Consider the following 72,089-nt stretch of genomic DNA (forward strand, 5'->3'; position numbering starts at 1 on the left):
CATTATGTCGTCACTGCATGGAACCTTTCCGGTTATCTCTACATCCTGCACAACAACGGTGTTCGAACAAAGTATGAAATCAATTTTATTTTCTGTATCCCCGTCAGGGCTTTTCCATCTCCACTTTTGGTTCTTCCGTTTGCAGAATAATGCATTCATGATTCCTAAGTTATTGCGGTGTACGAACTCAACTGGTAGCTTCCCCCTGCTATTCCTAGAGCCAATGGCATAGGCACCGACTGCCTGGCCTCCAGCATGCTTTTTACCTACCTTGGCATGGAAGTCTCCCAGTAGTAAAGCATACTGGGCCTTTACTTTCCCCATAGCCAATTCTACATCTTCGTAGCAGCATTCGACTGCCTTGTCATCATGATTACATGTAGGCGCGTAGGTCTGTAGATATTTCAGTTTACACCTCTTTCAGTTTATTAAGCTTAATTACGATGCCTGCCACCCTCTCATTATTCCTATAAAATTCCTCTATATTTCCAGCTCTATCCTTATTGACAAGGAGCCCTACTTCTACTTGTCTCTCCTGTAAACTTCAATAACACAATACATGTCATTGCAGTGTACGAACTCAACTGGTAACTTCCCCCTGCTATTCCTAGAGCCAATGGCACAGGCACCCACTGCCTGGCCTCCAGCATGCTTTTTACCTACCTTGGCATGGAAGTCTCCCAGTAATAAAGCATACTGCGCCTTTACTTTCCCCATAGCCAATTCTACATCTTCGTAGCAGCATTCGACTGCCTTGTCATCATGATTACATGTAGGCGCGTAGGTCTGTAGATATTTCAGTTTACACCTCTTTTAGTTTATTAAGCTTAATTACGATGCCTGCCACACTCTCATTATTCCTATAAAATTCCTCTATATTTCCAGCTCTATCCTTATTGACAAGGAGCCCTACTCCTACTTATCTCTCCTGTAAACTTCAATAACACAATACATGTCCGCCCTTCAGCGCAGTATATTGTCACGTCTCGGTAGAACGCCAAGGAGGGCCTAACGATAGATGGTTTGAATGGTCGACAAGAACGAGTCTTGCGTTCAAGCTTACTTCTCTTCCAGGCTCGCGCTTGTCGCCTAAGATGTCATCTTTTGCGTCGTCTTCTATGCGTCATTTGGCCTCCTAACCTCACTAAGCCCTATCACATCCCATTTCATATCGTCTGATTGCTCTAACAGTACTGCTAGACTATCCTCACTAGCGAGAATCCTAGCGTTAAACGTTGCCAGGGTCAGTTTTCAATTGCGACCTGTCCGGAGCCAGAGGCTCTTAGCACCCTTTGCTGCGTTGTAGGTCTTACAGCCGCCGTGGTCAGTTGCTTCGGGTGTAATATTTGGAGAAATCGTTTATTTTCGGGGAAACATGCACTCCTAACTTCAAGTTTTATCAGGTTAAATTTACAAATAAATAATTTATTCGATTTCTGTCTTGGGTTGCTTTAAAGAAAGTGTTTCATAATTCGGCCGTTTCTTCCGTAAATATTACTCTCAGTGTTGTGCAACGGTCAGTGTTTGGACAAGAAATATTTTATTCCCGTGAGCTGGTCATCGACGTTTTACACGCCCTTATTAACATACAAATTAGCATATACCTCTGCATGTGCAACATTTCGGTTTCCATCCGAGACCTGTCTGGTGGTCTCTGGAGGTATCTTAGCTGAGAGAACGTCTGCTCGACGTCTCTGCTGCCATTATACACAACAATGTCAACGCTGCATTCGCTAGCCTGGGGTAGCACACAGTTGCGTCGTTCCAATAGTCTGTCACTTCAGCACTTTCATTTTTGGGGCTTGCTTCCAGCAAGTACTGTTTACGCTCCTCGCAAAGCGAGCCTACATCGCCCGTTACGGAAATAAAGAGAGGTCGGTAGTCATCAAACGACCAACTCAGCAACCGCTTCTGGAATGGAACAAGAAAAGCACCCAGTTTCCAGATTGACAACTGTTTTTCTTTCTTTGAGACGTTCGATTTCAAAGTGCAGCCCCATTTTGCGGTGATTTTCGCAAAAACATCCTCACAGCAAACTTTTACTAGTTTGACGCTGCTCTTAGGTATCATAGACAAAACTCCATTTGCTCGATCGCTTTTACCCATCATCGTAGATAATTCGTTGATCCTCTGCCGTAGCTTGACGTTAACGAGGTGATCGAAGCTTGGCATCAGAAGTTTTCCGCTTTCAAGCGTTTTCTGGACATCTAAAAGTGACTCGAGTGCATTTCTCATTATGACTGCCTTCGCATAAAGAACTTCTTTATTAGAAAGTATCGCTCAAATAGCTTCTGTTTCGGTGATTTTATACGAGTTTAGGTTAGTCCCGAGGGCACAGTTTTCCAGAAATCGGGAAAAATTAGGTTTTACCCGATTTATAGGAACATGTTTGGGTGCAAAACTGGATAAAATCGGGTTTTACACGAAAACGAGGAATCTTATTCATAAGAGGTTGTGGTCAATTACTACACCAGGGTGGTCAAATCCAATTTGGTGAGGGAGCGAGTTTTCCGGAGGTGTTCACAGGAAAGGTCGCACCCCAAACCTGTTTATGGAATTCCATCGCCACGCGTTTTTTTTTAAATTTTGTTTTCATTCGGTGGGGAATTGCGCGGTACCGAGATGCGAACCACGATCCTCTTGCACGCGAGGCGGATGCTCTAACGGTGCTGCATTGTCCACCTCTCTCTCTCTCTCTCACACACACACACACACACACACACACACACACACACACACACACACACACACACACACACACACACACACACACACACACACACACACACACACACACACACACACACACACACACACACACACACGCACACGCACACACACACACACACACACACACACACACACACACACACACACACACACACACACACACACACACACACACACACACACACACACACACACACACACACACACACACACACACACACACACACACACACACACACACACACACACACACACACACGAGGTTACAAGACGTGCACAACCATGATGCGCACTCTCTCTCTCTCTCGGTACTCTTTCTCTTCGGTGTTTTCACTGAAGTTCTATTGAGCGTATGTTCTACCTTTACTCCACCGCAGCACCTTTACAGGGTTAAACCATAGCAATTTGTTTCTGTTCGGAAAGTTTTATAGCTGTAACATGTTTGGGTGTCTTTATGAACGAGTTTGCGCAAGGCGTGGATTTAGAAATGTGTGGAGGATAGAGTAGCAAATTGCAAGAAAAATGGAGGCTGCTGTTTCACTCAAAAAGGCAAAAAGTTTGTCAAATAATTGTGTTCATATTTCGTTTTTTTTTTTTTTTTTAGACGAGCTTTTCCCGAGGAAGCTTGTCGTGCAGCAGCCTTGTGCCGTTGTACGACGAAATTCGAGCCGATGGAGATTGGCTCGTGAACTGAGCCAGCAAACTGCAGAATTGTATTGTAAAGAAGAATGAAACGAACGAACATGAGCCCAGCCAGATTTTCATACCTGAGCAGAATAACTGCTCTTACGGGACCTCGAAACAGATGACGGTTGTGGTCTCATCAAGTGTCGCACATCGCGCGAGGAAGCGCCGCAGATGGGTCACTTGTCAGTCGTTGGCAGCTGGCTTTCACACCGTCGATGAAGAACACACAAAGTCAAAGCGGTCCCCCGCCTCCCGGGGTAGATAGACTACGGGAGAGTGGGTGAGCGAGCATGTGGGCTGGCGCAGGGCAACTATTTTTAAACCTGCGTTCACACCCCAGTTCCGCCACTTTGGCTTTCGGTTCTCTTTCTCTTTGCCGTTTTCATTAAAAACAGGCGACGCATGACATACATCTCTGGAATCTGTACGCTGACAGTTACTGAGGCCCCGCTGATGCGGAGTGGCGGTAGGTTAGTTATGAGGTCATTTGCTGCCAGGTCAGTTTACGTGGCTAGTTCCGCTACACCACTGAAATAACTGCGACAGCGATTGTAGTGCGGCTTTGTGCGTTCCCGTATTCAATGTCATATGTGACAACTCTTTTGGTGCACGTGAGCTCTTTGCTCGCAAGTGGTCTCCATTTTCCGGGGGACTGTGCACCGCCTCTGGCACATGCCGGCAACTTCCCATCTGCCGGATGAAGACGTACGTACGTTCCCAATTGGACCCTGTTACGTCGACCAAGGAGCGTAAGTTCTTCCTGTGTAGTGAAAGTGTTCTAGCTCTTTGCGGGTTTTATTCGTGTGCAGTGTGTGTGTAGGGACGGGGAGGGAAGTGGGGGGCATGCATTGCTATCATTCTTCAAATTTGCCCTGTAAAATTGGCTCGTGCGTGAGCAGAGGTAGACACCTATGTGGAGTTCTAAACGTATAAAGAAACGAAATGTATTTATATGTGTGCAAGTAGAAAATTATGTGCTCAGAACATTTGCTTTAAATGGGACATCAGAAATGTGCTAAAATGGCTGCTTACTGAATTTTTCGGAACTCGAGTAAAAGCTAGATGCACCGTGTCTAGCAAGCTCAAGTTCCAGCCACACACCTCAGAAATATGAAGCACCTTGTGAAGAAATTAGACTTGCGAAAATGCCGTGCCCGCATAAAGTGTCACAAAACGTTAAGAGGTCGTCAGGAAATACGGTGCTAAGGTTAACTTTTCAGAGCCCGCAAAACTGTCCGTTTTGCCCCGTAGTTCTTGAAATAAGGCCGCAGAAAAGGAAATGTAACATCAAGAACCAGTTCGTGCTCCCTAAGTATGCAAATGATGTTGTATACTCGTTCCCTCTGTCATAGGAAGGCCTACATAGATCAAACTGGCCAATGCATTAACGAGCGTTAAAGACAGGAACACATATCTCTCTAGTCAGAAAACACAGCATATCTGCCAAATGTTTGCAACCATTGTGAATAGTGTACCCCCCCCCCCCCCCCCCCCCTCTGTTTCAATATTGTCAAACCCATCAGCCTCGCAAAAAACGTAGATAGGAAGGGAAATCCTATAATCGTTTAAGATCAAGAATAGCGGCACCGAATTCTCAGCGACAGCTCTGTCAGGTCACGGCAGAAGAGTACCATTCATGAACGGGAACCTGCTATCTCACATGATGTCGGCTGCAGCATAGTCAATATTTTTTTTATTGTTGCTCTGTTGGCGTCTTGTTTGCTGGCGTGCATGTACGCGCTGCTGTGGTATTTGGAAATTCATCGAGTAAAATTTCAGTTGTGCTTCCATCGTCGTCCAATGTACTCCTTCGCTTTGTGAACGCGATCTTTCCGCAGGATTTTTCATGTACCAAATGGCCCAACAATCAACGCTTCTTCAATGCTATGCTTCCTTTTTGGGCATCATTAAAAATAAATTGGACAGTCTTATTGGTCAACATATCTCAACTAAACGTCTTTCTGGGAAGCGGCGCCGCGACAAATCGCGGATCACGCGACAAAACAGACGGCTGGTCAGGTCTTATATATATAAAAAAAAAAAAAAATCAGAGCCCGGTTTTATTCCAGTAAATTCATGCCCTTGCTAGTTCACTAAAGACTAAAATGAAAGGTCTTAAGAATCGCTTCTTTAATTAGCTAGGTTTTAAGCTTCGTAGTAGCCCCAATAAATTGCGGACATTTTTGAAACACTACAGACGTAAGCAAGACGGAATCTGAAACTTGGAATTCTAATCATGATGATAAGCCTTGCGGCTTTAATGCATATTTTCAGCCCGCCTTTGCGCCAACGTACAACGAATAACTTTCGAGCACTCATGAATCTTTCCCCGAAACCATACTTGAATTGGTTTTTACTAACAAAGGTGCGTCAAAACGCTTTAGTAACATGGTGTGCCTAACGTTTGTTTTGAAATTATATTGTTCCAAATATCTCTTCATTCGGCATGTTTGCCAAATGCTTGGAAGAACACTAATATAGCCCCAGTGCATAAAAGCTGTTCAAAAAGCTGTGTTATTAGTTACCGACAGATTTATCTGACTAATGTGTGCTGTAAAACATTGGAACGTAATTTACAGCGCTGTCATAAAACACCTTGGCTCTCATAATTATTTTACAGCAGTACAGCATGCTTTAGGCTAAGCTTTTTCTGTCAGTTGCATGAGTTCAGTAATGGAATTTGTTTCCTGTTTTGACTGGCTTTCAATGGATTGTGTATTTATAGATTTTAAAAACTTCTGATTCTGTACTTGATGTGCTATTATTACACACGTTTCGTTCTCTCTGACTGTATCCCACTGTTATCGATTGGCTTCATTATTATCTCCAGGGCTGCATGCAGCGTGGTCACTGAGGGGCAGGTTGCCACTCAGGTTATGTAATGCCACGATCAGTGTCTGCCGCAAGGCTCTGCCCTTGGCCCCCTTCGTTTTCTCATTTATATTAATGATATTGCTTTTGACATTACCTGCATAATTCGGCTATTGCTGACGACTGTGTCGTGTACCATGCTGTGGAAAGTTCTTCTAATGCGTAGAAATTTCGACGAGACTTGGATTCTATTCAGTGTTTGTGCCCAAATTGGCAAACGTCTTTAACACTTCATATTGTGAATTTATCTCGCTCAGTCGAAAGCGTTTCCCTATACAGACGTATTATTCAATAAATATTGTTTACCCTCAAAAAGTTTCCGAATATAAGTGTCTCGGCGTATATTTCTCACCTAACCTTACGTGGACGACGCAAGTGGAGCATATTTCTTCCAAAGCCTGAAAAATGCTCAATTTTTTGAAACGTAATTTTAGTAGAGTGCGCTCTAATGCCAAGCGCCTTCTGTATTTAAATTACATCAGACCAAATATTGAATATGCATGTCCTAGGACCGCCAGTTTGCTTACTTATCTGCATGCTCCAACGCGTCCAAATAATGCTGCCATATTTGTCTCTAACAACTATACATTTCAACTAGTGTCACGTAACTTAAAGACCATCTCGGTTGGGAATCTTTAGCTCACCTGGGAAAACATTTCAGACTACAGATCATGTATCGCAACTATTTTGCATAGCTAATCATTAAAAAAAGATCGGTATCTGCTTCAATCTCAATTCAGACTACAGATCATGTATCGCAACTATTTTGCATAGCTAATCATTAAAAAAAGATCGGTATCTGCTTCAATCTCAATGATTTCTAGACGATTTAGCAATCAGTGGAAGATCCGAGAGACTACGTGCCGGAAAGATGTATATAAAACCTCATTCTTTCCCCAGACGATAAGTGAATGGAACAGGCTGCCAGCTCGAATCCATGAGTGCTGCGCAAAAAATGTATTCCATGCATCTTTATCAGATGTATGACGAGGCGCGCAGTTCTCTTGCTCGTGTTTTCTTCATTACTTGTGTCGTTGTATTTGTGGCGTGTTGTCCACTTTCGGTGCATGGTTTTCCTCCTTCCTTATCCCTTGTGTCGTATATTTTCTTTATCTTTGGTCGTTTTGTTGTACATTATACCTTCCCAGCAAATACTATTTGTCATTTCAACCCCCTCCCCCCCTTCCTGGAATAATGCCTTCGGACGCTGCAGGGCTCTGTGATAAATAAGTAAATAAATAAATAAATAAATAGATAGATAGATAGATAGATAGATAGATAGATAGATAGATAGATAGATAGATAGATAGATAGATAGATAGATAGATAGATAGATAGATAGATAGATAGATAGATAGATAGATAGATAGATAGATAGATAGATAGATAGATAGATAGATAGATAGATAGATAGATAGATAGATAGATAGATAGATAGATAGATAGATAGATAGATAGATAGATAGATAGATAGATAGATAGATAGATAGATAGATAGATAGATAGATAGATAGATAGATAGATAGATAGATAGATAGATAGATAGATAAATGTTAGCACATGTTCAACCTCCGTCGGATATGGCCTTCTCAGCACCATCGCCTTCACCTCCCGTAAATGCCTATTTTATTCCCACTGAATGCGACCCGACCTTCTACCGAAGGACGTCATATATTCTTTTAGTCTCCTGAAGCCTTCTGTAGGCCTCTGGAAACGAATCTCCCTCGTTCTCAAAGCTGAACTGTGGAGGCAAGCGGGTAATTTGTAGGGATAGCTCAACATTCTTTGCCATCAGCAAGGGAATGGCCAGTTCACTACCAGCAAGCTGCGGCACAGCATCTCCTCTTCAGCTCAACTCATCGTCTTTTATTGGTCATCTCTTCGGAAAAATTTGCCAAGAGAGAAGAAGGTACGATCGGACCATCGACGCAGTAGTGGCGTAATTGCAATGTGCCTCAGTTCCACCGGGTATTGATGCTATATTGAGAAAAAGCTCAAGTGAGCCTTAGAACCCACCGCAAAAAGCGCGACTCCTTGGCTTGAGTCCGCCGCATTGAAAAAAAAAAAAAACATCATAGAAAGAGATGTACGCCTGCGGAAAGTGTCCCCTGCCTTCTAAAACACCGGTCTCATGTTCCTAGCCAAGAGAAGGTATCCTACGTCACTGAGTACATCCATAGCCGTAAGCACGGTTTAAACCTGTCCGATAAGAGGGGTAGTTTAGTGGTAATGCCATACAGCCTAGAATTTCAAGCTTGTCAACACAAAAACTTTGAAGGTAAAAATTGTGCCCTTGAGCCCTTGAAGGCATCAAATATTGAAAGTTTGGTAAAGGACATAAACAGGAAAAGCAAAACTGGCTTCCTGAGAATGTTCTTTTGCGACAAAAACAGAAAACCCGTTGCCCTCTTAGGATCGTTGTCGCCGGGCACAATTCTTGGCTGGAAACGGTCAGCCAGCTTTTAAAATGATCACTGGAGCTTTTGGCATCCTGACGATGCGTTTGGAATCAGGACTTCGGTGAACTTCTAAGACGTCTTATCTACAGCATGTGTGAGTGGGAATTTTTCCTTTTCAGTGGATTTTGAGGACCTTCCCGTGACAGTGTGGAATCGGTCGCAAATGACATTTTTACCGTCTTTAATGCCACTTCTGCAGACCTGAGGTTCACTCATGAGGTGCCACATGATGACTGAATGAGATTTTTAGATTTGTTTCTGATCTTTTTTGACAAGAGCCACGTTTGCAGAAGCTACTCCTCTCGCACGAAAGAAAGTCTGCTGCCCTGTATTTCGTTCCATTTTTGTGAACAGAGGTATTGCCAACATTGGTTCAGGTAATGCCTTGCGGAAATTCTGTTCACACAGTATGCATAAGATTGTTCTAGAGCAGCCTGACCGCGTGCAGTCAGCCAGCTATACTGAACAAGTCTTGCCTCTGTTGCTGATATTTTGTCACAGCACATAGCTCAAAAAGATGAAATGCCTTGTCAAGAAATTTGACTTGCGGTAATGCCGTACATGCATACCGCCTCGCTTAATGTAAAGTGGTAAGGCTGCCTTATCAGCGCCCACAAAAAGGTGGCACTTTGTTTCCTTTTTTTTAAACAGAAGAGCAAGAAAAAAAGAAATATCACGCCAGTCACCAAAGCATGCCCGCCAAATGTACAACCGACGTTATATATTTGCTCTCCCTGCCATCTGTAAACGTCTTCATAGGTCAAACTGGCCAACGCCTTAACGAGCGTTTAAGACATCTCAATTCGCTCCAGCCAGGAAACAGTAAATTTGTGAAACCACAACAATCACTTTGAAGACTGCACCCCCTCTCTTCTGTAATGCCGAAAGCATCGGCCGCGGAGAAACGCAGATAGAAATATACATCTTAGGAGCTTTCAAAATAAAAAAAAAGAGTGACACTGAATGCTTCAGAGACAGCTATGCCTGGTTTACTGCAAAAGAGCATAAATTCATGAACGGAACATAGTTTGTCAGTTATCTCTCGCACAAACAACTTTTGTCGTTGTTTTGTTGACAGCGTGGTTGCTCATGTACAAGTGCGCCCTTCTCTGTTATTTGGCAATTCACCAAGCAAAATTTCAGTTGTTTCCAGCGTTGTCATGGGTACCCATATTTTTTGTGAATGCACCCTTTACACTAGACTTTTTGCGTAGCATGCACCAACTGGCTCAGTAAGCTATGCTTCTTCAGTACTGTGTTCATGTGTAATCATCATCATCATTATTGTATTCGTCAGAGCTTCTTGGTCAGAGCAGAAGAGGAAGCCTTGCCAGCCATTCCGCTGTGAGATTAAAGAACGCCTGCTCTTCTTGTCTCACACTGCCACTAAAATTTTTGGCGCACAATGGCGATATTGTTGATCGCTTCCGTTTCTTGCACTGAAGCGAGTAACAGCAACACTCGACTCCCCTCTCTCGTTCTCTCTGCATCTCTCTTTCCGGTGCAGCAGTGTCGTTTAAACAGTGTTGTTTCTCTCTCTCTGCTGGTGACTGCAGTAGCTGTTAAGGAAGGGAAATATGAGCGACCTTTGTCAAAACGGCTATCTGGAGCGCCTTGTACATCGTATTTCTACATTTCTAGCCTAAATGCAGAGAGAGCTAGTCATACTAGCAACAAAGCATAACTTTATCCCTAACCTCCACTGAGCGAAGCTTTGACATGACTCTCAAGATGCCAAAACTGCCACCACCCTTCCCTGCAGCATTCATTTCTCAGACATTATCAAAGTGCCCTAGCTGACTATGCCATAGAAGCAATTGTATATTTTGACCTTTGACTTGGCTTCATTTCTGAGGCCTGTTTACCCGCTATGGGGGACCATTATGTAGATGCGAGGATGTTGGAACTGGAAGGGAGCCGACATTCATCATCATAGCCATAGTTGGTTATGAGCCAAAGGACACTATATTCACCATCTATTGATCTGAGCAGCTTTGGACTAGGCAAATATTTATTGACCTAATGAGGTCCTATTCCCTATTCAATCTGGTGTCGGCGTTGGGAGTGAAAAAATGGGCCGTGGCTTAGCTCAGCTAGGCCAGGATATACGTAGCGAAAGCATGTGTGCCTGACGTTGGGCAGCCTACTCTTCTCCTCTCCAATATAATCTAATACCATCCAATCTAGTGTAATCTAATCAACTCCTGTCTAATTTAATCCAAAACAAACCAATCCAGTCCAATCTAATCGAATCCAGTACAATAAAGTACAGTTCATTCCAATCAATTTAAATCCGACCAGTCCTGTCTAAGCAAACCTGTCCAATCCAAACCAGTCTAATCTAGTCCAATCAAATCCAATCCCATCTAATCTAGTCCCACCCAATGCTGTTCAATGCTGAGCACACGTTCACCCAAAATGCACTGCTCACTAGCTTATCATCATCACTACTACCATCCTTACGCTAGAGAAGAATTAAGATGCGCTACTCGCTATGTGTAGGTATGTTGTTGCATCAAAGACGAAACATCCTCTTCTCCTGGTTGCTTCTTGATTTCCAGATGGCGCGGCGAGCGCGCGGCGTCCACCAGCGGCGGCGGTTGCTAAGCAACGCCTTTGTGCCTCCCGCCACACGAAACTCGTCGTTTGTGGCCAATGTAGCTTTCTCTACGAAAACTCGAACATAGCTGTAGCATGGTGGTAGATGGCAGGCGATATTGCCTAGTGATTGGTCAGCTGTCTGTGCGACGTCACGTGACCACATGACATGGCAGGCGCTACCAAGTCGGGCTTCTCATCTGAGACGGCTAGGTGAGATGGGAATGGAACATCCCAGGAATATTGGCTTAGGAATCATTGACGTCAACATGTCGTGGTTAAAGCAGAGCTTCATAGGTATCCACGTCGAGTGATTTTTTATAAAATTGGATAGCTTGCTGAGTTCTTGCTAATGAATACGTATGAGTGATTAGACGAGTAGCAAGGTGCATGCATGCAGACTAGAATTTTTCAGGAGGACCCGCACACTGGAGCCTTTTACGCAATCACATTAAGCTCTCAAAGGCGGGGCTTAAGTACCCCCGTGTTTTAATGGGATAGCGTTGAAGACCTCGTTCACAGAAATTCGGCGTTGTGAGTGAAAGATCACGATCATGGTGTTGACAGGCGGTTGCTGGCAGCTGACATTACTGAGCACAGACCCTTGTATGAATGAGTGCGACTAAACGAGACCTCATGATATTGGAAATTTGGGAAGAGTTGCTAACTCGGTTTGCTCATTTGAGGCTGGAGAGATTATGCCTTCCGGTCCTCCTGGATGCCGAGCAAAGCACGCTACTCCGAGTCCACGCCGGCACGTGGATACTGGTTGGTTAAAGCGGGGCATTCTACGTCAGGTAGTAGCCTACGCTATCGCGCCGTAACCTTAAAGGCGTAGGTTAAGTGTCCCCCATAAGGTTTTCTGATACCTAGCCGAAGGCCTGGCAGTGGAGGTGATGTATTATCAAGGCGAAAGCTTTTAGTTGCTCATCGTGGCGCGCATTCGTCGAGACAGGTCCAAGGCCGCTCCAACACAGTCAACATAGCAAGCTAGACCAGAATCCGCTCTATAACCAAACAATCCGCAATCCAATTAGTTCACAAAAGAGTCCATAGTTCATTCCAATCGAATCTAGGAGAATCAATTATCCTTCAACCTATAAGAAAAAAGTCGTCCCACACTGAAATCGGACTCATATATATGTTCTCATATTTTAAGGAGTTCTTTACGGATTGGAATACCTTGATAATAATTTCATTTTATATTTGAGGCCACGGCATCAACGGCTCCAGGCTAAGAAATGTATAACGAAGGAATATTTTTTTTTACTCCTTGCCCTACTTCTTTCACCCCGACCCTCCTCCCTCCCACCTCCCTAGCTGATGTTTAGAATCAAATGCGTATTTAAACCTCCGCTAGGAATGATCGCGTTCTTCAGACGAAGACAAGTCCACTTGTCTAAACGTGAACTGAGGCTCACCCTCAAACTTCGTTCAATGCTCTTTGATGCGCATTGAGAAATAGGAATACGGATAAAACCAAAATGAGTATCAGAACTACTCCACAAGGGGTGTGCTTCCCGCATTGTCCTTAATTTGGCTGCGGTAAATATACCTCTAAAAATTAACTTTGGTTTAACTTTGGATAACCTTGGAGGGAAGTGTAAGCTTCATCGCTCATTTCCAAGCTCGGATTAAACGTATTGTACGTTTCTCCAAACGTAAAGCCCGTTATTTATCGGTTTGTTCTGCACACCGCCTTTTCAGGGCCTCATTTCAAAAGTGCCTTCTTGTTCCAACGTGCTACTGAAGCAGGATGTTCGTTCTCCATCTCGCGTACTGTTGTAACCTAAGCAGGAGCCCGGGGGCCCCTATTATAAATGTATAGCCACTTTAGCACCCTATACTTCCACGTAACACTGACGTCACCTCACGTAACCTTGACAGTGGTCACGGTCACTTCGTGACCTATGTGACTATGCCCCAGTCACATGGCGACCACCAGGTTACGCGACCTTGACTTTGACACTGGTCACGGACCCCTTGGACAACGTGACTATGCCCCAGTTACATGGCGACCACCAGGCTTAGCACAGAAATTAGATCTCTAAACCTCGTGACCTCGACCTTGAAAGTGGTCACGAGCCACTTGGTGGCCCACGTGACCATGCCCGAAAGTCACATGACGATCACCAGGCTTAACACAGTTTCACCTCTAAATCTCGTGATCACGACCTTTACGGAGGTCACGGACCATTAGGCGACCTACGTGGCTATGCCCCAAAGTCACAATGAGACCACCAGGCTTAATACAAGTTTTACCTTTAAATATCCCTACCGACGGCAGGTCACGTGACCTTGACCTTGACAGTGCACAAGACCACTTGGTGGCCTACGTGACTATTCTCAAAGTCACATGGCAACCACCAGGTCACGTGACCTTGACAGGTTACGGACTTGACCTTGACAGATTGCGCAATCACAGGCCACTTAATGGCCTATACTTAACACAGAAGTTCGTCCTCTAAATCTCCCTCAAGATAAAAAGCCTGCATACCCGACGGCTCGATCTATCTGCCAGGGTAAAGAGAAAACTGAACAGCACTCTTGGAATCCGCCATGCTTTATAAGCCGATGATATCATGACATGGCAACACAGGGTAACCCGGGATAAATGGAGCCTGTTCTCCAACAGGGTGCTCTCAGCACGGTGGCGTAAGACCAGGAGCATGATGCAAGCTCGGTATTTTGCCATCTCACCATGCAGGGCGTCAACGAGAAGGCAGCATCATGCGAAAACAGCAAGCGGGCAGTGACGGAAATTACAATACAGTGAGTTCTGCCACTATTCGCAAACGCAACTGAATCATTGGCTGCGATATGCAGCCAATGGCGAGGCCCAGTCGCCAACTATATATACCTTCGCTTCACACAGAGGTTTGAACGATGCAGCTACGTTTTCAAACAGTAGCGACCAATTTCAGAGGACAAAATTAATCGGAAAGAAAAATGAATAATGGCTACTTACAGACTATGATCCCTGGTTACATTGCGATTCCTTTAAGCGGTTCTAGTTTACTTGAACAGTTACCAATAGAAAATAAATTCTATGTACTGCTGCTATATCCTTACCAGCCTTTAGGGATTAACCACTCTTTTAGCGAAAGAGCCGAACATGCTTTCAACAATAGGCTTTGCTCCTAATCAGGTACTCAAAACTGTTATTTTTGCGGAAGTTTATTTAAGCTTGTAGCTTCAATACTGTGTGGCGGATATTGAAGTTTCTTGAAACGTTGCTCCGGCTGTGATTTGTCATGTGACTAACCGCTATTCTTCGTTTAGCTTCCGTTTTGAGTATAGCTGTCAGGGCAGGTGCCTAATGGCCTTTAGAGAAAAGTCCATTCAGTCAGCCATGCACTCCGTTGAAGCGGCGGCGTCTGGCGGAGCTGTTAAGCTACAGTATATTCCGTAGATCACTGTCTTCGCTCACATATGTCCTTTTTTATACGCCACGTCTCACATTAACACTGTTTTGTTTATTGGACAACGGGGTGAAAGCATGTATTTATCAAGGTGGACACTGGCTTACCAGCGACGCGAGCCATGTGTCAGCGAAGTCTAGGAACTGCGTCTTGTCTGCTTCGCTTATGCTACTAGGTTTTCTTAATGTTGGGGCACTATTGTCGGGCCTTTCTTTTTCTAGTTGCATCTTTTGCCGGATAAAAACTCCTGATATGTTTCCTTATCCAACATGCTGCATGCAGCATGCTCGATGGCTGTATTGTCGCCCACGCATGTGTTGCAAGTGCTAACTATGCGTACTGCACGTGTGACCATGCAGAGATGGCCTATCGTGGAAGCAAACAATCCTGCATAGAAATTACTTTCTATCTTCTGATACCTTTGTTTAACGTTCTCACATTTTTCCTTTGTTATAGTGCTACCATAATGCCCCTTCGTCAAGATTTTTTTTTGAAATCATGCCCCTTTGTTAGAATTTGGTGCTATGCTAGTCTCACTGTTGATGCATTTAATTAACCCATAATTCTTTGTCCTTTTTGTAGGCAGCAGATATGTCGACAAACATATGATGTAATCTTTATTAGGTTTAGATGGCTCTTGCACAGTGCATAGGCCAGGAGCATGATGCAAGATTATTGCGTTATTGCGACATACGTCACAAATCCAAAATGTTTTGTAGATAAATGTATATTACAGTTCTCGCAACTAGTTAAAATCAGGCGTGCAGGAAAAGTGAACCGACTTTTTCGAGAGTAGAGTGTTGCGCAGAAAAAAAGATGAATTTTTTTTGTGCTATACCTTGGCGTCTTCGTTTTTGTACGCCATATTTTCGAAGATAAACCAGCTTGCACAAAGAATGCACTAAGAGATCCGCCTGATGGCGCAGGTGTAGGTCAAGTGCGTCTCACGAGAAACGTGCTTCGCTGAAAAGCAACATCTGAGCGCATGCATGGCAATAACATTATGTCATGTCGGTGGGGGTGGGGTTGGGGTGTAAGTGATGCAATGTGGTGCCCGCCAGGCCATCTAACGAGTGACTTGATCATAGTGGCACGGCCCTGACTTTGACGCCATTCTTGATCTTCAGAATGATCGGGTTCATCTCGATGCTAGGCGGGTCCTGGAATAAATGACATTTGAAAGAATTAAGTATCATGTTCCAAGCTTTGCCTCCGCGGCAAGGGGGTCTGATGCTGAGATATAGTCGGCCTCTAGTTTTAGAGTCTGGTATAGTTTAAAACAAGAATGATGTAGTGGTAATGACATGTGCTAAACAAAACCTCTAAATTAGGCAGGTGAAGGAGAAAATGGCAAAAATATAAAATATGCCATAACGAGCCACATCGGTATAAAATGTACTTCACAACTATTAGGTAAGTACGGAGCTACAGAGCCTACTTTATGCGTTTAAGATGCGTTGGTCGTATCACAAGCCTTTACTCACGATCAAGTTATGCATTTTCTACAGCGCAGATTTGTGGTGTATGTCATAAGACAAGCGACCTGGAAGTAAAGTGATGGCACTGGCAAGAAATCATGCGTCCTTTTATCATGGAAAGAAGTCATTACAGAGACGCAGAACTCCACTCACCTTCTCGCTGTTCTCGGTCTTTTCGAGCCTGTACTTGCGCAGGATGTGGGCGAACGTGTATCGCAGCTCCATGTGGGCGAAACGCATGCCTATGCAGTTTCGCGGCCCGTTGCCGAATGCTTGCATGGCCATAGTGTTGATCTTCGACTTGTTCTCAGGCAGGAACCTGTGACAAGGAGTCGCAGTTGCGTCATTGTTGTCCCTCGCGCTTTTAAACGACTAGTTCATTCGTTCGAATAGTATATAGTGAAATCTGGACCTTGGTTTGAGTCATATCATACCTCAGTAATTGGACTGGCAAATATGTGTCTTTTCTGCGGCAAGAAATTCAGCGCTGCGCCTGAGCCAATCATTCGAGCACATAGCATAGTACACCAATAAGGATGACGTCCGATGTGTAGGTCACCCTCTCATCGACAGTGCCTGAGATTTTCATGGCCAAACTGCCTGTACTATTCGTCTGAATAAAGACCATATTGCTAAAATGGAAAAAGATGCAAGTGAAAAATCAATTAAATATAACTTAATTCTTTCGACTTCTATGTGAAGGACTACCGTCACTCTAATTGATATTATTTCCTGTTCGGTGCCTCTCTTTTCTCCTGGTTGTTTTCTGGTTCACCTGTAAGCTGACTTGGAGAACATGCATTACTCTTATCTACTCTGCGATGCAAGTTGTACTTCGGTGCAACTTGGACTCGAAGAACTAATTTACAAGATTAAAGGAATGCCGTATAAATAGTTAGTTACATGGTAAATGTGTCAGTCATGAAAAGTCATGGCAAGGTGCGTAAAAGTGTGTAAAATTTCACGTTTTTGGCCATCTTTTATGGCACACTTGTTACTTCACGGCAAGCAGTTTGCTGAAACCAGCACGTTCAAATTACCATGTTTAATTAGTTGTCATTATGGCTTTCGCTACACTGTAAGCGTTCTAGAAGTTTAAGTGTGCTGTGAGTAGAATCATAGCCGCACTCCAGTCGAACATCAGAATTGTGAGCGCCGTTGCTCTGATTAGCTGTGTTGTTTTGTGACGTCGTCAATGCCAATAACTACATTAGCCATTTTCATAGCAACCAACACCCTACAATCATCATCATTATCAGCCTGACTATACCCACTGCAGGGCGAAGGCCTCTCCCATATTTCTCCAATTAACCCGGTTCTGTGCTAGCTGCATCCACTTGACCCCTGCGAACTTCTTAACCTCATCCGCCCACCTAATTTTCTGCCGCCCCCTGCTACTCTTTAATTCCCTTGGAATCCAGTTTGTTACCCTAAGCGACCATCGGTTATCCTCTCTTCGCCCTACATGTCCTGCCCATGCCCATTTCTTCTTCTTAATTTCCACTAGGATGTCGGTAACCTGAGTTATTTCTCTGACCCACTCTGCACGCTTTCTATCTCTTAATGTTACCCCTACCATTTTTCGTTCCATAGCCCTCTGGGTTGTCCTCAACTTAAGTAGAACTCTCTTGGTTAGCCTCCACGTTTCAGCCCCATAGGTGAGTACAGGCAAGATGCAACTGTTGTATACTTTCCTCTTGAGCGATACCGGTAAGCTGCTAGTCATAATCTGCGAGTGCTTGCCAAATGCGCTCCATCCCAATCTTATTCTTCTTGTTATTTCCTTTTCGTGGTCGGGAGCTGCGGTTACAACCTGTCCTAAGTAGACATATTCGCCTACTACTTCCACCCTACCATGTCCCGTTTGAAACTCGCTGCCCCAAAAAAACCTCCGGCATGCATCTGGCAGGGGTCAGTTGGCAGGTGAAAAAGCGGCAATTGATTCGTGAGCAGATTGTCTGATGTCTCGAGACCAGATGGGCATGATCGAGGTGCAACGAGCTGCCGGTTGGGGCAGCTCTTTCGATATGGAAGGGTGAGATGATAATTGAACATCATGGGATATCGTGTGGCGTCGCTGTGATTGGCTAAGCTGCGTCATAGCGTGAAACCCACGTGGTCTTGCGGGGCTATTTCAAACTCAGGCGGGTACAGATGAGCTTATGAGTGAACATGACGTCAAATTTGGTCTGAACTTTAATTTTGACCTTGACTTTACTTTTGACTTAAAATTCGATTTCGAACTAAACCGGGTGCTAAACAAGTACTTTTCAGTACACTGCCACTGCTGTAACCGGGTTAAGCTACTCTAATGTTTTTTTTTCCAGTTGCATATGCAGAACAGTTGGGTTATAGCGCGACAATTTGTGAATGTAAGCATAATTTGGGGCTTTTGCTGTGAGTTGCTGAATAGGAGAGCACTTACTGCGTATAAACCGAGTCCAAGAATTGCCTGAAAGGTTAAGGATGCTCTTTCAGTCTCCTTTACTTACTTTCCCTTCACCACCGTAGCGAAGAATTCTTTTCTCTGAACAGCAGTTTATTTACCTTTCCGGATCGAATTGATCCGGCTGCTCCCAGTGTCGAGGGTCTCTCTGAATGTATTCCACAGCGGCCATGACTGCGGTTCCGGCTGGGATGCGAATTTTGCCGTACTGTTTGTCCACCACGGCTTCACGTGTGACAAAGCTGCACAAGAAGAAAACAACGCATCTCAGTGAGGCACAGAAGAAAACGATGCATATATTTAATCGAGGGGGTCCTCGCATGCGGTACTTTAGACACAGGAACGAATTTCTAGAGAGTAGATATCATGAAATTGGGCCATTCACATTTTCTCTGTAAAGAATGTACAGCGCGCAGAAGAAACCAGGGACACTCGAATCGTACTCTCTGAGTCCCTAAACGAGATGCAGACAGCATAACCTAGTTTCGAGACTGATTGTTTTCATGGTTATGGCTGTGCAAGACAAGCTGGAAAGAAAATAATGCCCGGTTCTTTGTTGCCGCAAACTGCAATATTCTTCTCGATCGGACAGGTTACGAGCGTTCATGGCTGATTAAAATTTCTTGGTCCACTTGGGCTCCTTTTGAGCAGCGTAGGGCGGCATTTATGACGCCTACGCCCCAAATCTTTGGTAGGTGCGGAGCAGTCATCCCTAGCCCTAAGGGCCTTGCTAGGTTTTTCAGTGAGGTAAGTACCCGAATATATAACTCAAAAGGAGATCCGGTATCAAACAGCATTGAACAACGGTTGAGCTCGAGCCTCAGCTTGGAAGTCGAGCAAACGTTTGGACAAATGAATTTGACTTTGTCTGAGGCCCAGACGAAGCCAAGTGCACTTGTCCAAACGTTTGCTCACCTTGCGAGCAGAGGTTCCCCTCAATCTATAGTTCAGTGTTCTTCCATACTGTTCACTAGCCATCTTCTTTCTCTGGTTCTACAAAAGGAGATACAGTATTCTAAAGACATTCGTCCAAGCATGCACAACCTTTCAAGAATAAGTACCCCTATATTCTTTGAAAATAGGAGTAGTACTTACAGAAAAAACATAGGGTAAGGGGACGACACGGCAAATAAAATAATAAAAAAAAACATTGTTCTTAGTTTGTCGTCTTCGCTACAGCCGTGATATTTCCTGTTCTCTTACTTTCAAAGAACGAAACACATACTAGCCCTTCAGACCCTGAAGGATGCACCTATAATAATAGTTTACTGATTGCAATCGAAGTGCTTGGCTCCATCCGACCGATATATATGGGCGCTGCTTACAAGCGCGGCGATGTGGTACCACAGGAAGCATATTCGTGTGTTTTCTATTCTTTCATACAGCATGAATAGTGCGCTAAACTTGGGGGCTACTTTAATTTAAAAGTTTCAAGACCATAAAAAGAAAAACAAAATAAATGCGAGAGGAAGCCCGCACAGAACTAGGTGTTATCGCAGGCAAAATCAACTGAATATAAAAAGGCGCCCGTATATAGGTATGCTAATGTTCGAAGTGCGGATGTTTAGGCTGGATGAGGTCTGCCACTAAAAGGCGTGACGATAGCTTGAACGGCTGCCAAGAGTGAGAAATACAAGCAGCGACGCGGAACGCTTTGTATAGTTGTGTGCCGTCATTTTTGTACAATGACCGCGCATCTACTCGATCTATTGCATGCTGCCTCTTACAGCAAACGTTAAACTCTCATGGCGGCAAGGTCGATATGAAGAATGGTATGGGTGTGAAATATTTAAAGAATATTGAACAGCGAATCGAATATCACCCTGCCTGGCAATTTTAACGAATCGGAAAGTCTGTGAATGAAGTGATGTGCGAACGTTTTTCTAGTTTATTGATTAGTTCTTGCAAAATTGACACGAGGCTCGAATAAGGTCAGTCGTACTTTTCTTCGGATAATATTTCTAAATCAGGGACTACATCAATGTCGAATCTCATCCTACCGCAAAACGCTTAGAAGAGTTATGTGCCTCGACAGGGCCCATTCGCGTAGTAGACTTATAATGCTTATACATGGCTTCTAAGAGTGGAAGACGCGAGAAGACTCAGAAATGTTCAGAAAGGCTGGCCTTGATGGGCCCGGTTTCGGTGACAGCGGCTTATGCGTTATTGTCAGACATCTCATGTCTAGAAGTGCGGCTCTACTTTATCCACTATCGACATAAATAGAAAAAGCTAATCTTATTCTACGTATAAATTGATGTCTATGGAGTTAATAATGTTCTGTATAATGCAACACGCTAGTGAAATTTTTGTCCGTGTTGTTTAACAGCTGTAGCTTGTTTTCCGGTAAGTTATAGCCCTCTACCACGGCGTCACCTCTGGCGTTCAAATGCTTCGCACGGTTTCTCCTTCTACACAAATATTCGCAAAAGTATCGAACGTCAGTACAAATATTTGATTCGGTTCTACCACTTTTCGATTTGGTTATGGTCCAACCTTTACCTACATTGCGTGCGTATTAGATTCGGTTCGAAAAAGGCACTGGTCACACACCCCTGAGCGAACAAACTTCGCTCTTCGGTGGTATTTACAAAATAATAAATACAAATGAGTAACTTACTGTGCTAGGAAAACTTTGAGCTGAAGAAGAGCGATATGTTTTCACCTGTCTTTTAGCTTGCGAGTTATTATTTCAAGGAATCCTACTCACGCGAAAGCAGGTGGATACATCCTCATGGTTTCTTGAATGACTGCGTTCATGTAAGTCAGCTTCTGGATGGTGGTGTACGTGATCGGTTCCTGCAAGAAAAGTGGGGCGGGAGACTTCATTCACGTCGAAAACATTTACTGAGATTCGGACGCAGACCAAAGCCAGAGCAACAAAAACAACCAGGGAAACATGCCGTACTCTCAACCCTGCCTTCGTAAATCCAAGCAGCGCACATATTCCCTAAGACATATTCAACTAGCGCAATCCCAAGCACTTCTTAAAACACAACACGTCGAGCTCTAATTTTGGCAGGTTGCGTGTATAAAAAACACGCATGAATGATCGGAAGCGTTTTAAATGTGACGTTGCAAGTAGTGAAAGTTCGTCTGCGAGTTATTCGAGTCTTGACTAGTTTTTTCGCAACATGCTGGGGACCACCACGTTAACAACCAGAGCGGAAGACTCTTGGCTAATGGTTAGCTGATAGTTTAACTTTCAAAGATATACCAACTGTTTAAGCATGAAATGCTTTTAGTTGTCGTTGTCGGCACGGCGCTGGTGTCTCTATCCCCAGAACGGAGGAAAACACAAAGGTGGGCATAAATGAAGTTTCGATAGTTCGTTGTTGATTAGTAGACTTCAATAAATCAAGAATCAAACAAAGTTTGCGGAAAGGGTACTCTACCATTGTTTATATTCATATTATCAACTAGGAGATAGACAAAATGCTCGGAATATTACCAGCCTTTATACATAGCCTTCATTGTTTATGAGAAAGAATTTGACTCAGTAGAAACCTCAGCAGTCATGCAGACATTGCGAAGTCAGGGAGTAGATGAACCATATGTGAAAGTACTGGAAGATATTTAGAAAGGCTGCACAGCCACCTTAGATCTCCATAACGAAAGAAATGAAATTTCCATAAAGGAGTTGTCGCGTAAAGAGACACGATCTCTCCAGTACTACTCCCTGTTGCTTAGAGGAAGTATTCAGACACTTAGAATCGGAGCCGTTAGGGATGAAGGTTGATGGAAAATACCCCAGTTCTGCGATTTACTCATGGTATTTATTGCCTTGCGACGTAACTCAGGGGATAAATTGCAAAGAATAAAATGTCCTACATAGGAAAAGCAGAAATGTAGGCCTAAGTATTTAGAATACTAAGGCAACAGCCTGGGAAGGAAAGAACAATTTATGATAGGAAGATAGGAAGATAGCTAGCGAAGCCCCGGAAGTGGTTAGCGAATGTGCCTATACATAGGAACGGTAATAATCGCTGATCTGGACCACGAAAGGGAAGTAATTAGAATAAGATTGAGATGGAGCGCATTTTGCAAGTACTCGCAGATAATGATTGAGGATTACGGTGTCGCTCAAAAGGAATATAACAGTTGAATTGTACCTGCACACACTTATGAGCCTGAGACGTAGAGGCTAACAAAAAGGTTTCTGTATAAGTGGTGGACAATGCAGAGAGCTATGAAACGGAAAATGTTAGGTGTAACAGAGGTAAGAAGCCCGCAGAGAAATAACTCGAGTTAATGACGTTCTGGTTGAAATGAATTAGAAATTGACATAGGGATGACATGTTATGCGATAAGCGATAAGAGGATAACCGATGGTCGCTAAGTGTAACAAAATTGATTTCAAGGGAAGGAAAGCGTTTTAGCAGCCGCAGATAATAAGGCGGGCAGATGAGTTTAAGAAGTTTGCAGGTATAAAAAGGATGCAACTAATACAGGACAGGGTTAATTGGATGAATTTTAGAGACGCCTTCTCCCTGCAGTGGGTGTAGTCTGGCTGCTGATGACGATGATGCTGATAATGAGTGAAGTGCTGGGCAAAACCAGTGCACAGCGGAAACGAGTCTACGCTCTGGCCTCCAGGCCCCAAGAACACATGCGAAGCATAGGCGGCAAATGACAAACGTGGTGACAGCGTCGAGCGAGTCATAGTCGTTATAGATGCATACTATAGCCCCCGATGCTATACACCACAAGATTTCTGGTGCTGTGCATCGGCATTGCATGGCACCGCTCGACGGCACGACACGGAGACAACGCAGCGAGAATCACAGAGATGCGTTGCCCACACAATGTTGTACGGTGACAATAAACCAATTTCTTTCTTACATCTGCCTCAGTTATATTCTGATAGTTTTTTTACAGAGCGCCCGAAGCCGTGTCTGATGATCAGTAAACGGAAACCGCACTTTAGAAAAACAAAAGCGCAAAAAATGTCGCAAACATTGCAAATGTTCAAAACCTGGCTATTGAGCTTGTGGCTAAATGTCGATAGCTTAAGGCAAAATATCAAGAGTATATTTTGTGACGCCATCGATTGTCAAATGTTCCAGTTTTATTTGAAGATATAGCTTTGTTATTTTGTGCTTGTGCTGAATAATGCACGCAGGATAGTTGACCAATGCTGGCTATCATATTTGCTAGAGCGAAAGCTGTGAGTGTTGCAGCGATAACCTCTTACCGCTTTTCAATAAGCGTTTCTTTCATAATTTTTATTCGAATTAGGTCATGAGAATAGTTAATAATAATAATAGTTGGTTCACATGGAGAGGAAGTCGCAGTATCTGTCACACTTGCGATGTGGACACCTGCAGTAAGGGAAGGGAGGAAGGTGGGAGTTAAAGTGGAAAGAGAGAAAGGGGGAACCGTAGTGGAGAGCTCCGGAGTAATTTCGACCACCTGGGAATTTTTAATGTGCGCTGACATCGCACAGCACACGGACACCACTTCGTTTCGCCTCCATCGAAACGCAGCCGTCGCGGTCGGGACCGAACCCGGGAACTCCGGCACAGTAGTCGGGCATCTTAACCACTGCACCACCGCGGCGGGGCCGGGAAAGGAAGGAGCCTTATATTTTTGAGTCGGCACCACGCAATTATGGAAACCTAGATCTTATCCGATCAATAACCTGTTTTCATATTTTTCTTTTATATTGTACAATGGTTTATAAGAAAGGAAAGACGCAGCATCTTGAAGACTTGCGAGTAGGAAGATGGGAGTGGAAGCGGAAAACAATTGGCTGCAGCATAGCTCGGAAATGCCAGGATATACGTAGCGAAAGCTAAGGCATAGCTTACTTAGCCTTGGTTAATCTTTATTGCACGTTCAGGTTAGCGTGGCTGCCTGGGTAGGTCGCTTCGGCTCACTGCTTTCGCCTGTTTTCATTCGGACACATAAGCCAGGCTTGTTTAAGCCTTTATGACTCGCTTTCCACGACTCCAAACACGGCGGAGCCGTTGTTGTTACGACTGTAGGAAGAAGGAAAAAGAAAAAAAAAATTTCCTACGATTACGTTACTTCCTAATGCGAAATTTGAGCGCAGCGCATCAGCTGTTTCACCTTTTCGATAGATTGAGTCAAAGATTTTGAGCAAGACACGTATGTACAATTACAGCCAACTTTTTAAAATTTTTCACACGCATTCCTTCAAGAAACACTCCCCTAACAGTTCTTGGCTGTCATGGAAGCAGCTTGCGGTCGGAGAAATGATTACAGCAATTAAGTTATCGGGAGGTTGCGGGGGACAGCGCGTGGACTCAGAAACGCTGCGCGATGAACAGGCTGCGACTGACTGATGCCGCTGACGCCGCTAGCGAGTGAAGATAACGTGACTGCGTTTGGGCTTGGGATGCAAGCACCGTGATCTGCTGGGGGGGGGGGGGGGAGCGGGCAGCAATCCGACAACACGTGCGGTCGCCGCCAAGGAGGAATCGGTAGGGGGGTGCGGGAAGGAGCGGGCGCTTCCCCAGATGAGGAGCTGGTTACAAAGACAACGCCGCCGACGCCAACGCCAAAGACGCCGCGAAACTCAAGAACGGAAGCCTTATTGATTGATTGGGTCACAGGAAGGGAAACGCGCAGTATCTGTCACACTTGTAGCTGTGGACACCTGAACCGCGCCGTAAGGGAAGGGAGGAAGGTGGGAGAGAAAGTGAATAGAGAGAAAGAGGAGCCGTAGTGGAGAGCTTCGTAGTAATTTGGACCACCTGGGGATCTTTAACGTGCGCTGACATCGCACACCACACGGACACCTCTTCGTTTCGCCTCCATCGAAACGCAGCCGCCGAGGTCGGGATCGAACCCGGGTACTCCGGCACAGTAGTCGGGCGTCTTACCACTGCACCACCCCGGCGGGGCACGGAAGCCTGCGCTCTAAAAAAAAATAATGCGCAGGCTTGCTACTGACACTGTGGTGGTGGTAGAAACATTTTATTGCCATTGTAACAAGCTGGCTGAGTCCCATCCGCTGCCTCATGTGGACAGAAGAGAAAATAGAGGAGAAAGAAAAAGAAGGGGGAGAAAAATACGGGCATCGCAATAGCCGTCGTCCACCACCGAAGTGGTGACGGGTGCAATGAATAAAAATTCGGTGGCAGGCTAGCCCCTGCCGCAAGCGGCGTTGACCTACCAGTCCCAGCCCCGTAGGGCCAGGAGCAGCCATCCTTCACCACCTCTCGGCCCTCTCCACGACGGAGCTGTTGTTATTGTGGCTGTAGGAAGAAGGAAAAGAAAATGCACGGCGCTTCTACTGGCTCTGTAGGTGAGCCACCTCCGCTGCCTGATTTCATTTGATTTGAGTTATAGAAAGAGAAAGGCGCGGTAACTGTCTCACTTATTTTGTGTGGACACCTCAACCACACCGTAAAGGAAGGGAGGAAGGTGGGAGGGAAAGTGGAAAGAGAGAAAAAGGAGGAGCCGTAGTGGAGGGCTACGGGGTAATTTCGACCACCTGGGGATCTTTAACGTGCGCTGACATCGCACAGCACACGGACGCCTCTTCGTTTCGGCTCCATCGAAACGCAGCCGCCGAGGTCGGGTTCGAACACGGATATTTCGGCACAGTAGTCGGGCGTCTTACTACTGCACTTCTAAAAGAAAAGGGAGAAAAAGACTCGCCACAACAGCCGTCGTCTACCATCGAAGCGGTGGCGGACGCAATGACGGCCTACAAGAGATACAAATTTGGTGGCAGGCTAGCCCCCAACGCAAGCGGTGGTGACCTACCTATCCCAGCCCCATCAGGGCCAGAATCAGCCACCCTCAATCCCTCCGATGGAGCATTTCCTGGGCATGCGTCTGGCTCTGTTGCTGAGCCACCTCCGCTGCCTCGTGCAGAGAGAAGAAAAAATAGAGAAGAAAAAAAAGAGGGACAGAAAGACGCGCAGAAAGACGCGTCGTAACAGCCGTCGTCTGCCAGCGAAGCTGTGGCGGGTGCAATGACGGCCTACAACAGCAGGGACTTTAACAGCCGGTGGCAGGCGCGCTCCTGCTGGAACGACAGGGCCTAGAATTCCCAACCCGGTAAGGTCAGGAGCAGGCACCCTCATCCGCCATTAAAGTGCGATGTGGGCCGTAGGCCTCCACTACGGCTCCTCTTTCTCGCTTTCTTCTTTCACTCCCACCTTAATCCCTTTTATTATGGCGCCGGTCAGGTGTCCATAGCACAAGTGTGGCAGATATTGTGCCTTTTATTTGCTGTAAACCAAATTGACCCCGTCGCGGTGGTGCAGTGGTAAGACGCCCGACTACTGTGCCAGAGTTCCCGGGTTCGATCCCGAAAGCGGCGGCTGCGTTTCGATGGAGGCGAAACAAAGTGGTGTTCGTGTGCTGTGCGATGTCAGCGCACGTTAAAAATCCCCAGGGGGTCGAAATTATTCCTCAGCACTCTACTACGACTTCCCTTTCTCTCTTTCCACTTTCACTTCCACCTCCCTCTCCTCACGGCTCGGGTCAGGTGTCCACAGAGCAAGTGCGACACATACTGCGCCTTTCCCTTGCTATGACCCAATTTATTATTAATATTGTTATTACAATGACTCCTGATTACTGAGTCTGTTTCTGATGCTGTGTGGTGCGGCGTTCCAGCCAGCGCCACATGAAAGACGCAGCACGGACGCCTAGATGGGACGCCCGGCGGGGCGTATATGACGTATATGGGTGAATTGGAATCGCGCAGTATCCCGCGGAACCTCGTGGAGTACGAAATCTCCCGCGGACGGACACACATGAGCCTATAAAGGCTTTTGCTTTAATAATCATTCGGACCACACGACGGGAGCACCAGCCTTCTCGCACTAGAAATACAGATGTAAGGGTGGGATCATAACATTAAAATGGTTCTCAGGGGATACACGTGTTACAGTATTTAAAACATCCATTAGAATGCGAGATGCCTCCTGTATGATAGAAATTGAAAACCATTAAAACGTCCTCTCCCCTTACGGCGAGGTCCAGGTGTCTACAGAAATAAGTGGGCCAGATACTTCGCCTTTCCCTTCCTGTGAGCCAAATTATTGTATCGAGAGCTACGCTAAGCTAGTCAGCATCGCATTCCTCCGTGTGTAAAACAGGCCACTAGTGTGCTCGTGCGAAAACCGGAGAGGAGCAACTCGATCGCTGCGATTGACATCATAGCTCGCGGCTGCCGCTGAAGGGTGTCTGTTCCTGGCTCTACGGGGCTGGGAAGGATAGGTTAACGCCGCTTGCGGCGGGGTCTAGCCTGCCACCAAATGTTTATGTGTTGTAAGCCGTCATTGCACCCGCCACCGCTTAGGTGGTGGACGACGACGGTTGGTGATGGTGAAAACATTTATTCTAATACATGGAGGTATATACATTAGGTGGGATGCCTAGACAGGCACTCCGTTGGCGCTTGCCGCAGCCCGGGCGCGCTGCGTTGACCTTTTGGGCCTCTAGGGTGCAGCAGCCGGACATGGTCGCCTCCCAGTTCTCTCGGGTGGGGTTGGGGACAGGGGGCAAAGATGGGGTTTTCTGGCAGGCCCACACCATGTGGTAGGTGTCAGACACCTCCCCACAGTGCGAGCACAGCCCGTCGAATTGCGGATCAAAATGTTTTGGAGTAGCCGGGCACAACATTGTATTGGTGAGCAGGCGCAGGAGCACCCGCTGTTGCGGCGCATATTTCATTCCATCTTCTTTTCTTCTCTGATACAGTGGTAAGACTCCCGACTACTGTGCCGGAGTACCCGGGTTCGATCCCGACCTCGGCGGCTGCGTTTCGATGGAGGCGAAACGAAGAGGCGTCCGTGTGCTGTGCGATGTCAGCGCACGTTAAAGATCCCCAGGTGGTCGAAAGTGCTCCGAAGCCCTCCTCCATTACGACTCCTCTTTCTCTCTATCAACTTTCACTTTCACCTTGCTCCCTTCCCTTGCGGCGCGGTTCAGGCGTCCTCAGAGACAAATGTGACATATACTGCGCATTTCCCTTCCTGTGGACGAATTATTTCTCTCTTCTGTGCGCGCGAGGCAACGGAGGTGGGTGAGCTACAGAGCCAGTAGCAGGCCCGTGCATTTTCTTTTCCTTCTTCCTATGGCCACCACAACGCCGCGGCCACAGTACACACTGTAGCCACATGCCTACTCCACTGGCGACGACGCAGCAGAGGCGCCTGAAGAGAGAACACCTTGCCAAGCGGAGACGACAAGAAGCAGAGCGCTATAATAATAATAATAATAATAATAATAATAATAATAATAATAATAATAATAATAATAATAATAATAATAATAATAATAATAATAATAATAATAATAATAATAATAATAATAATAATAATAATAAATAATAATAAATTGCTTCACAAGAAAGTAAAGTGCAGTATCTGTCACATTTGCCCTGTGGACAACTAAGCCGCGCTGTAATGAAGGAAAGGAAGGTGGGAGAGAAAGTGGCAAGAGGAGCTGTAGGGGAGGGTCACGATGTAATTTCGACCAACAGGGCATCTTCAACGTGCACTGACTGTCATCGCAGAGCGCAGAGCACACGGACGTCTCTCCCGGCCTCGGCGGTCGCTTTTCGATGGAGGCGAAAGGCAAGGCGCCGTATGCTGTGCGATGTCAGTGCACGTTAAAGAACCCCAGGTGGTCGAAATTTCCGGAGTCCTCCACTACGCCGTCTCACATAGCCTGAGTCGCTTTGGGACGGTAAACCCCACAAACCAAGCCAAACCAAACACGGACGTCACTCCGTTTCGCCTTCATTGTAACGTAGCCGCCGGCAGAGCGTAAAAAGAGGCGCATAGCAGCAGCAAAGAGAGGAGGTGACTGTTCTTGTCCCTAAGGGGGTGGGACTGGTAGGTCACCGCCGTTTTCGGTGGGGGCTAGCCCGTCACCGGCGGTTGTACCTGTTGTAGGCCATCATTGAACCCGCCACCTCTTCGGTGGCGGACTACGGCCGTTGCCACGCACGCCCTTCTCTCTCCCTCTTTTTCTTTATCTCTTCTAAATATTTTCCTCTTTACGCGCTAGGCAGCGAAGGTGGATCAGCTACAGAGACAGTAGCAGGTCCGCTAGTGCACGTTAAAGAACTTCAGGTGGTCGAAATTTCCGGTGTCCTCCACTACGACATCTCTCATAGCCTGAGTCGCTTCGGGACCTTAAACCCCACAAACCAAATCAACCAATTTCTTTCTTTTTCTTCTTCCTATTAAATTGGTTCACAGGAAGGGAAAGGCGCAGTAACTGTCACACTTGCTCTGTGGACACCCGAACCGCGCCGTAAGGGAAGGGAGGAAGGTGGGAATGAAAGTGGAAAGAGAGAAAGAGGAGCCGTAGTGGAGGGCTACGGAGTAATTTCGACCACCTGGGGATCTTTAACGTGCGCTGACATCGCACAGCACACGACGCCTCTTCGTTTCGCCTCCATCGAAACGCAGCCGCCGTGGTCGGGTTCGAACCCGGGAACTCCGGCACAGTAGTCGGGCGTCTTACCACTGCACCACCCCGGCTAGTTACAACAACAGCAAATAAGAGAGTGAGCGTTAGAAGGCTAAGAGAGCAGCGGAGACGCCCGAACAGAGAGGAATGGCTTTCCAAACGGTGATTCCAGATTGCCGAGCGTAATAGAAGGAGCACAGGCGCCTAGATGGGGCCTATCGAAGACAAGCTAATGGGAACCAACAAAAGAGGATCTGAAGGCACATTGTCTGTCTGATCACTCCAGTGCATCTGCGACCCGGACATTTGAAGCAGACTTGGTGAACAATCCATTTGGACACGTGCAGTGTGTGCGAGAGACTCTGACCGGGGAGTAATACAATGTATGAGACTGTATTTGGAGACTGCCAAATCGATATATTGTATAGACAAAATTGAAACCACTGCATGATTCTTCACAGATCATTGGGCACTCTTCGTCTGTCAAGAAAAATGAATAAAAGATGTGTATACCCAATGTCCCTTACGTATATCCTGGCATAGCTGAGCTCACGTGTATCCTGGCATAGCTGATCTAAGCCATTGCCACTATTATTATTATTATTATTATTATTAATATTAAACACCCGTGAATGAAGGGTAGTTTTTGCTTCAGTGCTAAGGTATCAAATGAAATAAAATAATGTCTAGTTGTCACTGATTCTGGCGGCAGAGCTGCAAATAGCTTCCAATTGTCTATGTTCGCTTATTCGTACGAACTGTTTACAATGGTATTGTGTGTGTTATATGCGAGCTACTAGGTAGAACTACTTTTACAGGAAAGGGAGCTTTATACTCACGTCAGGTCCTAGAACCGAGAGCAGCTCCTCCCTCATTCTCTCTTGCACTTCTGGGTAATGCGTGAGCATGTGCGTCACCAGGGCCATCGTGTTGCTCGTCGTCTCAAACCTTTTTCAAGGGGTGAGGCATAAAAGAAAACGAATGAGAACGAAGAAAGAAATACTTGATTTGTAAAATTTGGAAACGTTTGAAAAGTAATATACACATGCATCATGCGAACGGGTGTTTCTCCCCTTCATTGAAGCGGTAACACAAATTTTTAAAAGAAAAACTAAATAGTAAAAATTAAGCTGTCAGTTACGTTCCCCAAAGGAAATTCGTCCATATTGATAATCGTTCAGTGACGTGGGCAGCAGTGTTCGCTTCATGCTAACCAGCAATTACTAAAACCGCCTAATCGTCATCGGTCATCATATGCCTGCTCTCAGGCTTGCCGGCCGGTATCAGTAATATTCTATCTGGCTAGTAATATGACATTTATATTCTCACGGTGGTTTCAGAGTCGTCTTTCAGAATGGCCCAGTAGAATGGTCAAGTTGAAAGGCTGCGGCAGGTCGCCGTCAGCGCTTAAGGGAGAAAAGTTGTGCGCAGCGTCGTTATCATGTCTATCGAAACTAATTTGATAATCTTGTTTAAATGATTAAAGACACCTAATTTTCGTTGCGCAAATTATGTTTGTCGAATCATGCGCAGAACATTGCCAAGCATGAACAGCAACTTAGATTGCGCGAAAAACCGGTAAATGTTTTACTACCAAAAAGTCCGCCCCCCTCCCCACCCACTCCCCTTTCCGCAATTTCAGTTGAAACTGCCAAACGATGACTGTGCTTCCTTTAACACGCAGATGTCACCTGAGGCGTATAACACTACAGCACCGTAGCTGCTTTATTGATTTTAATTCGCTCCAATTCTTAGAAAAAATTAAAATGAATAAGAATCGGTTATTTCGCATTTTGCCACGTCGCGAATACGTGACTAAACCACATTTATCACATCCTTGTCGTCACTCGAGGGTGGGGGGGGGGGGGGGGAGGGGGGAGCTGAAGTTTAAATTGGACGAGCAAAAAATTATGAGTTATTTAGGTAGGTGTTGCAGATGAATTCCGCATAGTCATTCGTGTAGACGACTGGGTGGCGCACTGTTAAGAAAAATGTGCACGAAGAGGTTTGGCACCTTTGCTCCTTTCCAGGAGTAAAGACAGCACAGACAAGCATGAAACATAATGGCGATCAAAGTGGCATACCCGGCGACGAGGACGACGAAGGCATTCTGCGTGATGTCGTCGTCATCCAAGACAGCCTTGTTGAAGATGGACAGGTTTGATTCTGCACGAAACACGCAGTGACCGCTTTAGCTAGAGTGCAAGTCGAAAAACACACATGCACACAGAGGATAGACGAAAATCAGCTACATTGCTAGACGACGACCGAAGGGATAGAAACCGGCTAGGAAAGAAATAAGTCGTTGGGATAACTATCGCTGTGCAGTCTTTGTATACAGGATCCTTGCAAACTATGCTTTTATCCTGCTTGGCTCTGATGGTAGTTCTTGTCCCTTTGCCCACCTCTATGATCATAATCGCAATGGCGGATGCCCTGATGAGTACGTAAGCACTAAGCAATTAATTTCTACAGTGTAACTGGTAATATTTGCATTCATAGAAATTCCTGGCAGGTCCTTCTTAGGCATGCTGGCTGGCAACGTGCGTATGATGAGACATTCAGTCAGGCACATTTATTTGCTGCTTGTTACAAAGAAACAATGAAGGGAACTTACAAATGAATGAATGACTGAGACTATCTTGAAACGAAGTGTGGTTATAAAACGAACATGACATTTTTAATGAAAACAAGAAAATAAATTGTATCTCCTCTTTAAAAAATGGAAAAAGATTCAGTAATTACGTTGCACACTTCTGTCTTTTTCTTCGATCTCGTTCGTGCATGAGACAGAGATAGAAAGAAAAAGAGAGAGACAGAGAATAATTTATTTATTTGCTCTACACAAGCTCGTGCAAGGGTTATGGTGATTTGCATTGATTTGCCAGGAGTAACTTTCCGTTCGAGACTTGTGAAAGGAGGAATTTGTGATGATTGATAGGCAGGCCGCTCATTTCAAGGTTGTTGAGCCACTCTAGACCTAAACCGAAAGGCTTTTTGCTTGATATGTATACAAGAGCGGACGAAAGAGAAGTGACTGTTTAAGGCACCTCAGTGTCCGAGTGCTTTGAAGATGACATAACGTTTTTTCCAACTATGTATTTGTTGCGCATGACTGAAATCTTCAAGCGAATGAGAAACACTTTACTGCGAAGTGCACTTCAGCCCAGAAAAACAACTACAACAATTTATTGCCTTTCTGAAAGTTTCCATGTTGGCGCAAAGTCTAAATTTACATCCTCGTTGCAGGTTTCTTAAACACACATTTTTGCAGTTTCTGGCAGGACGGTTTTACTCTGTCTGGGGTCCACAATGTCTGTTGGCGTTGAAGCGGGAAAACATTTAGAAAGAAGGAAAAGATAACTTCTCTGCTAACTCGAGTATGCAGATATTCTGCATTGATGTAGTCATTTAACCAGCGCCGGGCACGAAGGGTAAATGTTTAATTTAGGAAGCCCAGTTCGTAAATTCTACATGCACGAAATGTTTTTTTCTGCCATCTTTAAAAGTAGGCAACCTCTCCTAGTTCAGCAAGAAGCTGGACGATGAATCAATGGATGCCACCACTAAGTGCCCAAATCAACGCAAATGTCTTGAGGGTGCCAGAGTGACTTGTGAATGGTGACTCGGTTAGCTTACATTGTGACGGCTCGAATACATCATTTTCAGACGACACTCACCATTGACTGCACCACTGGGAAGTTCTTGCTCGTTGTCTTCTGCGGCTGTGAGTTGTTTGGATGTGACCGATCCTAGGTCGACGCGTGACTCTTTTGCGTCAATCATAAGCTGTAGCAAGTCCTTCTGGCGTAGCTGCAAGCAGTAGAGTGCAACGATGTAACAGCATTAATATTTGTAAAATATAGAAGTAAACGTTCATTACCATTCACCCGAGCCCAGCTACGGTGGTAGAAAGGAAAGCTTTCCTTTTCAGCACTTTGGCAGTGCTTGCCTGGAGTCTAATGTGTAATTCCACTCCTATGGCAAATCTACAACATGCTGAAGAAACGTCCCCCCCCCCCCCTCAACCCCATTTTAAAATGTTAAATTTGGGGATCATTCATTAAAATTTTATTTAAATAGCAGACAGGGCGACCGTTGTAATTAGTGCTGATGCAATACGAGCCTCAAGCGTCTGCCTACCACTGCCTGGTCCTCATTTGTTTTCCCATAGTTATTCACGGTGTGTCTCTAGACTTTATCTTAGGTAACACAATGAATGCGAAGTGTGAAACTGTACATTAAACTAAAAGGTGAAATAAAGAAAACAACAGGCAAGGCAGGTCACCTCTAGCGATTTTTACGGTCTGTTGCTGTCAAGTCTGCATTGGGCTATTGTCATACCCTTGAGATGTTAGAACCCCCCCCCCCCCTCCCCCCTGATTTTATTCCAGCTTCTAGAGCACGCAGGAGCAAGGAAAAGTAAGTGGGGTCAGCTATTGCTTTCCAAATTTTCGATCGTGTTCTCTAATTAACAATTGACATTGAGACCTGTAGTGGACGCAGATAAGTTTTCACTTGGACATACAAGGTTTCTTCATGTACTGTAGAATAGGCGTGATTGTGCTTTGCGTATACCATTTTACTCATGTCTGCATCTGTACATTCATGAGCCACCCAGTGCTCCAATGTGTTTTTTTAACTATATTTATTGCCTGCTTTCAAAGGGAGCCCGGAAAGCCAATCTGTGCATCGCGTAAACCTCGACATATACGACCTCAAATTTCATACGATTTCAATTTAACATACTTGCAGTGGAGATCAGTGTGTAAAACCAACACACTGATTTTCGAATACCACATTGATGTCACATTCCAGACATAATGCTAGTTTCTTCAGTATTATAAAATTGAAGATTGAGCGATACAGAGACCAACTAATAATCTTCACAATATTACATTGAGTTACCATAAACCATGCGCACAGTTTACGAAATTACGCTAAAATATAAAAACTGCTGACGACGCAAACAATACAAAACATAATGAAACGTATCACAGAAAAAAATGTAATGCTTCAGAGTCAGATTCATGTTTATTTACAACAGCGCTTGGTGCCGAGGAGGTGACAAAAAGGCAAACAAAAATTGCCTGACGAAGCATCAGGCAATACAGTGGGCAAATCTAACAAGAAACAAGAATATATTTTCAAAGCCACATCCCATATAATACAAAACACCTAAAATGCTAAAAAAAACACATTCACATAATTTATGAGTACACAACAAAATGCTGCAAAAGCTAGCTTCGTGAGTTTACATGGTTTCAATACATTGCACATATTTTTCAATATTGGTGGCACTAAAACAACAGTGAAAATGAAAAGTTTACTGTAACAGGCCAAAAATAAGGAATACATTTCTGGAATAAAAGCTGTCAAAATTTAGGAAAACGAGCAGATCTCTGCAGTAAATAACGAGTCGTTGGTGTGCCACGGAAGAAGAGTTGGGGTAACTTTTCGCGAAACACTTGTGTAGAGCCACTGTTCTGAATTGTCTTAAATGCCAGGGTATGTACTGAGAAGATCAGCTATTTTATGGTTTAGCGTTTGTGTACCGTAATTCGTACTCACGGGTTCTTTTCTACAGCATATGTGTCGAAGGTTAGGGTCATGGTGTCTAAGAAAGAAAGACGGAAAGAACACATTTGGACCTATTTTCGTGGCATTGTATAGCTTTAGCGCTATATTTTTGTTCATAATATTCGTGATCATTTATATGTGGTGTTTTTTGAAAAGAACTTCAGGGAGGCCCGATACGGGGAGTTTTCTATTAATTGCACCACTCTTTTTTTTTGTAGTAAAGCAACTTTCCATATATGTTTTTGTGGTAGTTTCCCTCACAAGAATACAGTACTGCAGACGAGAATACACTAATGTATAATACAGTTGTTTTAACCACATCGGCAGCAAGTTCTTCACCTTGAAAACAATTCCAAATGATCTTGAAATATTTATTCTAATATTTTCAATAAAAAAATACCACCAAAAATTTTTTTGAAAAATAACTCCAGAAATTTATTAGAGGTGACTGGTTTTAAACTTTCGGCATGAAATTGTAAAACAGACTTCATATTGATAGCTTTATTTCATGAACGAAAAATAATACACTTCGTTTTATTTGTTTTAACAATTCAGTCTATTTGATTAATGACAGGACATGGTGATAGTTCGCTTAATCAGCTGTTGATTTGTCTATCGAGTATTTCTAAGTATATTCCCGGAAGGAAAACACGTGTGTGGCATCTTGCTACAGTAATATGTGAGTAGAATATCAACGACGTCGTTAATATAAAATAAAAACAGTAATTGCCCTAAGAATAACAATTGGAGCCCGTATTTTACAGCTCATACCTGATCTAGTTTGGTTATTTGGAGCGCATGCTGTCGGCTATCTAAGTGACTTTCTATTAATCTAAATGCGAGTCCTCTGATGCCATAACTGTATGAATTTCGTAACCGCATAGCGCGTTTGATGGAGTCAAACGCTTTATTAAGTCCAGAAAAAAGTCCTACTGTGTGACCCTTTCGTTGAAATTTTGTTCAATAATTTATCTTTAATATTTATTAATGCTTTTTTTGTAGACTCATCTTTCTGAAAGCTATATTGTTGTCTAGCGATTATGTCCTTATCTAAGAGCACTCCCATGTAGAAATTTTTAAAGTAAAAAAATGCTTGTATTACCATCTCAATTTTCAAAAAAATTAAGTTTAAACGTAGCATATAATTTTCATTCCCTGCTTTCCTTTCGCTGTTAAGTGTATTTTTAATACGTCGCATTTTGGATTGTTGAACATAGGGCGGCGAGAATGAACCTCTAGTGGTTAGCTTCATGTCTTGTTTCATCATTTTGGCACCGCCTTGCACATGGAGGTTTTTGAAACACTTTCACAGTGGTCAAAACAGCGAACCGTATCTTATTTTGTTGACGTCACCAGTGACACAAACACCTGTGCCGGTTTTCCCTGCCATCATTAGCGTAAAATTATTTTATTGCGAAAGCAGCCTTAGCGTGACCCGGCCGCAGTTACTTCTTACCCACGTGACGCTGTGACATCACACCCCACGTGGGCTGGCAGGAGCTGCCAACTTGGGTCTCTCGTTTCACATGGGGCGGTTATGTCAGAATGAGCCTGCCAGGACTCTGGCATTCGTGTTACCCCTACAGACCACTAAGGCACGTTCATATGGGTTGGTTAAAGCGGGGCTTTATATGTGGGCCGAGGAAGAAGGAAAAGAGAAGAACGCTCGGTCACCCGCGGCTAATGCTTTCGCTCAATATTTGGTTCAGCAGCGTTGAACCCCTGTAAGTTTTATTAGGGACCAATTGGTCCCGAAGTTCTGTCTGAAGTTTAGCTCACGGTACGTGCGTAAAATGATGCGGTTGCTTTATTAGAAGAAATAAGCATTCCGCCGCTTACCGACGAGTCCTGCTGCCGTTGCGCCACAATTCGCTTGCACTTTTCTTGCACTTCGATGAATGGGTGGACGCCGTTGTTCTGGTAGCGGAGCCAGCGGGAGTTGATGAACTTGAGCAGCGCCGACGAGCCCGGAAAGGCGGCTGCGCATATCACGAAAAGTATTCGCTGCATTGCGATTGAGGCAAAGCACAAAACATACAATAAGGACGCAGAGAAAGTTTGTGGTCCCACACAGGTGGCAGCACAGCAATAGACGATCAGCTAATGTTCACTCCCGCCAAAGTTGCCGAACGCGCTCGGCTTCTGAGTGGTCGCGGCCTCTGTTATGGCGCATATACAACCATGAGACATCAATCAACACATGCCTTAAAAAATAATGCCTTATAAAAAGGAGCTGTTAACACTTGCGCATGGCCTACAATACAAGCTTTTCAGCTACAGTAAACACTTGTGAAGGAAGGGAACTGCTGTAGACTGAAGGTACCTTCAGCGTACCATGGGCTTTCATCCATCTGTAACTACACGGTTCTGTGAAAGTTAGCTTCTTGAACCCACATATTTATGCTATGCTGCCGTGAGTGGATGAACGACCACTCCGTTTCCGCACAACCCTTGTCTGCGCATGACCACATGGCTCATAACTGCGAGGGGTGCTCCTACGAACTTATTCTCAAAAGCGTGTGTCAGAAAGGAGGAGAAACCACTGATTGAAGCCGCTTGTATGTTCGGTATTGAAACTGCAGTTAGAAAAAAAAAATAGACCACACCCGCAATTTGTAGCTGGCTTCCATAAGCGAACATGACTTCATTGTCGCATACTATGCAGTAACATGTGTACATATTCTCGTTTTCTGAAAAGCAAAATAGCTAAAGATAGGCGTCTCTACGGCAATTGCGTACCGTGTTCTGCGGTACTAAATATTTTCTACAAAATATAAATTAAAGCCTCTTCCTCCTCCTGTCCAAAATATTCCTTCCATTGTGGCAGACACTTTTTTTTAAAGTAGATGCATCGTTTTGTCGTAAGGTCGGATAAAAAGTGTGCATTTTGAAATACTTATATTTACATTCTTAGCATAAGCGACGCTGATATCAAACTGCATATAGAAAAACTACGCTTGGTGCAAGACTCACTGAGCAGTACGGCAATGACGGAGAAGGCGCAGCCAAACAGCTTTCTGCAGCATACCAGGAAGCCGTGGCGCGGATGGTCCTGCAGGTTGTAGTCGATGCCCATGGCACTCTTGCAGATCACGTCCAGGGCGAGTGCCGCGTACATCTCACCGGCTTCGAACTCCTCGCCTGTCTCCGCCTTCTGGTCAATCTTGGAGACAAGCTTCTCGACAGCTGAGATGACGCCCGGAGACATCTTTGCAGTCGAACGGGAAACCGCAAAGACAATTAGCGTACTTCGATTACTTCATAGCATCGGAAAAATTAGGCTTAACCTGCATTGAGTGAACGGGATATAAGACGAACGTTTTTTTTTTTTGTGGCTATGTTATTTACGTGGCGATGTTACTATATCATCCACCTAGCCTGACCAGTAGTTAATATTACTTACCATCTTGAGCTTGTTGGTGGTGAAGGAAGGCGTGAGGACGCTGCGCACCTCCTTCCAGCGGGTGGCGGTGAGCTGCAGCAGGCCCTTGTTGTGTGGGCTCGGGGGACGCTTGGCCTGAAATAGGAGCTGGTGGAAAGGAGCGGCGCGTGCTATGAGCAAGAGCGAACGCCGACAAAGGAAGAACCACTTGGAGGCTGTCTAGCGTTGTTAGGTGTGAAGCAGCAAGACGCTGCCTTCAACAAGTTATTGAAGTCACGTTGAAAGCATTGAAATGTTTTTGACGCACATGGAGCCCTCAACTGTGAGAGGTACATATATCATATGAACACCTTCTACAGTATTCAGGAAGATGATTCCTGAAGGAAAATCTTCTATACCCCGTTTCATACATCAGGTGCAACGCAGCGAAAGCTACGCAAGTAGTCCGCAAGAAAAAAAAAAAAAAAGGAGGCGTATATACACGTTTGCAATAACTTGCTTCGCATGCCTAGACCCCTTCGCAGTGCGGATCGTATAGAAAAAATGCGCACCGAAGAACCATTTTCTCAAAAAGAGATGCGCAGCGCGGAGGGCACAGCCAGCCCCATCTAGTGGCACAGCTGGCAACGTTGCGGGGCAGCGAAAACGCGACACGAACGAAAACGACATAAAAAACATACAAACTCACCGAATCCGATCCTTTCTTTCTAAAAAAAAAAGAGCTATTTATGAAGTTGATGGCAAATGTAAGATGTATTAAGCTTGCAGACAAAATAACTATTATTTCTTCCCGTAAAGAGCAGGCACTGTTTTTCATCGAGGATTCGGAAAGCGCTAACAAGAGCTGTAGCTTCGGCAGTGTTGCACTTGATGTATGAAACAATGTTTAGAGTGCGCTGGAAGAACGACATGCATGGCGCAAACAAGAGGCCTTTACAGGCCAACTGCGTTTCTCATAAAGAAAGTAATAGCTGACATCACTCTGAAGCCTTGTACGAAATTTCGCACCTATATCTAAATTGTGGAAAATGCATACCTCGCGTCGTACATGAAGGTGATTTCGTCTGAGAGGCTGAGACTGTTCATCGTAAAAAAAAAAGGTATTTTTTTTTTGTAGTAACAGTGCACAGATTTGAAAGTGCTGCAGAAATTACAATTATGCAACACGTCCTCCAGCGTTGGCAGCTGCTATGATTCACGATTGTTAACTTACCCCTCTGTCAGTGAAGTCTTGGAAGTCCTTGATTTGAATCTGCTTGAGTAATTCCAGATCAGCCGTAAGAATTACAGGCCGGTAGCCGTTGTAGTACCTGGCAGATGAGGCATGGGTATTCTTTAGCTCTTTTCGTGAATTTGCGATAAAGTTTTGAAAACAGCCTTTAATTCCGCATCGCCTTGACACTTCTTTTCATTTTTAGTTTAACTGTAAAATAAGAACGTCGGGAAGCTTTCTCTCTAATTGATCACTGACGGCATACAGGTAAGTATTCTGCTCGCATATGAATAAAATGTTCGTACAATTTTGGCACGTTCTAGGTAACTGCCCTCGACACCCACATTTATTACTGTGTGTTTGCAAACGAGAAAACGTCCATATAAACTTTGCTTTATTCGTACATAGTAAAGAAAATGAGGGGAAGCAAGGATGTTAGCCGCAAAAAAAGGTTCAGTTGGGTACTCTGCACTGGAGAAGAGTAATGAGTGCACTAAAAAGGGAAAAAGAAAAAGAGCTATGCGTAGTACGGTTTGAGGACAGTGTACTGCTGCGGCCACGGACCCTCTGTTAAAGGTCCGTAGCCACAGCAGTACAGCAGAAGAGCAGTAAATGTGATGTTGCGTTGTGCGAGGATCGAGACAGCCCATAGCACAACGCAACATGTCTTCCGTTCGCAGACATAGGACACTCATTCCCAGGTCCTAATTTAGCTTGGGATGGTAACAACCTCAAAACTAATAGCGCAATAAATCACCTCCGGCAGATAATCAGAAATCTACATTTGTAATGTATTGCAATGCAGAATAGAATCCAGGGACCATAGACGCTGCGTTCATGGGAAGAATGCAGGGATAAAAGCAAAACAGTGCCTTACCCAACAACGTCACCGTACTTATCAATCCATTCACGGTAAGCTTTGACTGGTGACTGTAAAATAAATGCGTTAATAAAATGAGTTAGAAAAAACAATAGATCTTTGAAATTTGTACTGGTCATCATTATTGTCAATCGAGAACATTCGCAATTTTTTTAAATTTTGGACCTCTATAGGTACAAAAATCTAAGTGATGAGTTAAATTTCCTTAAAAAAAAATGAAAACATTCTACCCGACATTGTCCAGGGCATGTCTGTCACATTCCGAAGGATATACAGACCTGTATGTTGCCTGCCAGATTCAACTAACATATTTCCAATTTAAAAGTGTGTTAAAAATGAAAAAAAAAAAAGATCTGTTCACGAAAAATTTTGGTGGTCGATGAGTTTTGTCAATTAACACGAGCTGTTTTCCATATTTCATGTTTATTTTGGGGTTCCGTGCAGTGTTTTCTGCTCAGCATTTGAATAAAGAGTATATTTTGATATCATTTCAGCAGTGATCATGAATCACTGCTCCCCAATGTGAGAAGTCATACGAATAAACCTAGTTTATACTAGTATTCATGATCATATAATTCTAGCTGACCCAATCAACACGTCTTAATGCTGTTCAGATATGCATCTACATTAAGCAATCCTTGAAACAGTACATTTGTTCTACATTTAGTTAATATAATATAGTGTACCGAGGCCACCTGAAATTCTTGTGTTAAGAGAATATTGCTGCTTAAATGAGAAGATATCCTGAATGTTTTTGTAATTTTAAATACAGAAATAACACAAAAACGATCAAAATTTATTTACCATATTTTCAAAATTGTTTCATTTGAACAGCCAAAAATAAAAAAGCTTCGGGCCAAAATATTCGAGCTATATTCTAATATTTCAGGTGTGCAGCCCACTGTAAATTTGTGAAATGCACTGAAACACGAACACAAAGAAACATCAAATGCGCATTATGTTTAAAATTAGGTTCGTCGTTTCTTCACTGCAGCGATAAGATGTGGCTAAAATATTTGCATGAATGAAATTTGTTCGGTTAATATGCTGCCACCTCTTTACATCTCTGCAGTTACTTCTGCTTTATTACTAAAGTTTCATGACTACATCTTCCAACGCTATTTCTGCCTCTACTAATACCACGCGAGAAAAAATAAAAATATTCACCTTTTTATATATTTCCCACATGTTTCCGAATATAATATTAGGGGTCGGACCAGGTATACCCAGATTCTTAAAAAAATTGAAATGTTCCCTCCTCTTTCTGCAAGAAATAGACGTAATAATAAATGAACATGATCAGAGAATGCAATCACAACAAAAACAACGGTAAGTCGCTCTCAAAAGCGATATAATGAAAAATTAAAGTTGCTGGTCTGTTTTATTCGCACGAAGCCACCTGCCGTTTGATCAATTCTTTACTTTGCGATAGGATTCATAAAAACACAGAAAATCATGATATACTTTTGGGATAAAATTAAGAAAAAATTTCTTCCAATTCACTAATGGTTACTACATTGCATGTGACCTAATTGCCGTTAACTACCGCAAGGAATTTCATTTGGCTTGATGATGATAAATTGTCTACTCGTTTTGTAAAAAAACATAGCTCGAGGAGAGCAGTTTTTGGCAAGTCGTACTCTTGAAAGTTGAAAATTTATTCGGGAATTCAAACAAAGTTACCAATAAAGCATAGAACTGATATTTATTTCATTCTTTTTACCATGGGCCGATCCTAATAGGAGATTCCGATTGTAATAGTGGCACAAGTTCAGGTTATGAGAAAGACCGAAAGGGAAGTAAAGTTTAAACATATGTTGCGCTGTAATTTAGCATTTAACCTCGTTTATATTTCGGGACATGTAAAAACAGAACATGTCTCCAGATCATTTCCTTAAAATCCAAAGCAGTTGATACATTTCAAGAGATTGTTAGTGCAAGTCAGTGCTGTTATTGCGGCCTTCGTTGCTGCGGATAATGTAAAAAATGACACTGGCAGTACCCAAGTAACCATTACGAGCCTACTTCAAAATGAAGCCCAAAATAACTATTCAAAGCGTCTGTCTCCATAAACATTGAAGCATTGGAAGAAAGCAACTACAAAGCCATTACCTCTTCCTCTTTTTTTATTACACTGGGGGTAGGGGTCTTGAGAGCGGGACGTTCAAATTGCATCAGGCATAATTTTTTTTTCTAATCTTAAGTCTACAAACACGAAACGAGTCACAAATGTGAACTCTATTTGAGCAGAAGGATTCATTAAAGTATTTTGGAAAATATTGATAATTAACAGTACACAGTTCTGGGCGGTTCTTTATTCTAGAAACATTTGCAAGCTTCCGCACAAATGTGAGCTCAAATAATGAACAACTTACCGGCGGTGGTCTATTCGAGCACATCTAGCTCAGGCGTTAAGGCTTCTGAATTTCCTTTGATGCACTACAATGCTGTACAGCCCCCCCTCACCCCCTCCAGACTGCCTCCCCCCCCCCCCTTTTCTTCAGGTGGATGCTATTTTCAACTTCCTCACAAAACACTACAAATGGCTTTCATTTGAGCACAACCGTGGGGCTACTAAGAAAAATATTCCAGCTTTCCTAAATTTGCGTCGTTGCAATCAGCATGCTGCGGCGACTAATTGGCTCCGATGCTAGCAGTATTTATTATGATGTTTTATTTTTTTTGCTTGTGGCAGTTTGTAAGTGCATAGAAAAAAAAAAAAAACTCACAGCAGCCAGTGAACGGCGAGAAGGACAACGGTGGCTACAACCAGCTCCCACATGATGGATGCAGAACTGCCGTCTCGATCCTGCAAAAAATAAACATAAAATAAAAATAAAGGAAAGCGGTGGTTATCTGAATCCAAAGCTTAGGACACGATCCAGCTTGGCAATGTTAAACAGTGTCAAAATTGAATTCGCGCGTTGATAAGAGTGAACATGCGTACAGTAAGATAACTTATGAATTGTGATTTCGGGCGGAATCAAATCAGCACAGCATCGGGCGGACGACTCCTCTCTCGCAGATAACATCCCGAAACCAGCGCTAGCATTTTTTACAGGTGTATGCACCAATCGAGTCACTCGTTTGTTTCTATATTATTGGCCTATGCGATTTTGATATTAGGTTTGATGTACAGCTGGTAGCACTCTGACTCTCATGCGAATTTGAGGGCCTACCCATGGTCGATAAAAGAATGAATTGAACGAGAAAGTAGATTTCGCAAAATACGACCCCAGTGATCCGCGGTACTGTGAACTTGCGTAATATAACGGTTTACTTTTTGCAATCGAATTGCCCGACGCGCCGGCTGATTGCGGCCGGTGATAGCAATGACGCCATTCCACAACATCAGATGAATAAGGCAGGATAAAAGAAATCAAGGAGCACCGATAACTGGAGTATAATATTCCTGACATCCCGCTTCAAATATGCAAATCTAATCACATGATGCTTCTAACCCCACAGCTATTCTGTTGCAGGCCTCGCTCATTTGCAGGTGAAGCTTTATAAGCATAGGGAGAATAAATACAGCGAAAACTCATAGCTGCTCTGTCCGCTGTCACGCCACGACAATCTGCCCTTAGCAGAACAACCTGGGAACTACGCGTACGTGACATGCATAACAGGGCCGCCACTTCTATACGTTACACTAAATGTAAAGTGACTCCAAAATAGATAAATATTTTATTATTTTAGATGTAACGCGGTATTCCTGGTTTTATCGGTCGGTGGATGATAGGAATGACAGAATTACACTTGCGCACATGCCATTTGATCACTATAATATTATACAAACCGGGAATGGAACTTTAAATACCTGGTGTCCTTGTAGCCTGCCAACAGTAATACAGTTGCCGGAAGTGATCATACTGTGGGACTTGCTTCTCAGCCATATAATGGATCCCTTACGGCACCCCTAGAGACTGATAAGCCCCAGAAAGTTAGGGTAAGTACGCTCATTGATTGGCATGTATTTAGAGCTCAAAGGATGCCATGTGCTTGACCGCATGGTTAAGAAAGAAAACTCGCTGCTCGGTTACCCTTCTGCGGTCACTGTCAATACAAAGAGAATAATAATGCGGCCTTCCATATGCTCGCGCCGCTCCTTGAGTTCGCCATCCTATGTCGGCCTGTTTTTCTCTTCTTGGCCCCACAGTAACTAGTTTCGCTGAAATCAGTTACACTGTGCGTGTGCTTCTGGGGATCTCGTTTCTGAGAGCTGAAAAGGTAGGGAATTTTATTGTTATAAAGAACTTCCCCCAGTTCCAGACATACTCAGCAAACCTTTTCGCAATCCTTGCTGTTAATGTGGCGAAACCGCTCTTTCCACTCAGATGCGGGGCCTCGATTAAGGTACACGTCTAATATTGCTTGGAATGGAACAACTGTTCCATTACAGAATGTGAAAAATACTTGTCACTGCGTTCGTGAAATATCATCACCGTTATAATCATCAACCTTACTATACCCACTGCAGGGCGAAAGCCTCTCAAATATTCTTCCAATTAACCCCCTCCTGTGCTAGCGGCATCCATTTAACCTCTGCGAACTTCTGAACCTCATAAAAAAAAGTGCTAAATACTAGGCTTAGATGTTATGGGTTTCCTTCAAAACGTTTTAAATTTAATCCCAACTGCATGGCGTTGTGAGTAAATTGTAACTGATGTAGTGGTGTTCGATGTATATGGCTCTGAAAGCCGAAACGGCCTTTTTATCTTAGTAAATCGCGTTTCTTGATTATCGCAGCAATGCATGATGTTCCTCAGTCCTTCCCTATATCTTTGCGGACCAACTTCCTCAATCCGTGCACAAATGCAGAGTGTTCGCCTATCTTCTCTCAAAAGCAACTCCAGTGAGCGGCACGCAAAACTGCATCTTCTGCATCGGCTGCATCTTGAACTGTGTGCACCTGTCGAGTGTTTCGCACCCGCAGAGTAAGCATCAGGGACACTTTGCTCAAGGCGGAGTCAAGTGGCGTCTTTCGCGAACAGTGCGATCTTGCGAGAACGAGATTCCGTGACGTCGGGCGGCCTGGAGAGTTCGTAGACCTACCTAGGTGTGTCTTTTGCGACAAGGAGTCGCCAGTAGAAACTGCTGTCGCGTTCTTGACTCGTCACTTCAGACTCGCATGCCCTTTTTGGGCGCATGCTGGCGCTGATGTGCCGGTGCACTTAAATCGATCATTAACGCCGATATCGCTTCGCGTGGTTGCTTTAAATGGTACGGCATGCGAACAAATGCTCCCTTAAAGAAGAAAGCATTCACGTAGTTTGTACTTGTGTAATGAAGTATTAGATTAGGGCAACGTTTTATCAATTTTTCGTTTTCGGTCAGAGCATAAAGAGGAGTAAATATCTATTTTGAGGAAAGATACCTGCAACGAGCCAAAAAAACGTCTAAAATAAAATAAAAAGCTGTATAATATACTCTTTGATAAGACATTCTAGTGGAAATTAAGAAGAAGAAATGGACATGGGCAGGACATGTAGTGCGAAGAGAGGATAACCGATGGTCGCTTAGGGTAACAAACTGGATCCCAAGGGAAGGAAAGCGTAGCAGGGGGCGGCAGCAAGTTAGGTGGGCGGATGAGATTAAGAAGTTCGCAGGGGTCAAGTGGATGCAGCTAGCACAGAAACGGCTTAACTGGAGAAATATGGGAGATGCCTTTGCCCTGCAGTGGGTATAGTCAGGCTGCTGCTGCTGCTGCTGATGATGATGATGACATTATGAAGGCATAAAAATATCTACAATGCGTCATTCGCTCGCGAAAGGCTCACTGTTGTTTTTGCGACATTGTATATAACGAATGTGGTGGTCTCTCAGTTTTGTGGAAAAAGAGTTACTCTGAGAGCCCGCTGTCGTAGTTACTGCAGCGAATTCGCGCTTTCAGAGTACATTTTAATTAACGTCTCTGCTCACCGGAATATTATAACAAATGTCAGTGTTGTCTTCAGTACGAGGCAGTGCATTGATGTCGACAAATAAGCATTCTAACAGCGTCATCCCGCATCGTGCCCACACTACTACATTCCAGAAGTCTTTTTTCGTATACACAGCTCGCGATTGGAATGACCTTCCCAGCAGCCTTGCCCTAATCTCCGACCCTGCTCATTTCAAGACTGCCATCGAAGAAGCCTCATCATCTTTGTAATCACTTCACAAAAACTATTGTTAACCGCCGTTCAAGCGCCCACCCCTCATGTAATGTCCCATCGGGGGGCCCTTGAGGTTGTAATAAATAAAATAAATATAATGTTACAACTTTAGTGAATGCGGGCGGTGAAAGTAATTTTGTATGATGAAATAATTCCGCTATCTATCGCGCTGTTAAGCCTATATATTTGACAGGAAAAATAACGCCATGCCATACATTTAGTAGTAGTGTGCAATGAGATCGATACAAGATGCAGACGAACACGTTTACAACACGGAATTGATAACATTTGAATCGTTAGTCTCGGCGGTTTATTGCGCTATTGGGCATGCTTCCTGTTAAAAAACAAAAAGAAATGCCGTGTAAATATTCGACCGCACGTTACACACCACAAATATATTACAATCCCAGTACTTACCGCGCAAGTCCCGGCTTATTGTTAGTAGGAAGAGGAAACGAACCACGAAAAAACATTCAATGTTTGTTTTTAGGATGACTTAACACTATGGCGAAGAAGTAACGAGCGCGACGTGGTTTACAGTGCTGAAGGTAAAAATATTGAATGAAGTTTCATGGTAAACTTAATTTAGCGGCCACTAGCATATTAGGCCCGCCCCCTCTCAACATTGCAAAAAAGCCTTGGTCGTTCTTTGGGCTATAACTGATGCAAATGGCCACACAACACCGATAGAAACGCCCAGCGTGCCTCCGGGGAAGATGTTCGCAAAAATGTGTTTACGTGAAACTTTAACAACCTCCCCAACAATGTTTTAAACCAACCACACACGCAGTACAGTGAAGATGTCTAGTTTTCAAAAAATGTCGTTGCGCGGACAGTGTTTGATGCAGTTAAGCGATGGCCAGGCCTGGCTTAGAAGAGCCGTCGAAGACAACTGTATGCACCATACCATACCATACCATACCATACCATACCATACCATACCATACCATACCATACCATACCATACCATACCATACCATACCATACCATACCATACCACAACGCACCATACCATACCGTACCGCACCATACCATACCGTACCGCACCATACCATACCATACCATACCATACCATACCATACCATACCATACCATACCATACCATACCATACCATACCATACCATACAAAATTTCGGCGCAAAAAGCTTTTTCATTTAGAGGGAAGTACGCTGATGCACGTTTACGGACATGTGGAGACATTCGCAAAGTAACTGAGGGGCATTTTGAGTAGGAAAATGCCATGATGACAATTAAAAATTACAGCCGATTTGCATAGTCAAGTGCGAAGTAGGTGTGCTGGCCCTGCTTATACATGTTGCACTTCACTGTGCATTTTCGCACCTTGTCTAAGAGCAAGGAATGCGCCTTCATACGAGCGCCCGTAAAAACGCGGGGGTGAGCTTAGGCCGCTTCAAGATTAGGCAAGCGGCACTCCGTAAAGGCTGAGAGGTGACTCACTCGCCGGGAGAGAGGCCGAATTTAGGGGGCGCGAGTGACACGTGACTCCGCAGTCCGAAGTAACACGCGCCTGTAGAACTCTGCCATAAACGGCCCGGACGGACGCAGCTGTGGTAAGCGGAACCTCCCGGCTTCGCATTCAGCATCCGTCGCAGCGTCAAGCTTCAGGCTAATTTGGGATAAATATTCGAACCAACGGCAAATGTATACCTACAGTTGTATGTGGTTAATTGTAAAAGAGGCCTCCACTGAGAAGTGAGAGAGACAACGCGTCTCTCCTTTTCCTCAAAATCAAGGAATTTTCATTTAGACGAACGCACACTTTGCAGACCTCTATCTCTCAATGCCAAACCGCTAAGAAAATCCATGCCAAAGTATGCCAAACTGGTTTAATCAGTTTAAGCAGGGTTAAACCGCAGCTTAGTGTGTGCTTTTCGCTCAGTTGTCTTCGCTTCGCGCAATGAAAACTGTTTCTGTTATGACGGGAATGAGCCTAAAGAAATGAAACAAATCCACCTTATTTCAATATATATTTGAAGAGTAGCACGACTTCTTTAAGAAGATAAGGCATTTTTGATTGATATGCGAGGTCGCTTTTAAGACAAGCATGTGTACAGTGATAGGAAGCCCTTGCATTCTTTCGGCCTATGCAAAGGGAGCAAAGATGGAAATAATTGCATAGAATGAGTTCTGATGCAAATCCTGGCAGTCATGGCTGCCACAGTGGCTTTTCTTTGCGGTTTGTGTAGATGCAGTACAATAAAAGAAAAAAAAAGAGAAAACTGGAAGGTCTTCTTCTTGTAGTACGTTATTTCATAAGCTTATTAAAATAACACAGGGTGATGTCCCAAGATGCACGAACAGCCAATTATCCAGCTCCACTTTTCTTGTATCCCACAAACACAAGAGCCAAACGTTGAAGAGGGGAAAACAATGTTACACTTATGGCCACGGTATTTAAACTAATGGCTACGTTTTCATCGTTGTAACAAAGTGTCAAAGGAAGAATAGCTGTATTATGTTATAGGCCTCTCGTCAAAGATCCGAATTGAATTTGATGATGTAACGCGTAGCTGTGCAACAACCAGAGCAGCTAGCTCATCTTCCACTAGGCCTATGTGGATAGATGTTCTGTATTTAATGAATCAATCTCCTCGATGTAATAACAAGGCCACCTATTCTTGGTTAACCAATGGTACTCACTGAAAGAGCAGCTCGAACTGGGCAGTAGTCGGATGGACCTCAGTGACCTCAGCCCTTCCGTGCTGTGCTTAGCTCGCTGACTGTGGATCCAACGGCCCGGCCAAAGATGACAAAAGCTTTGAATGCAATTGTCAGCTACTCCGGCTATGCATTGCACCACCATCGACATCGCGGCAGGGAAATAAAGAGAGAGAGAGAGAAGTGCGTATCTTCTCAGTCCTTCTCTTGTTGCCAGTGCTGTACCTTTTTTCCCTTTCTTTGGCTTTGTCAGCGTACTTTTGCCGCGGTCGAGAGGTGCATCCGAGGGCAGTTGCACTGGCCGGGATCTCTGTCTCCGACGAAATCGGCATCCTCTCGAAAGGGTGATGCCAGAATGCGATAACGGAGGTGGGGCAACAGCAACGATAACGTCGGATGAACGGCTGCCGCACAGGTTGCACAAGCTACTCTATGCAAGCTCGATGACTGCATTTCTGATCAGCATCCGATACGAGCTATAGAAACCGAGAAGCTATTGTACCTAGGAAAGATTTGCTGAGAGGTAAAAAATAATAAATTATCAATGGCTCCTGATTTGTATCTTAAACCGGCATCGTCTAGGGCAGCAAGAAATACGCACACCGAATCACTAACACCTTACTTTGCCAGAACTAACATTTTCAAATTTTCTTTTTTCCCGCGCACCATAACCGAATGGAATAGCCTGCCATTATCATCCCTTCAGGACTTTGATTCCTTAGAAAAGGCCGTGCATTGATTTGCTGTCTTGCTTGTACTCGTGTAAATTTTATGTTCATGTTTTTATGCTTTTCTGTTTTCTTTTGGAATTGTTGCCCCTTCTGCTAGGACCCTTAACTGGGTCTGCAGTATGACCAAATAAATAAATAAATAAATAAATAAATAAATAAATAAATAAATAAATAAATAAATAAATAAATAAATAAATAAATAAATAAATAAATAAATAAATAAATAAATAAATAAATAAATAAATAAATAAATAAATAAATAAATAAATAAATAAATAAATAAATAAACGCCTCTATGCTCTGACTCTGCCAGTGCCGAAGCTGGCTATGATACCTGCTTTGCGCGCTTATCCTGTGCTCCTGTGGCGCGACAGCAACGTACCCTTCTCAGCAAACGGCACATGTCATCCGGAAAAGGACAGCTACCTGCGTGTCTCATGTTAGAGGAAACGTACTCGAAATGCTGAGGGGTCCTGAACATGCTGATCTGCGAATTCCCTGTGTTCTCACGCGACGCGTAAGCAACCTAGAGCGCTGAGGCGCCGATTCCTTTCGCTTACGTCGCCTCTTGGTTTTCAGCTCGGCTTTGAAAGGGACTTGAACATTTCTAGCTGCCCTGAAAACCTCGTGTGTGGCCTTATCTATGTGATGCCGCCCTTCTGCAACTTTCACTTGCGTGTCACTAGTTCTCACAGAGCCTTTACAGGTTAAGCTACTAGCCTCCCTCGCAGGGTCATTTTTGGGTACCTCTCGCTCTTTCTCGTGACTATAAAAGTCCCCTTCGCTTTCAGCATCCTGTCTGCCCTCTTCATTCCCGAACCTCGCTTGCACTGTACTATCCTGAGGCCGCAAGCGGGTGAGATCCCGAACATCTTCTTTTCCAAAACAAAGGTCTTTAACTTCAACATATCTCAGTTATCAGAGAACCCGTACGGATAATGCTTGGGCAGGTTTTCCGAGACGGCTTTCTCTGTCAGAGGAACTCCAAATGTCTCCTTGATCTCGTCGCGGGCAATGGGCAAACCAACGCTATTCTCCTCACCCAACTGCTCTTCGCAGACACGCTCACCTGGCAACTTCGCAGGCCGAACGTCTAATGAGCGGACTACGTCTTTTTTCGCCGCCAAGTTACGAGGAACTTTAGGCGGTTTTCCTTTTCCCGCTCGCTCCCCCCAAAAGGGCTGCATGACTTGCAAGTTGTCGCCATTAGACTGAGACGGAAAGGCTGCTCTTGGTTTTCGGCAACCGGTCGCAATATGCCCAGGCTCTTGGCAACGGTAATAGACGACCGGTTTCCTACCTTTAAAATTTCTTTCCTTTGTCACCTCTTCCTTTGTGCTACTTGCTGCACATTTCTCTCCAAGTGGTGCATTAGCCGATGCGTCTCTAATGCCAGTATTGGCTTCCTCATTTGCATTAAACTTTGCCTGCCTATGCCATTCACCTTCAACCCCAATTGGACACGCTCTTGCTCCGATACTCTTCGTTGCAGTTGCTGGTCTCTGATTTCAATTTTTGCGTTTACCGAGCTTTCCTGATTACTAGTCGCATTATTCTCGGAGCGTTTTATATCTGCGATTAGTAAATCCAGTCTCTTGAGCTGTAGTTCTCTTTCTTTTGCTCTCTTAATCCTGAGGGCCTCTTCCTCAGCCTCCCTGAACTTCTCCTGTATGAAATCCCAGGTCTCGGAAATTTCATCCTCCTCACTCCACACTCCCGAATTGCCCTCACAAGTTGCGGCTCTCTAAAGCTTTTCCCGACTTTAATGCCCAACTCTTCACAAAGCAAAATCAACTCCGCTTTCTCTAATTTGCTCAGATCCATGGCCACTTTCGAACGAGCACTCGCCCAAGCAAATTGTAGCGTGATAACCGCTCCACCACGCACGCTACACAAAAACAATATCTACTGGTTTTGACAAAATCGCTGAGTTATCAAACCTGGCAGATTCTCAAAGAAAATCAAGCGCTCACCATATTGCCGATGCCAGGACCAAGCGTGGACGATCCCATAGCTGCCATCCAGTTAATGTGGCTGGGATTCGAGGGCCTAGGCTTCACAGCAGTGGAGCCATCAGGAGCAGGGATGAAGGAGCAGAAGCAGCCAGGGAGGAGAGGAAAAGAGGAGATTTTTACACAACTTTTTACATGATGGGATATTTACAAGCCAAGAGAGGAAAACGGAGCTCTGTGTGGAGACAATTTCCACCGCTTAAATACGGTCGGTTGTCCCCACTTCCCTAACTAGGGAGACAAAGTTCAAATTGTGCAGTGCAATCAGTGAGCACGAGAGATCACTCGAGGTGCCGCCCACTGTCGAAGGTGGTGCTCGGGCCTCCTCTCACATCTTTCGGTGGCGAGGGCAAACTTCACCGATGTCGATGACGATCTTGTGCTGGTGGTGGATATTCGGCACCAGGGTGAAACATCCCGCGAAGTCGCCTGCTCGCGGTTGTCATTTAATTCCCCCGCGTAATTCCAAGGAGGCCACCCGCTTGCCTCGAGAATTCGGCGAGCGAGGTCAGTGCTGCTCGGCGACGAGCCTCTTGCCCATTCAGCAGAAGAATAGGTTCCCTGCTGTCGCCGCCGTGGAGCCAAGGGGATTAAGGCCCGAAAGGCAGCTTGTCTCTATCCCGAAGGAGGGGAGGCGGGAAGGGTTGGTCGCCGCAGCCGGAAACAAAGGCCACTCCTCCGCCGTCGCCGCCGCCTCGCTGCCCTTGACGGGGGTTGCTTGCCGGCGTCCAGGTTTCTCGCTGTTGCCGCCGTGGGTGCCAAGTGGGTTAATGCTGGAAAGGCGGGAAGGGTTGGCCGCCGCAGCCAGGAAGAAAGCGTCACTCTGCGGCCGTCGCCGCCGCTTCGCTCCTTTGTTGGCGGTCACTCGCTGGCGACCGCAAAGTACGCCTCCATTTCCAGCTGCTGGAGTCTGCGCATACCTCGGCCGGAACCCCGGTCACAACACTCCTCAGTTTTATGATAGCTGTCAAGACGATTACGTGACAGAGGCTTTGCCATCACGAATGCCCAATCGCAACAAACCTCTCACAAGAGACGAAAAATGGCCTTTTTGACTCACAGGGAAATTTGAGTCCCCGTCTTCCCGTTACACAACAATCCCTGATTATTTGAGACCGGAGTGATGTTAGAGCTCGCATAGTCAGGAATAACCAATCACAGAACGGCTTTCACCGAAGCCAAATTCAAAAATGTCCCCTTGGCCCGCGTGAAAAACGTTCCGTCCAACCACAACTACAGATGGATGTCGGATGATGAGCTGTCGAGTCACACTGACGCATATATAGTGATAATATAGGTGTGAGCTCTAGGATCCTCAAATTTCCTTTTAAGGAATCTAGACGGGGTGATTGTTTCTCTTGACGAAATAAAGATAGGCGCTTTATTGAAATTCAGTTCAGTTTTCAATCTCAACCTCCCGCATTCATGCTCGTTAGATCAGCTTCCAAGGAAATAGCGTCGTATTGAGTTCTGATTTTTTTACGCAGCACATTAATAGGCGAACAAGTGTGAATGAGAAGTAATCCTACACAGCCCCCATTAACAGAAACTAAAAGTAGTAAGTGTGCCAAAATGAATCACTATGGAACACCTGATATTACAGCACACAAGGGTAAATAGCACCATTCAAGGCATTACCATCGCCGACGTTAGGACTAGCAACTTACTGGTGGTGATGGCGGTGAAATTGTACGGTGCAAAGAGATCTTCGCTCAGAGAGAGGTATGACACATAGTATTCTTAAAGTGAAAGCCTTACTCGCCCAATTACGCGAAAATCTGTTTGATGGCGTCGGGAACTCTGGATGGTACCCGAAAAAAGATGACGTCCTTACGCTGGCGGCTCGTACAGTAGGGGTATTAAGGCGAAAGCTTTTTATAGCTCATGCTGTCGATGATAAAATGTGTGCCGCTTTTGCGGCGTTTTGATTGGCCGAGGCGGGGTGACGTCTTAGAGGTCTCGAGCAATCACAGAGCATCACCACAGCATGCGGGAATGCGTTCCTTATATGGCCATGTCAATCAATGATCAATTAATAATTAATAATAATTACCAATTGAAGACTAAGTAATTCATTAATTAACATTAAGTAACTGATGATGAAAGGTCTCGGTGCGCTGAAGCTTGACGCCTAGGGGGGAGGGTGAGGAGGTGCTAATTGGTCTCGTTGACGCACCGCATCATGTTGCTAGTGTAGAGGTGAAGGTTATCAGGCTGGAACACGACCGCAGCTTAAGATGTGTTGATGAGGTTATGTCCCTGTGCGCAGGATGGCCAGGGGGGAGGGATGTCATCTGGTCTCGCGGAGATGACGCATTGCATGACGGTGCTAGTGTGATTAGTAGGAGGTTCTCGGCGGGGGCCGCACAATCCCTCTACCATGTCAGTCGTCTGGAGGCAGTTATGAGCGCGTGATGCACAGTGAACAGTCTACAAGCAAGTCTACATGGACAGGACTAACAAATGCTTTGACTCCGAAGAGGCCCAGAGACGGCGCAGAGAAGCTAAATACCTGCAGAATGCAGCCGGATGTGGGAAAAAAAAGCTGTTTTTGCTCCTAGCCAAGCGGTAGCAGAGAGAATAACCGATTATTGCTGGCCCAATGTGAAGAAATGCAAAAACAAATGTCATTTGCAGGAAAAATTTGGGCCTTTAAAATATATTTGCAGATAGATTTGGCACGTAGGCGGCTCAAGTGTCTATACGATTTTTTTTTTGTATTTTACTGAAGGCAGCCTCATAAACCGATTTTCTAAGGTATTGACCCCTCTTATCCCGAGCACAACGGCAGAAAAAATCTTGATCCCATTGCGTCAATGGTCGGTGCCCCGCAGAACTGATGACACCATTCCCAACACTCGTATACATGGCATGTGTTCATGCCAGCAGGTCAGAAGCAATTTTGAGCGGCTGCAGCAGTACCTTTTTTGCATTTTCCATGTCCAGCTTATGAAACAGCAATTGGAAATAAACCCTGTTGAAGGTGCTCTGGAAACATAATGGTCTATCAGCTTACATCGCCCTTTTGATAATGGGTCATGATGAAGCTTCATGGCAGAGATTTATAACGCTTCATTCATCAGGAACATCGTAGTGTGGTGGGAATAAACGAAGCGCTTAAGCATCTGTTTCCAGCAACAATATTTGTAGCCTTTCTTTTTTCATTTCTCGGTGCAATAATTAAAAGATCTCCTTTGATACCAGGGCCAGCAACTTTCTTTGGTGCGCAGGAATCGGCCCTGAGGTGGAGTGGCAGCTACTTGCATAGAAGAACACTGCCCAGGTTTCGTTTATTATCGTCCCTTATCATCACCATCCTCACAATAGCTCAAATATGTTTTTTGCAAGATAAATACTTTGACCCCGAGGTAGAAAAATCCCTTTCCTGTGCCAACTGTCGCCACCATGCCACCATACACTTCGTAACATCCTAATCAAACCATCCGACTCTCTCCCCCTCGATCTGACCTCTCCTTCTCACATCTTCATTATGATTTCCTTACAGTGGGATCTACTTCGGTAATTTAGCTGACCAGTGATTATTTTTTCTTACTCGTCATTGCCCTCTGCGTGTGCATTTGCTCTTGGTGACCTCAGGTAGTCGTCATGAGCTTGGCTTCGATCGCTGACCCACCTTACAACTCCAACCTTATACCGTTTTTCGCGTAGATTGCTACGCGGTTTTCAATTTATTTCATACCTTTTTGTTATCCTTCAGGTTTCTGCCCCACAAGGTATACATACTCCCTTCCTTAAGGACACTAGAAAGCGGCATGGTATGCATCTGGTATGGTCTAACTTTCTATTAGTCTGTTAATATTCTATTAGTATTCAAGCTTATGAAGCATTTTTCTCGTCTCCCACTCTTTGAGCGCTTTTTTATACGCATGATAAGGAAATTCTGGTTACTTTTCATTACTCCTTCATTCATAATAGAAGAAAACAAAGTGGTCTTGGTGACATGAGGTTCCATAAAACACAGAGACAACATATGTAATTAGCAATGCAAATAGCACAACACACACGTCAAGCATGCAGCAACTGTGCGTTTGAACGAATACGACGGCTGGTTGCAAAATGGCTCGTTCCCATTTATTTTGTGACAAAGCAGCGGATTTTACATCCAGCTAGCAGCAGTGACATGCTTTAATATTCTCCTATACAATGTTGCAAAGAAGTTGCACAAAGTTTATTTTGAAATATTCATCGCTAGAAATTCTGGGCAAAATCACTGTATGCAGTTTTTTCACATCTTGTAGAACTGCACAATTACTATCAATGTACCCGCAGATCCTATCTCGGCATATTTGAAGTTTTTCTGTTTCAAAAAATTGCTTTTCTATGAAACTTGTGTTTAGTGCTGGACAAACTTCAGAAGCAGATTTGCTACACACTCCTTGCTTATGCAGTTTCTATCAATGTATTGATAAATTTTATAATTCCTTTTTGACTCAGAATTATTTTTGAGAACTCGGCCTTTTGGGTTGCTTCAGAAGTTTCAACTACGCCGTGTTAAACAAGAAAAACTTAAAAGCAAATATTAGCTATGCTTCGGAAGTCTAGACCACTCGCATCACCAGGTGCATAGAAGTGTTTGATAATATCCCACAGTTTTCTCTCAAACAAGCCCACACGGCTGAAATTGCTTGATTGCATGCTTCGCGGCGAAAGTGGTTCGCCAGTGCAGTAGCTTTTTGTCGTATATATTTGCAGCAGCCGAGGAGAGTACAAAATCGACGCGGCAAACAAAACGAAAAACCAGAAATCAACTCGGATGTTTCTACGAGCGGAGGCTAGTTTATTCCTACGGAAACTATTGCCACAAGTAGGTTGGTTGGTTTGGTTTGTGGGGTTTAGCGTCCCAAAACGACTGAGGCTATGAGAGACGCCGTAGTAGAAAACTCCAGAAATTTCGACCACCTAGAGGTTTTCAACGTGCACTGAAATCGCACAGCACACGGGCACCTTGCTTTTCGACTCCATTGAAAAGCGGCCGTCGAGGCCCGGGATTCGATCCCGCGTCCTTGGGAAAAGTAGTCGAGCGCCGTAACGACTGCGCCACCCCGGCGTGGCACCACAAGTAAGAAGAAGAGCAGAAAATTTCTGGAACTTCGCAAAAAATAAGAATAAAATAAAACAAACCTTGTTTCCGCAGAAGAACTGCATCTTAGAATATACTACGGAGTTCATATAAGCAAATAAGGAGACGTTTAGAATTTTTCTTGTCAAATTTATTTAAATGACAGACACATTTAGAAGTACCTCCAAAGCCAAATGCTGGAGGAACTTATCAGAGTGGGAGGAAAGTAAAAAATATAGATTTCGCTTTTATTCACAGATGACATACCGTACCATCGCAGTTACTTTATTTATTTATTTATTTATTTATTTATTTATTTATTTATTTATTTATTTATTTATTTATTTATAGGTATAGGTACTAGGTATTTATAGGTATTTATAGGTATAGGTAGGAAAATCAACATGCAACAGTTTCCCGTAGAATGTACAGAATTGGCGGCTAGTGTTGATCTTTACAAGCGAAGGAGGCCTTCGGCGGTGCATGAACATGATGTGTCGAAAGAACAGGCGACATGTCCGCATTACTGGTCGCGGAAAAGCTTTCTGCCTTTCTGTTGAATAGACTCTAGACCACGTTGTCAGTGCGTGCCAAGATAGCGCAAGCAGTTTGCTTTGCGATAAACGCAATCGAAGTGCCAGTTTTAGTTATCTCTTTCGCCCGAGACGGCAGCGGCCGTAGAGTTAGAGAACATTATATCATTTGTACTTGACGCTTGCAAAGAAGTTCGGTCTGGTCTAGCCTCAGTCTCTTCAGCTTGTGACAGCGTAACAGACAGGCCAATTTCGTCTCGGAGGCAGTGACAGGATGTAGAGTAATTGAAAACTTCGTGTTTATTTCCTTGTAAACTGTCATGCCATTCTGCAGGAGGTACAAGAACGCAATAGAGAATATACAAGTGGAAGATGAACACGATGCTGTGACAACATTTTGTGCACGAAAAACTCTACTAAGTATTGAAGCATGATACCTAATATACTATACGGAAATCGTTGAAGGTGCAGTGATCTTGCGATGCCGAAGTCACAAGTTTTTGAGTTATTCATGCAACACGTTCAGTAGGCCCTAATCCAGAAGAAACCTTTCAAATGCGGGCATTCTGAGAAAGCTATCTTGCTTTCCTTTTTGACCGTATATGACCACCCTCAGGCGCATGATAATCCGCAACTGTTTTCTTGCATTACGTTGAAGAAGTGTTCAAAAATTGATACGATTGCACGTCTTGCAGATGATTATATTAAAGAGGACCGTGGCACTACGAAGGTGACAAAAATGGCGGAGGTAAACCCTACGTAAACCTGGGTATAACGAGTGAAAGCAGCCGCAGCGGTGAGTCAGTAAGTGTTCCTCCACTGTTGTCCTTCCTGATGTCACTACCAGTTGTGCCACCTGGGCATCGCACTGATATACTCGGAGGTCACTGCTGGGACGAAAATTGTGTCTGTATATGCCGACATCAAGTGTTGCCTCGAAGCGTGACGCGTCACCAAGCTCTGCTTGATCTCATGAGGACGCCATCTCTGCAGTGCACAACATGTGGCATGGGGAGCCGGTCACTGCAGTATACCCTCGCAAAGCCCATCCAGTATTGAACTTTCTGTCTGTGTTCTTTTCAAATTGCGCTATAATGAATGCGGATGGAGCAGTAAAGTAATATCTATATTCGCCACAGTATTGCAATGACTTTCGGAAGCAATTAGCAATGCTGCAAATTGATCTTTGCAAATGCATTTGGTAGATAGGGTAATTCTTAATTTTTCGCATTGAAACTTTTCAGTCTTGGTAGAATTCTGTTTGATGGGACGCGCTTTTGTTACAGAAACTATTTCGTACGCTTCATTTTAAATGGCTATATTTCAGAGCCTGTCTCCATTACGTGCTCTTTGAAGCAGGTTTGCCTTGTCCCCGCTTTATATTGCTCTGTGCTTGAAACCACTTTATATGACTGTTAAAAACAGCAGTACCTTCAATGGTTTTCATATCATGGGCAATGAACTGAAAGCGCTACTTGTGCAAATGACAACGCATTTTACTGCGCTGACAAACCAAGTGTCGATAAGGTTATTCGTTTACAAGGGGACTATGTTTCAGTGTCAGGTGCCTGGATCAATCGTTTGAGGAGTTGCGGTCTTTGGGTTTGTACCTAAGGACTGACACCTGGTGAATATTGCCGCAAAACCTTTAAAACGGTATTTGATGCTTTTAGCAGCCGCCGGCATGCAGCGTTATCACTCTGATTCTGGCACGTGTATCAATTCTGTATTCTTTGTTTGTTAATGTTCGATGCCGCGAGACGCACTTTTATCAGTTCCTCTGTCGCGCAAGATGCACCGAGATCGGTCTGGAAGATTCCGGCCACTCTCGCGTGTCTTTCTTCAATGTTCCAGGTTGTACTAGTGGCAGTTTGCGATGTTATCTAGATGGTTCTTAGCCGCCTTTAAATTGAGCGTTGATGTGTGCTACAGGCATTATTAGTTCGACGATCGACGATCACGTCTGTTGGTATCGCCGCCGCCGAGTTTAGTTTTTTTTTTTTTTTTGCGGGCGCAAGTCAGCCCAATAAAGAATTCCTTCCCTGCACTTCAATACTCTTCATTTGTGTTACCGACCTTGTCACCAGCACATGAGATCTGGTGGAGGTGCTGAATTCCGACACCGTGACAGACCCCGAAGATGGCACCCGTCGACTAGAAAACACAGTTGGTTTTCGTCCAACCTCGTGAGCCCCCCTGCTTCCAAAGACGACCGGACGAAGATGCAGAAGACTAGCTCGACCTGTTCGAACGTGTGACAACGTTTACCGCCTGGAACGACGAAGCCAAGGTTAGGCAAGTCTATTTTGCTCTTGAAGGATCTGCTCGTATGTGGCTCGAAAATCACGAGGCAGCTGTGTCCTGTGTACGCGCTTGTCCTGCGTACGTGGTTCCTGCTTTCTTGTGTATCTGTGTATCGCGACAATTCTTGAAAAAGCTTTGAAGGATTGGGAGATTTTCAAGAAATAGATTTTGACAGTTTTTGCAAGTGTCGCTCAGAAGGAAAAAGCCAAGGCCATCCTTCAATCAAGGCTCTAACTCCCAAATGAGCCTGTCCTGATTTACGTTGAGGTGATGAAGCGCCTGTTTCGCTGCGCCGGCCCTAAAATGACCGAAGGCGAGAGAGTGAAATTTTTAATGCGAGGCGCTAGAGTCGCTTTTTGCAGGACTTGTCCGGAACCCGCCGAAAACTTTGGACGAATTTAAAAGTTAAGCATCGACCTCCCAGAAGACATTGGACACCCGGATGAGCCACTACGAGCGATCACTCCAACCGGAATTCTCAAACCACTACCCCAGCGCATATGCAAGCGGACAGAACCTTCGGGACCACATCCGGGAGATCGTGCAAGAGGAGCTCCGCTGGTTGCTGCCATCATCGCAACAACCCCAGGTGGCGACGCTCGAGGACATCATCCGAGAAGTCAAGCTGGCACTCGGTTTCCCTCAAGTGAACAGTCCGACTGCTCCGGTGCGAGCAGCCGCAGCCATAACTATGCTGCTGCATTACGTCTTCATGCGCCCCACGTGATGACTTTTCAAGCCCTCGTGCTACCGTCCTGTTCCTGAGAGCCGCCCCTTGGCCCCCGCCCACCAAGCCAACCAACGACCTCGAAGCCACAGGAAGTGTGACCCCTGGAGGACAGCCAAAAACCTGCCATTATGCCTCCACTGCGGTGAGGCCGGCCACAATCTACGCCACTGCCCGTACCGACGAATCGGCCTCCGCGGATTTGTTGTCGACGCCCCACGACCCCGTCCAGGCGAGCGACCACAAGAAATTGACGACTACCTGAGGAGGGCAGAGCATGCATCGTCAAGTCATTTGTCACCCTCACCGTTGACGTTCAGGGCCCACTCTGTGTCGCCAGACCAGAGCTACGTATGAGGAAGGTCCCCTAGCCCGCGCAGGGGAAACTAAATAGACCGAACTTTGGAGGTGAGGTTGCTCAACGGCGAAAAGACGAACATCCTCTGCCGTCGACGACCAATAACGACGACGCAGTTTTTTCACCGCCGCTCCACACGACGACATCGACAACACGACCAGAGTGCTAGCCCACACCGCCGCCAGGCGAAGTAACAATGATATGCCCCGGCTGTGACCTGAAGAAACAACGGAGCCGAGATCGCACACCAAGGCCCACGTGCAATGCGAAGACGCGAACAAGCCACCATGAAGAACAAGCTGCTGACAATCATAGAGTCGCTGCCCTAGTAGACAACGGAGCTGACTATTCAGTCATCAGTGAACCATTGATCTCTGAGCTCAGGAAAGTTACGACCGTTGGGATGGCTCGCGGATTCGCACCGCAGGTGGTAACCTCATTACTCCGTCGGGGCGATGCACTGCAAGAATAACCGTAAATCGGCATACTTACCCCACCAGCTTTGTGGTCCTGGAAAAGTGTACCCGCGACGTGAGTTTGGGCATGAACTACCTAAATGAGCACAGGGCTATCATCGACCTGCGATCTAAACTCATAAAGCTCTCTGCAGACGAAGCCATACCTCCTACGACCACTTCGATGCAACACGTCGCTCTAAACGTCCTCGAAGAAGAACTGACCATGCCGCCCCGATCAAGCGTCGTAGTCTGCAAGCGTAGCGCAGACATTGAAACCGCTGAAGGCATTGCCGAAGGAAATATCCAACTGCTCTTGGAACGAGGTTTAGGCGTCGCAAGAGGCATCGCGAAATTCCGGAGAGGACGTGCTCAGGTGCTGGTAACAAACTTCACCAAAGAATACCGGCATCTCAATAAGGGCACGACGATCGCTTTTCTTGACGAATTAGCGGACCTCCCAGATGTATCCGCCCTTCACGGCCAGCCCCTGGAAGACGCACCTGATCAATTTCGTCAGCCCATATTTGACATCAACCCGGCATTAACCCACAGCAAAAAAGGCCAGATTCGCAGTCTTCTTCGAACCTACAGTGAGTGCTTCTCGTCATCATCGAAGGTACGACAAATACCACTGGCCAAGCACCGCATTGTAACGGAGGAACACGCCCTATCTCTGAGCCAAAGCCCCTACCGCGTATCGCCGCGAGAACGCCAAGCCATCCGCAAGCAAGTCGATGAAATGGTCCGTGACGACGTTATTCAGCCATAAAAGAGCCCCTGGGCGACATCAGTTGTTCTGGTGAAGAAGAGAGACGTGACCCTTCGCTTCTGCATACATTACCGTCACCTAAACAGCATAACAAAGAAAGATGTTGACCCTTTTTCTTGCATCGACGACACACTCGACCGGCTCTGCAATGCAAGGTACTTCTAATCGATGGACCCGAAGAGCTCATATTGGCAAATTGAGGTCGACGAAAGAGACCGCGAGCAGACCGCATTCATCACACCGGATGGCATGTTCGAGTTCGAGGTGATGCCTTTCATCCTCTGCTCCGCACCAGCGACGCTTCAACAAGTAATGGACACTGTGCTGGCCGGATTGAAGAGGAAGATTTGTCTGGTATACCCACAACTTTTATATCCACTCACACCCTTTCCCCAGTGCAGGGTAGCAAAACAGTTGCTGTCACGGGTTAACCTCCCTGCCTTTCCTCCTCATCTTCCTCCTCCTCCTCCTTAGATGATGTGTTTGTCTTCTCCTCTAGCTTTGAAGAACACTTAAAATGGCTTAGGACAGCGCTAGAAGCTATCAAGTCAGCAGGGCTAACTTTGAAACCAGAGAAATGCCACTTTGCCTACGAGGAACTGCGGTTCCTGGGTAATGGTGTTCGCCCTGACCTTGAGAAAACGGCTGCAATCGCGCACTTTCCACCGCTCACCGACAAGAAAGCCGTGGGCAGGTTCCTTACGCTGTGCGCTTATTATCGACGATTTGTCAGGAACGTTGCGACATTGCCGAGCCGCTGACGCAGCTTACGAAGAGTGACGTAGCTTTTCGATGGGAATTCGTGCCGCAAGAAGAAGCCTTCGCCGAACATAAGCGCCGCCTACAGTCTCCTCCTGTGCTAGGCCACTTTGATGGGAATGCCGAGACCGAGATACATAACGGCGCGAGCAGTGTGGGCCTAGGCGCCATTCTTATTCAGAAGAATGACGGAAAGGAGAAAGTAATCGCCTACGCTAGCAGGGTCCTCTCTAAAGCTGAAGCCAATTATTCGAAGACTGAGGAGTGGGTCGCGATCATCTGGGCCACTTGAAAGCTCCGCCCGTACTTATACGGCCGACCATTCAAGGTGGTAAGCGATCACCCCACGCTGTGCTGGCTGGCAAATTTGAAATACCCCTCCGGCCGCCTCACCCGATGGAGCCTACGCCTTCAAGAATTCGACATTACAGTCGTCTACAGGTCAGGTTGCAAGCACTTCGATGCAGATTGCTTGCCATGAGCCCCCGTTGATGCGTCGACGAAAGAAGACGGCGAAGACGCCTTTTTGGTACCGGTAAACGCCAGCACTTTCGCAGAACAGCGATCAACCTTGAGGTGAAGCGCTAGCCGATTACTTAGAAGAAAAGACCGCTTCCCTCCTGCTGTGTTCAGGCGTCATTTATCATCATTCGCGTTAACTAATGGCCTGCTCGTGAAGAACTTCGCACCCTTCAGGACCGCGCAGCTTTTTGCTGTGTCTAAAAGCCTCCGACAGGGAATTCTGCAGGCGTTGCGATGAGCCCGCAGCAGGCGATCTCGGGTTTACGCGCACGTTGCGTCGAATCCTGGAGAAGTACTACTGGCCGCGACTGCCTGCCGAAGTTGCCCACTACGTGAAGACGTGTTGTGAGTGCCAGCGACGCAAGACACCGCCGATCAGACCAGCGGGACTACTGAACCCGATTCCGCGCACAACCCTGCCCTTTCAACAAATTGGGATGGATCTCCTCGGTCCCTTTCCATCTTCATGTATGGGCAACAAGTGAATAATCGTGGCCACTGACTACCTTACCCGTTACGCCGAAGCAAATATACAGCTAAATGGTACCGCGGCAGAAGTCGCCAAATGTTTTGTCGAACAAATTGTATTGCGACATAACGCCCCAGAAGTGCTCATCACGGACAGGGGGACGGCACTTACGGCAGAGGTGACACAAGTAATCCTGGAGTACAGTCATACAAGCCATCGACGAACAACTGTGTACCATCCCCAAACCAATGGACTCACGGAGCGTCTGAACAAAACGATCGCTGACATGATCGCCATGTACGTCGAAGCTGATAACAAGACCTGGCACGCCATCTTGCCGTACTTGATCTTCTCGTATAACACGGCAGTCCCGGAGACTACCAGAGCGACCGCGTTCAAGCTTGTGTACGGCAGCGAGCCCACGACGACGCTCGACGCAATGCTGCCGCACGTAACCAACGAGGAGAACTTTGACGTCGCCGCCTACCTGCAGCGGTCAGAGGACGCTTGGCAATTGCTGTGTATTAAAGGCCAACAGCGTACCGACACCCGACGAAAGAACATACGACGATGCACCGCAGAGCACAATCCAGAAGACGACGTAATAGTTTGGACTCCAATTCGCTGCCGTGGATTAAGTGAGAAGTTACTGCGTCGATACCTTGAGCCATACAAAATCCTTCGCCGCGTCGGACAACTCGACTAGGAAGCCATTCCCGACGGTACGACTGCATCACAACGGCGACGCGCGCACCCAGAAATTGTTCCTGTTGTTCGGCTGAAGCCTTATTTCGCGCGTTAAAGAATCAGTGGTGTTTAAACTAAGTAATGTTTATGTTTAAGTTGCTTTATTTATTTTGGGACATCGAGGCGATGTTTTTTTATGAGGGGAGTAATGCCGCGAAACCTTTAAAACTGTATTTTTTGTTTTTAGCAGCCGCCGGCATGCGGCGTTACACTCTGATTCTGTCAAGCGTATCGATTCTGTATTCTTTATTTTGTTAATGCTCGATGCCGTGAGACACACTATTATCAGTCCCTCTGTCGCGGAAGATGCACCGAGATCTGTCTCGAAGATTCCGGCCACTCGCGTATCTTTCTACAATGTTCCACGTTGTACTAGCGACAGTTTGCGACGTTACCTAGATGGTTCTGAGCCGCCTTTAAATTGAGCGTTGATGTGCGCGACAGGCATTTTTTGTTCGACGACCGGCGAGCACGTTTGTTGCTATCGCCGCCGCCGGGTTGCTTAGTTCTTTTGCGGGCGGAAGTGAGCCCAGTAAAGAGTTCCATCCCTGCACTCCAAGACTCTTCATTTGTGTCATTGACCTTGTCATCACCACGTGACAATATGCTGGTGTAGCAAGGGCGTGTAGGCCGCCCGAGGACCTTCGTTTGAGTGCCTATAAGCTTAGCGCGCACAACTGAAAAGATCGCCTACGAACCCTAAATCTCTACGCCCGGACACGTGTCCCGTAATCTCTATATTTTTTGAAGGGCGACGGCCCGCGATCTGTTTCTCGCGACTAAAATTTATTGTATAGTCCACATCATTCGTTGCCCACGACAGCGCATTCAGCGCATTTATAGTGTTCGCTACTTTAGTGTGGGATTAAACATTTGAAACTATGAGGCGTGGTAACCTTTTCCCTCCTGTAAATCCATGTGGCCTTTGTTTAGTTCACCTGTTTGTCCTACAATGAAGGTCACAATTTATGTTTTTCAGTGAGAGTTCACGCCCTCTACGTGCATTCCAGGAAGTCAATTTAGTGAAAGGTTTACCGACCTTCATTGTATATTCTAATGCTTTGTGATCGTGCGTGTTTATGGGTGTAATGCTTGAGGTGTATTTGGATTTTCTACCTTAAGCTCCTGTTTTTAGTAGCGAGGAAAAATTGTACAAGAGTTCAATTTCCGGGTTTTGCCTAAGGTGATGCACCATTTTGTGTATTTTGGTATACCGGGACAAGACGCACTCATAATAGTGCGTAAAATGCATCTCTCCACTTTTACGAAGACTTTTGTCTATAAGCTGCGCACTCATATATTTCCCTTTAAAGGATCTCTAGTAAGGAAGGGCATTTTCTTGTCCACATCAAATTGCCGGCTCTCTGATGTTTCAGAATGAAATAGAGCATTGCTTCATTAATCCGAAAATGCGATGCTATTCTGTAGGAGGGCTCATTTGACACCACTTTCTTTACCTCCCTGCAATGAGTCATATTTCATGATAAACTAGCCCAAGCGGCGGCACTTTTTTTTTATTTTGAATGCTATACTAACTAGCCCAACGTAACGTCCTGTTAAACCATATTTACAAATGTTCTTATAAGTTGGTCTACACAGTATTTGGAAAACGCGCATAATGGACCAAAGTTGTGAACGTGTTTTATGAGCAAAACACCACTTGAGTAGGATGATTATTCAATTAAGGCCGATTAAGATGGCGGACCACATTTCCGCTAACGCCGCATCACGTGTTCACACACCATTGTGAACTGGTGTGCGTTTCGATACCAACAAACGGACTCAGCGAACCAAAAAAGCAGGAGGCGCACTGAAAGAACCAAAGTTGCTAAAATAGATTTAAACTACTGGCAAATTCGGAAAGGAAAGAACGAAGGGGAAGGAAAGGAGCTTTTATCCACGCGAACCTCAAGCCTACCGTCCTCGCTGTCCAACTTCCCCCTTAACCCTTCCGCATCCTACCCGAACAAACAATAAACTAACTATACGGTACGAGTGCGAAGGCCCGTCTTCTTCTATATTGTCCCAATACTGTGCCAGTCGCAAGATGCGCTCCTGCGGTGAGAAAGCCCATTTACGGCAGCCGAAAGACCATAACACTGCAAAGAGTGAGCTGGTTGCCACAGCTTCACGGCCCGCCGCTAAGTTCTGTTGCAGAAAAGCCATTTGATAATTCTCGCTTGACCGGTCCGCACGTCGACAGAGTGCCTTGCATTAGTGACTTGTAAACACGTAATGCACAGCCATCACCCACGGCCCGCACTCGACGGTCTCTCATGTGAATCGGCTGTTAAGAGAATTATATGTCCAGATAGTTCGAACAGGAATAGTACTCCCACTTAGCGATGTGCTCTGTACTATTTAGATTCTCGAGTAGAGTTTCTTATTTGCGTTATATCCTGCACCGTTTTGTTATGATATTGTTATCCTTGTAGTTTGTACCAAGTTCGTATATAAAGGACACCGCTTCGTGGTAATAAAAAGTACTCTGTTTATAAGAAAAGGTGGTCGATCAGGTGTAAAGATTCTCGAACCCGAGTACTCGGGTTCGAATTTAATGAGTTCGAATGCGCTCAGCTTGGTACAATGCTTCATTTTTCTTTTCTTTAGCGTGGAAGCACTGCACGCTGTTTACCAAAATCACCCTCAAAATGACTAAGTCTTCGTTCGACATTGCGAGTCCTTTAAGGTCATTTGCTGAGACCTGGTGCGCTCGGGAGTCGAGGAGAAGAAGCAAGATGGGGCCTCGTGAAGAAAATGTCAGAGGCTTAAGGAGAAGAAGGCGAAGTGGGACCTCGTAAAGAGCTCAAGGTCATTTGCCGATAAGTGACGAACTCGTGAGTTGCAGCCCCGAGGATAGAGCTTCAGCTCTAAATGGTATGCCCTCTCAGAGGCTTAAGGAGAAGAAGGCGAAGTGGGACGTCGTAAAGAGCTCAAGGTCATTTGCCGATAATTGACGAACTCATGAGTTGCAGCCCCGGGGGTAGAGCTTCAGCTTTTCACAAGACCTTCATTTCATTCTTGACCGGGGTTCCATAGCAGACTGTATATTCTTCGATTTCTCCAAAGCTTTCGATAAAGTTTCTCACCAATTACTACTTTTCAAATCAAGTAACCTCAAACTCGACCCTAACATCGTTTCGTGGCTTCAGTCTTTTCTCACTAACCGTTCTCAATACGTGACAGCAAATAAATCGAACTCTCGTTCCTCTCCAGTGGGCTCAGGCATTCCCCAGGGCTCCGTACTAGGGCCCCTACCTTTTCTAATTTATATTAATGATTTGCCTAACACCATTGCTTCTTCTGTCTCTTTGCTGACGATTGTGTTATTTACCGTGAAATTAACAGTGACTCTGACATTTCTGTTCTTCAGTCTGATATTAACCAAGTTTCAGAGTGGTGTAAATTATGGCAAATGGAGCTTAACATTAACAAGTGCAAACATATGCATATTTCTCGTCGTAACAATGAAGTAGCTAATTAAAACCTCAATAATACTCCTCTTGAAACTGTGTCTTCGTATAACTACCTTGGTGTGCACATAACTTCTAATCTTTCTTGGAATCTGCATTTGGAATCTATTACAATGCTAACCGCATGTTGGGTTACCTGCGCCGAAACTTTAACCTTTCTTCTAGTTCAATAAAATAGCTTCTTTATAAAACCCTTGTTCGTCCTAAACTGGAATATGCAGCCTCTGTCTGGGACCGTGGCCTTGCATCTCTAGAATCTGAAATCGAATCTGTTGAAAACCGTGCGTCACGTTTTATACTTTCCAACTATCACCGTAACTCCAGTGTTACCGTTATGAAAACAACATTATCATTGCCACCGCTTACACTACTATAGAAAAAAATTCTCGCTTATGCCTATTTCACAAAATCAATTACCACAATCCTGTCCCTAAGAGCCGGCTACTAACTACCCCCCCCCCCCCCCCCCCCCCTATATGTTTCAGGTCGCATTGATCATCTTCACAAAGTAGGTGTTCCGTCATGTCGTACTAAACACGCCTCTTATTCTTTTGTTCCAAACACTTCTGTCAGTTGGAACCACCTTCCTAGGCACATTGCTGATATTACGGACCCAAATTCTTTTAAGACTGCCGTATGTAATCTATATTTATAGATGGTAGTCAATTGTTTTTGTTCGTTTTTGGTGACATTGTTGACTGTCAGAAACGTATTTCTTTTTGTCTCAAGTGCTTTTCCGCTTTTTTTTTTTGCGCCAATCCTCCTTTTTTTTATTTTGATCACTTTTCGCCGTGTTATTGTTTCTCCTATGTTGTTTTATGCTGCTCTGTACCCTGTACCAATGTATCTTTCCCACTCCCCTCTTTTAATGCCTTCGGGCCCTGAGGGTATATGAATAAATAAATAAATAAATAAATAAATAAATAAATAAATAAATAAATAAATAAATAAATAAATAAATAAATAAATAAATAAATAAATAAATAAATAAATAAATAAATAAATAAATAAATAAATAGTAAGGAAAAGACGGACACCCAGTTTTTGTTTGAAATAAGATTTCTCCCTCTTTTTAGAGGAGATGATTGTCTGTTCAACTGGCCTCTGAGTCTACGTTTTAGACTGACGAACTGTACAGCATAAGAGGCCGTAAAACGAGGACCATCAGGGACGAGGAAAGAAGTAGCGCTTAATAAACCAGCGCAAATACCAGCATTTGATATTTCAGGTTGGTACAGTAGCTATGAGTGTAAGCTGATAAATTACACCCCCCCTCACACTGTGTAGCTTGCCTGACAGAGGGTAAATTGCTGGACGAGTTCGGTCATGATGCTTGCGCAGGTGCAACAAGCGAAGACAGGTGCAGGTCAAGGCAGAACAAGTGTTGCATGTTTAGCTCCTCCTTGGCCTGCGTCTGTTTTTGCTGGTTCCCCCTTTGTAAGAATTTGACGGACAATATTCCTATGGCATAAGGTGAGGTATGACCCCTGCTCCTAGGTTAACCAAAAATAATTTTTGTTTATTATTTATTCCGATACTACCCGCAGCACCCGGAGACGTTACAAGAGAGAGGTACAGCATTGAAAGAAAAAAACATTCATTATTACAATACACTCACGCTTCTTCTCTGATATCGATTTAACAAAAAGAAATCTATGGAAGTGCGAGTCCGTGCATGATATTAGCGAATTTCAAGACTGTGGGCAGTGCGACGGAAAACTGACATATTGAGGTTCTTTAAGATTATTGTTGTCGAGCTATTTCACGTGGCACAGCGTGGGACAAGCTGCGCATGCGCTAGGAGCCGCGTGGCGTCAGAGGCAGCAGCTGGTGTGTCGAAGCTGCCATCGCAGCCACGCATAGCCGCGCACTCTGCCGGCGCCGGAGAAGGGATGCCATAACCACAGCTGGCGCCAGCTGCGCATCACTCTCTCCGTTGGTTGTGTGGAGAAGAGGTGTGTGTGTGTGGTGCATATGAGCGTGCGGCCAGAATCGACCAACTATAGAGGAGAGCCCGGCCGCTGCTCCGCGCGTATCCTAAGCTAACCTAAGCGTAGCCATGCAGCGGTTGCTTTCGCAACTGAACTAGGTTTAACCGGAGCTAGACCACTGCCAATTATTATCATAATTCACAGTTATTATGGCAAATATAATTTTTATTATTGGCTTGAGGAACAAGGCGCAAATAAAAGAAGTTTTTAGTCTGCCTGAAAATGCAGCCGGCAGAAATGTTTTCCGGATGCACGATTTACATAACATAGATTTGTCCCTGGCATAAAAAGATATTTCGTATTCGAAGAGAACAAAACGCCTTTGTCAGAGTAGTCTAGTTGGGCTACCAAAGACGCGTCTCAGGGAGACGAAAATCAACTCTTCTCTGGAGCGCCCTCCCCGATGGGGCTTTACGTGCGCAATCGGGGAGAAATAGGCGCCACCAGGTGGTCACGTGAAAGCTTTCCTGTAAGGTCTATAAACATCACTGCGTTAATGGCACCTTGGGCCAAACACTAGAGCCAGCTGTTTTTTAAGGCGAAAGTCTTTAATGGCTTATGCTTGCGGCCACGATCGTGTCCGTCAGTCCATTCGTATCGCTTAAGTTTGATGACGTCATCAGTGGTGTAGTATGTGGTACCCTGAAATTAATGACGACGTCATCAAATGTGTAGTTTGTCGTGTCTTGAAATTAATGATGGCGTCGTCAGTTGTTTGGTATGTTGTAGCTTGAAATTAATGATGATGTCATCAGTGGTATAGTATGTCGTGCCTTGAAATTATTACGTCATCAGTAGTGTAGCATGTTGTACCTTGAAATAAACGATTACGTCATCAGCGGTGTAGTATGTCGCGTCTTGAAATTATTGATGACTTCATCAGTCATCAATAACTTGTCATGGTTTGTCATACCTTAAATTGGTGAGTTCATCTGTGGTGTAATATGTCGTGCCTTGAAATTAATGAGGGCCTTATCAGTGGTGTAGTATGTCATACCTTAATAAGTAGTGTAGTATGTCGTGCCTTGAATGTGGCTGTAACGTAATGAAATTGTGACAAATTGCTTTCATTAGCCATGGACGTCACATACGGTCAGGACGTCACGACTAGTGATGACGTCACCAGGCGATTCACGCACGAAGCTGACCTCGCCGGGTGTTCA

The 72,089-nt window shown here is 45.0% G+C and overlaps 1 protein-coding gene across 1 annotated transcript; it reads right to left on the reverse strand.

Annotated features, from left to right (window-relative positions):
• Positions 1–14,801: 14,801 nt before the first annotated feature.
• On the reverse strand, positions 14,802–50,110 carry LOC146209722 (thromboxane-A synthase-like). The gene is made up of 15 exons (XM_084587443.1): positions 49,976–50,110; positions 43,885–43,964; positions 42,323–42,419; positions 41,153–41,205; positions 40,276–40,372; positions 39,084–39,209; positions 38,654–38,888; positions 37,520–37,659; positions 33,781–33,913; positions 32,185–32,266; positions 30,940–31,048; positions 21,402–21,490; positions 18,793–18,933; positions 16,399–16,564; positions 14,802–15,927 (listed from the first exon to the last, which is right to left on the reverse strand). The coding sequence occupies exons 2-15, from the start codon at positions 43,935–43,937 to the stop codon at positions 15,850–15,852; spliced, it is 1,599 nt and encodes a 532-aa protein (XP_084443569.1). The 5' UTR covers positions 43,938–43,964; positions 49,976–50,110; the 3' UTR covers positions 14,802–15,849.
• Between the last annotated feature and the right edge of the window lie 21,979 nt (positions 50,111–72,089).

Source organism: Amblyomma maculatum, chromosome 1, assembly GCF_055883805.1.
Source record: "Amblyomma maculatum isolate TAMU_Amacu chromosome 1, ASM5588380v1, whole genome shotgun sequence".
NCBI lineage: Eukaryota > Metazoa > Arthropoda > Arachnida > Ixodida > Ixodidae > Amblyomma > Amblyomma maculatum.

What these genes read in the sequence shown, in the direction of transcription:
- LOC146209722 (XM_084587443.1), bottom strand. Translation starts at nt 43,937, where the DNA reads ATGTGGGAGCTGGTTGTAGCCACCGTTGTCCTTCTCGCCGTTCACTGG. An exon ending in AAGTACGGTGACGTTGTTGG is followed by an intron (nt 40,373 to 41,152) that starts GTAAGGCACTGT and finishes CTCATCTGCCAG; the next exon opens with GTACTACAACGGCTACCGGC. An exon ending in ATGTATCCACCTGCTTTCGC is followed by an intron (nt 18,934 to 21,401) that starts GTGAGTAGGATT and finishes CTTCTTGTGCAG; the next exon opens with CTTTGTCACACGTGAAGCCG.